General features: G+C 42.8%; 1 protein-coding gene across 5 annotated transcripts; it reads right to left on the bottom strand.

Annotated features, from left to right (window-relative positions):
- Positions 1-12410: 12410 nt before the first annotated feature.
- Positions 12411-51139, bottom strand: LOC147615641 (uncharacterized). Of its 5 annotated transcripts, none has more exons than XM_086778176.1 (7): positions 50087-51139; positions 47620-49808; positions 47364-47526; positions 47029-47192; positions 46618-46876; positions 12943-13093; positions 12411-12829 (listed from the first exon to the last, which is right to left on the bottom strand). In XM_086778176.1, exons 2-6 carry the CDS (start codon positions 49758-49760, stop codon positions 12983-12985), a joined length of 2838 nt encoding a protein of 945 aa, XP_086634302.1. In that variant the 5' UTR covers positions 49761-49808; positions 50087-51139; the 3' UTR covers positions 12411-12829; positions 12943-12982. The 5 variants fall into 5 exon arrangements, with proteins under 5 accessions (XP_086634302.1, XP_086634303.1, XP_086634304.1 ...); XM_086778177.1 differs by having other exon boundaries at positions 12411-12735; XM_086778178.1 differs by lacking the exon at positions 46618-46876 and having other exon boundaries at positions 50087-51082.
- Positions 51140-72089: the final 20950 nt, after the last annotated feature.

Below are 72089 nucleotides of genomic sequence, written 5' to 3'. Positions count from 1 at the left end.
GGTGTCCTGGCACTTCACTCACGGACCGCTTCATCGGTCCTCGCCCATCGTACCGGAAGTGCACCATTTTAACCATACCGAGGCTCGTCAAGACCTCGGCAGGCTTTGTCGCGTGAGCTGTCCCTCAAACACTCCCCGCCAGCTGTTGCAACCGAACTTCCCTTAGATAAACATATATGCCAAATGCTCCCTCCAGCACTCTGGCGTAAGACAGTCTTTTTAGAAAACAGGGTTTCTATGCAAGTTTATAGTTTTGATTTTGTTTGAATACCATGAATAAATCTTAAATCCGTATCCCAATACTTCTAGATCCAGGTCTGAATTCCAAACAGAATTCCTCGAATTCTGTCAACTTGATCCTCAAATCAAAATCAAAAGTCTTAACTTAGTTTCAGATTCAGTGGGTGTTTTGAGTGCATTTTTCCTTAACTGAGCACATCGTCATTGACGAAGGAATTAGGTCTTGGTCAATAGTTAGAATCAGAGTTTGGGTCTGGAAAGGTTCTTCCTAAACTATCTTTCTCGAAAGGTACTATTTCAATTTCTCTTTTTTTAAATTTCGTTCGATGAATATTTGCTTATAGATTTCTAAAACATGAATTTCTTATGAGGAATAAAATAATCATTTATCTTAATCTCTGACTTCGATAGTTTAATTGAATTTTCTCATTACCATCCTAGCAAATATGAAACGGTAGCATTTCTTCTCACAGATTATCTACTTATTCATTTTTTCAATTTTTGTAAAAATTAAATAGAGGATTAAGGAGAACCCTTATTTAATTATAAAGATTCTATATGCATCTAATTATGCATAAAATACGATTCTGATAAAAGTCACACTTTTATCATCATAAAAAATCATTTATGATGAAAATCACTCTTTTAATTAAAAAAATTCTTTTATGCAACCATTTATGCATAAAAATCATTTATGATGAAAGTAACACTTTTATAATAAAAAAATAATCTTTTATGCATGAAAATCAAATATGATAAAAGTAACACTTTTATAATAAAAAAATAATCTTTTATGCATACTTCTATGCATAAAAATCAAATATGATAAAAGTAACACTTTTATAATAAAAAAATCAAATATGATAAAAGTAACACTTTTATAATAAAAAAATAATCTTTTATGCATAAAAATCAAGTATGATAAAAGTAACACTTTTATATAAAAAAAATAATCTTTTTGCATACTTTTATGCATAAAAATCAAGTATGATAAAAGTAACACTTTTATAATAAAAAAATAATCTTTTTGCATACTTCTATGCATGAAAATCAAATATGATAAAAGTAACTCTTTTATAATTAAAAATAATAATCTTTTATGCATACTTCTATGCATGAAAATCAAATATGATAAAAGTAACACTTATATAATTAAAAATAATCATTTATGCATACTTCTATGCATGAAAATCAAATATGATAAAAGTAACTCTTTTATAATAAAAATAATAATCTTTTATGCATACTTCTTTGCATAAAAATTAAATATAATAAAAGTAATACTTTTATAATAAAAATAATAATCTTTTATGCATACTTTTATGCATAAAATTTAATAATAATGAAAGTAATACTTTTATAATAAAACTAAATTTCTTTTATATAAATAATCAAAATGCATAAAAATGACACTTTAGAATATAGAAATCATAAGGATTACTCTTTTAGAATAATGAAAGATAATACTTATTTTTAAATTTTTAAAAAATTTCGCCATAACCTCCTTTGTATGGCTGACCATTTTTTAATTTTAAGTCTCTAAAATTAATTAGAAATGCATCAAGACTATTTAAATCATTCTAAAGTAACATTTTTCTACTTATTTAAAAGAAACATTATGAATAAACTTGATTTTATTCATTAATCATTCACCTAGGATAAAGAATGGTTGGATTTACTAGAGAAGAGAGGGGAATGCCTTTTGCAATGAGGCATAACATCATTTGCAATGAAGAGGACAAAAATCATAAAAAACCATAAAATGAATGGTAAAGAGAAGAATCTCCAACTTACTAATGAATTTGAGAGCTTTCCTTTGGCTTGATGGTTTGAGGGTTCCACTCTTGTTTGAAACAAGAGTGGCCACCAATCTTTTGGAAAAGGGAAGGTCAAAAAACTAATGAATTATGAGTAAATTCACAGTTTTCTGGCACTTGGGAGAGGCAAGGTAACAGTGCAAAACACTATTGAGTTTCAACAAAGGGGAGGGCTTTTATTTATAGGAAAAAGTTAGCTTCTAACCAAGCCAACTGATTCTAGAATTTTCCTGATCAGTTTAGTCAATTTTTGACCATTTTTTGGTCAGTTTTGCTCACTTTTTGGATCTAGTTGAAATAGGAGAGAGGAGATATAAAAATATCCCATTATTTGGGGGTTAGATTGGGAAAGGTTAGTATAATGTGGGTATAAGGTAAAATTACAAATCTAACGGTTGGATTTTTGTAGATTTACTTTGGAAAATTTGTTATGACTGTCAGAGGCCCATTAAATCAATTGTAATTTAATTCTAGAAAATTAAATATTGAATCTTTCAATCTAAAAACTCTAGGGATCAATACCTTGTTGCCATGAATTTATTTAAAAAAATTAGCTTAATTTGAGTATGGGAAGGTCCATTTTCAATCCTCCCAAGTGAAAATTCCCATACTGTGTCCACTCTCCCCTTTTCAAGTCTAAAACCAATCCTAGTTAGGTTTGGAAATTTAGGCTTGGTAAAGTTCAAAGCTTAGATATCATTCCATGTGTGAGGCTTGGGTAGGCGCAAATCTTATATATGCATGCCACTTTATGTTCACATGAGCTTCGAGAGGATCCACATAAGCAGCTTGCCACCTCCACCCTCCATGTCAACATGGTCAACCTAGTTGACTCCCCACCTCATCATCCTAGTCATCATTAATGCTACATCTTCTTGCCACCTTTGCATGCCACCTCGCACTTGGTGACATGGCATGCCACATCATGGAATTGCCACATCAACCATAATAGTGCCACATGTCAAGAGAATGCCATGTGTCATGCACGCATGTGACACATGGCACCTCCTTCCCACCTCCCCTTTTTTTTCAAAAACATATTTTTGAAAAAGTTAATTTAGTAATTTAGAGAAATAGAATATAAAATTTTAAGTATTAAAATATATATAACTTATTAAATAAAAGAATTTAAAATCACTAATTTTAAAGGATTATATTTTAGAATTAGATCAATAATATTATTATTAAAGTTCATATTATTCAATTTAAAAAAATAATTTTTTAAGTTTAATATTTCTTTAAAATATTTTATGTAGAATAAACCTTTGAATAAAATTTTTAAAAAAAATACATTATTAAAAAAAGCAGTTATATAATTATAAAATAAAAGATATATTTATATATCTAGTAATGATAAATATTTAGACTTGTTAATAAATATTATTAATAATATTAATTTTTAAGTGGATAATAGTTTATCTTTAATTATCTTTATGTTTATCTTAATTATCCAATCAATCTTAGATAGGAAATCCAATGAGATTTGAAGTGGATAACCTATTTTTCCTATATAATCACACATCTCTAGTACTATCCCACACTTATCTCTAGTACTATCCCATCATTGAGCCTTTATAATTTTTTCTCTCTTAGCTTCCTTGAGAATGGGTTCTCAAAGTCGTAGGAGTCGGAAACGTAATAGGACTAGACTTTCCCCCGTCCACCAAGTTTAAGAGGAGGAGAGGAAAAGGGTAGCTCGTGAGAGAAAGAGAGAGTGGAGAGCACGTCAACGAGAGCAACACCTTCCGTTGGCGATGATCCAAGCCTTGCTCCTTCTCTTCCACTTCCTCTCCCTCCGCCCTCTTCCCCCCCACTACCCCTTAGTTTAGATAATCCACATGAACCCACCCTTCCTGAGTCCCCTTCTCTTCTACAAGAACCCACCCCCCTCCTTTGGGCGCCCATCGTGTGGATAGGAAAGAACTATCAAAGTCAAGGACACATCGTCGTGCCCATGCAATCTTCCATTCCTATTTCAAAGACCTCACGCCTTCATCACAGGCATGTGTGCTTGATGCTTTGATTGATCTGCCCAACATGGCCACCAACTGCAGGGCGCTCTCCAACATTGGAGGTCGAAGAGAGAGGAGAGCTGGCATGGCGGTGCTACAAAGTGTTCATCATTCCTATATAGTTAACAAGAAGAGGAACTCTGCGGACGCTTTGGCTGCTCGACGGGCTATTGTGGCAGCCATAAGTAGCTCCCAAATGAAGGGTAAGGTTAGTGCCACATCTTGCATCCTTTCCATAGCACCACACGCACTTAGAGTTGGGTCTATTAGACGACAAAGTTTAGATGCCAATGAGGTTGGTGCTTTGTGGGCGAGTAGTGGTCGTGTAGCTACGCATGATCGCCTACTAGATGAAACCACTAGAACTTTCATAGAAAGTTTTTGGGAGGAGAATTGTCGTGCCTCACCAGTTTTCAAGAAAGCTTTGCGTAAGAGAGTGACAAGAGGAGTGTTCATTGAGCACGGTGCTTGCTTTCTTGAAATGACCCAAACTGAGTTGTATTCTCAGTTTGTGGCTTCGTATCCAGAGCTTAAAATTGGGCAAACGTCATTTAAGGGGTGTAAGCCTTGGTTTGTGAGGTACTCACGTCAGCGTGGCACATGTTGTTGTCGCTACCATGTTGAGTTAAAACTTTTTTATGATGTGTTCCATTCTGTTAGTGGGCATAGAGAGTTGCCTCGTAGTCCTCGTGATTTCATCCACTCTCTTTTGTGTGCATGCACGGAGGATGCCCAGTTCCATAGGATGCCTTGTGTGGAGAGCAATTGCACATCATGTGGTTCACTTGCACATCTACAGATGGTAGATCTTGATGCAAGTGACCAAGAGATAGTGCCATGGCAACGTTATGAGTATGTGACACACCAGCTCCAGAGTGGTGGACAGTCCAGGAAGTTGCAGCTCGTGGATAAACATACACCACGTCACTTCACAGCCACATTTAGGGAGCAGATCTACCCCTATATACGGCACAGTCATTGTGTCAAGTGGCAAGATCGTCAGTTCCGAGCATGCCTGGCAAAGTTTCCTATTGGTGTGGTCGTCTTTGTGACTGATTTTGCAGAGAACTACACCTTCACACCTTTTCAGGAGATACAATCTGAGTATTACTTCTCAGAGCAGGTAATGGTTATATTTCATAATATTTGTTTCGTGTTTGAGCTATATTACTTATTTGATTTTTTGTGTCCTAAACGTCTATATTGCTTACCTCACCCGCTATTATGGTCCACATTAGCTATCGACATGCAGAGGCTCATGTAGATGGGATAGCGAGTACCCCCGAGACCCGTGTCATTATTCGAGAGTATCATTTCTATATCAGTGATGATCGTTCACATGATGCATATTTTGTGCAACACTGTTTTCGTCTCCATGACGATTTTTTAGGAGATTATGGGATCATACGTGGCCAGCAATGGGTTTGGTCGGATGGTTGTGGCGCACAGTTCAAGTCGTCACTCACGATAATTCTATTGGCTCTGCAAGTAGTAATTATGGTTCTCTTATATTTGCAATTAAACTAAATTCAGTAGAACATCTTAAAGAAAACAATAACTAAGACTATCTTTTATGAATTTATAGGTGGCATGTGCAGTCTAGTATCCCAGTGATTTGGTCATTCTTTGAGACTGGTCATGGGAAGGGAGAGCATGCTGGTGCGGGTGCGGGTGCGTGTGTGAAACGTGTCCTGAGGCGTCATCAGCTGCGAGACGGCAGGATGCTCAGCGGTTCAGAGATGCGGGCCACGTAGTCGAGTGGTGCTCCCAACATTTGTGTGGGAGTGCAACATCATCGTATCCCAAACATGATGCTCAGATTGTCAGGAGAAATTTTTGGCATGTGGATGGTGGCATGATTGACCGTAGAGCCTCCCATGATTGTGACACAGTACCTGGCACCTTGGGCTTACATTCCATCAGGAGCACGTGCATGGCGGCCCCCACGATTTACACACGACGGTTTGCATGCTTCTGTGGAGCATGTATGGATGGCGATTGGTCACATTGTGCCTCGAGAGGATGGGCAGATGCATGGATACTGACATTCCTCTCCCCCGAGCATCCTTCACATCCAATGTTGTCTGATGAGCACATAGGTCCTGCGTTCATGGTCAGTTATGATGACCTGACAGATTTGCTACAGGAGGGTGATGTATTTGCTGTTATTGCCAGTGAGGGAAATAGCGAGGGAGTAGACTACTATCTGATGAGTTGCACTGGGCCAAAGTGCATCCTTGACCAGGATATAGTGGATGATCATGGGTTTTCTTTTGACGTCCATAGCATGATTGTGGCAGGCCGGTTCTACCAGTAGATTCGACTTCATCGGGGGAGTCTTGAGTTCCAGTAGTGGAAGTGGGAGTTAGAGGCATTTCAGTTCTCTCATCTAGTGGTTGCTACCAGGCTCACTCTTGATCGAGTATAGAGCCGAAAACACAATTCTCACCCTCGTTTTCGGCTTCGAGTGGATGACCATGAGAGCATTCTAGAGCAGTTGAGAGCTAGAGAGGCTTAGATTTTTTGGGAGTGACTAATCTCAGAATAGCTGGGGTAGCTCATTTTCAAAATACCTTGATCTTTTGAGTTAGTGGCTAAACCCAGACTGGCTGTGTTAGCTCACATTCTGATGTACTTAGTTGATGTTTATATCATTATGAGTTTTCTCATTATTGAGGATCATTGGATTTTAGTTGATATTCATGGTTTTCTGATTTTTTAACACTTTGGCTATCATATTATTTGTTGAAAATCACCATCACCAATCCAAACATGCTCCGATTGTGACCAAACTTTACAATAATGTGGGGGTGGGCCCTTCCCACATGATTACAAAGTTTGGTTCCCATCGGAGCATGTTTGGGTATGATGGTATGGGGAAGACCCAGATTTCCCATGGCCTCAAGCACCAAGAGACTTGAAAAATCCACACTAGCCGCTAATTACCAATCCAAACATGCTCTGATTGTGACCAAACTTTGCAAGCATGTGGGGGTGGGCCCTCCCACATGCTTGCAAAGTTTGGTCCCCATCGGAGCATGTTTGGGTATGATGGTATGGGGAAGGCCCGGATTTTCCATGGCCTCTTAAGCACCAAGAGACTTGAAAAATCCACACTCGCCGCTAATTAGCAATCCAAACATGCTCCGATTGTGACCAAACTTTGCAAGCGTGTGGGGGTGGGTCCCTCCCACATGCTTGCAAAGTTTGGTCCCCATCGGAGTATGTTTGGGTACGATGGTATGGGGAAGGCCCGGATTTTCCATGGCCTCTTAAGCACCAAGAGACTTAAAAATCCACACTGGCCGCTAATTACCAATCCAAACATGCTTCAATTGTTTGTGACCAAACTTTGCAAACATGTGAGGGTAGGCCCCTCCCACATGCTTGAAAAGTTTGGTTCCCATCGGAGCATGTTTGGGTACGATGGTATGAGGAAGGCCCGGATTTTCCATGGCCTCTTAAGCACCAAGAGACTTGAAAAATCCACACTGGCCGCCGCCGCTAATTACCAATCCAAACATGCTCCGATTGTGACCAAACTTTGCAAGCATGTGGAGGTGGGTCCCCCCCACATTCTTGCAAAGTTTGGTTCCTATCGGAGCATATTTGGGTACGATGGTATGGGGAAGGCCCGAATTTTCCATAGCCTCTTAAGCACCAAGAGACTTGAAAAATCCACACTGGCCTGTGCTAAGATGTACCTGGCTATCGTTGGGTGTATTCGATTTTGCAGGCTGGGTTGGCACTCACCACGTTCGTGCAACGTGTCTTTGGGATGCTTCTTGGCATAGCAGGTGGCACACTACCAAGGACTAGTTTTTTTGACTTAGCGGGTGGCACGCTTACTGAGGACTGGTCGTTGTGCAGCACTTCTGGATGTGGGCCTAGCTTTGGTACCACTGTTACAGGAGGGTTGTGGTCCTCTTGCACAAATTCAATAAAATAATGGATAGAGCTCAGTTTACCTCTCTCAAAACACCATAGCTTATTGAGAAATAGACTTGCAACATGAACATGAAAGAAGAGAAGATGCACGACACACACATTGGGTACAATCTCCCCCCACTTGCTTGATAGCTCATGCTTTCAAGCAAGTAAATCTACATATATTATTTTGTGAGCCAAAAATGACTTTTACACTCCGATTTGGACCTTGCCCCTAAACCTTAGAAAGTGTCATGCATGAAGTAATGTGAACCATTCTTGGGCCTTGACTTTAGCAAATTGTCATGCATGAATTAATATGGGTAAACAAACCATTTGAATAAATATGTCTCTATAACAAATGTGCATAATATATATGTGTGCTGTCATTTTATGTACAAGATAATGATGGCCACCAAGCCACTACATAAAATGTCGCATAAATATAATGTTGCCATGAACATAATGATGCCAAAATTTGCATCCAATATGCACATGCAAGATTATATCCAGTGATTACTACCTAACATGGTGCGACCAATACCTAGCGGTAAGTCACTAACCATGTGGCAAATAATCAAAAATAAATATCAATGAAAAATATACCACAATAATTTTCATAATCCATAACAATGCTATATCCCCGAATGATGTTTATTTGTACCATGATGTGACAAAAACGGATGTTCGGAGCGAAAACCAGTGATTCCGATTGGGCCGAATGTTATGACACTCCACTAGTGGCTTTTGCTTTCATCTTGGTGATTCATGTATATCATGGTTCACTTATAGTGTTCAATCGTAGCCACTGGTACAATGTGGTAAATATATTCACGAAGGCTCTCACACGAGAGAAGTTTCAAGCTTTTTGTAGAGATTTGGGCTTATTGCCATTTGGAGATTAATCATCCACATGGTCTCTATAGATGTTCACATCATCACTATAGGGGTGTTTGTAGCCATTTATATAGTAGGCATGTGTGGAAGTAGGAGGTTTTTTCCCTTGAGCGTATGTGCACACTCTTATGAGTGTGTGTAAGTGACCTTATCATGCCACTTGTACTTCACTCATTCTCACCCAATCTACTTTGAATGTTGTGCTTCCATCTCTATCTCTCCTCGCTTGCTCCATCTTCGTATGTGTTGCTACCTTAATCTCCACTCCATTAAGATACTCTTGACTCTTACTACTTTGACATATAATGGAACCAATTATGGTCTATCTTCACATCTTCTAGCAAAGCGTGCAATAAGATATTAGTGTCATCTACAAAACTTTAGATTAACAAATCAACAAGAAAATAAATCCTAGCCTCTTTAACAAATCCTAACATCTTCATCCGATCAACAAATCCTAGCCTCTTCAAGAAGCAAATAAACAATGTTGGGCATCTTATCAACAAATCCCAGCCTCTAAATAGTCCATGATATAATGCCTTCTCCATGTCCAATTGAATGGAAACCATGTGATGATGGAAGAATGTGGGAATGCTAAGGCTCGAGAGCTTTTTCAAATGTCAACACCAAGTTGACATTGTAGATTCTTATATTCTCTATTTAGTTTTTTTTTAAATATCATCCTTGTGAAAAAATGATAGCATACTTGGGTAATCAGTCTAAATTTTGAAACCTAGCATATAGTAAAAGAAAAAAGTGAACAACTTTGCTCAAATTTCTATGTCCTTAGAGATTAATCTTGAACAAGTATTCACAATGCACTAAGAGTAAAGAAATGTATTTATTGGTATACATTAGTTTAGTTTATCGATGATAACCTCTTATAACTCTTAAAAATAGATAGTTTTGTATGCTTCAGTATCAAACATGAAGCCTAAGAATGAAAAAATGATTCATGGTACTCATATAAGATGAAACCTTATTACCTTCTAGGCAATATCCCCATTGTAACTCCCATTCCTCCTAATGGGTTCGAATCCACCTATATGGAATCCAATTTTGCTACCCACTCATATCAACATATATATATATATATATATATATATATATATATATATATATATATATATATATATATATATATATATATATATAGAGAGAGAGAGAGAGAGAGAGAGAGATTCTTTACTATTTTTGTTTCTTAGAAAAATGAATCTACTCTTTATTAAACACAACCAAACGAGAGGGGAAAAAAAGGCCAAAGAGATAGGAAGGTTTTTAGATTTTTGAAATTGGAGGTATAATTTTTCAAGCTTTTTGTTGTATGTCCTGGCTGCAGAAGCAACACGACCAAGCATACAAGCTTGGGTCAAGCTAGGAAAGTATTTTTTATTGTATGGCCTGTAACATGCAAAAAAGATTTAAGAAAAGTTCTATAGAGATTATTTTGATACGAAACCATAGAGAGATGGGTTGAGAGATAGAGATACTCAGACAAAGGGGGAGGGGGAGGGATGGTATGAAACAATAGAGAGAAACTGAAACAAGAGAGGGAGCACGCTCCTAATCGAGCTATCACGATAGCAGCGTTCCTTTTTTTGGTCCCAGTTCTAGCTGAAAGGTTTGAGGCCTACATTTTTTTGGTGTAGAAAGTCTAGAGAATATTTGGTCCTGGGTTCAAAACCCCCCTTGGTGCTTCCGCGACCAACATCGCCAGAGGGCGGTTGATTAAGCTCATACGGGCAGTGAAAAATCAAGACGATCTTGCCAATCGAAGAAGAAAAAAAGTATGAAACTAATGTTGTTAATATATTGTCTCCACCTAAAAGATACGAACAGAAAACAAGTGTTTCATCGTCTCTCAAGAGGGAGTTATATCACAATAACCTACATTTATTACTATAAAGGAAGAGCTAAGAGAGGAAGAAGCATTTCATATAAATGTCTCATCATTTATGCTATAAATTTGTGGGTTAGAAGATTGACAAACCTATCATAGTGTCATTAAAACTTATTAAAGAAAAGATTGTTTATTCCATATTATTGCAATCTCAAGCATAAGAAAACATCTTATAGAAGCCCTCCACTTTATGTTTATACACACAACTATACCAAGCCTACACCAAAGGAGTTCTTGGATATAGACATAATAGTAGATGCCTTCATTGGTCTTGGGGAGTGGTTTTTTTTCACGTCCAACATCAAATCTCCCAAAAAAAAATGACGGGCTGCCCTCTTTTTATTCTTGTGATGTTTTTATATGTGCCTTGCATAAATAATATTAAGTCATTTACCGTACCAGGTGCAAGTTGACAAAGGAGAAGGCCACTATGTCAAGAAGTAACACAACTTATAATAATGTTTCTTAATTATTTATTTATTTTAATATGTACTTTCGCGCACATTGTAATGTAATGTAATGTGGGGGATGGATTGGGATACAAAGGAAACTACCAAACGGAGCAAGAAATAACTATATTTTTTTAAGTACAATAATTATTGGCATTTTTCTACAAATTCTTGTTTATTCTTAACAAAGTGGATGGATTCAAAAATGCCATTGCAAATTGACTTTCCCAAGTAACACGTGTTAAAGTGGAAACTGACTCTTCTTAAAACCATAATACTATAGGACAACATTATTCATGACCATTTTAAGATAGACAGGAACTACAATGAAAAAATGAACCTTTCATTCTGATTGACAATCCATACGTTTCCGTTGTTAGAAAGAGTTTGGCCCATTTGTTCGTTCATTTTGTAGTTATGTAAGATAAAAGGTCCATAGTTAAGACGGAAATATAGAGGTTGCATGCTTGGCTCACACACATCATAGGTTTCTTGACCTCTGTTATGAGCTCAAGACTATATTGTAGATAATATATACCAATGGAAAACTCCATGAGAGCTGACTCACAAAGCTTCAAATCACAGACTTAGTCATGCATAGCATAGACTATGTGCTATAACTTTCCCACTCTTCCCACTGATGTCCTTAATGCTCAGGGATAGGTGCATGTCCATACATAAAAAGGTGTTCAGCCTGGTGGAAAAATCTCCACGGAGAAACCATCGTGTTGGGTTTCCGTAACACCCTTGATGAAGGCTAGCACACATGCATGCATACGCATGCACAGAGACACACAGTTCATACTTAACACTCCACAATCCCACACAAGGTATATATTGCAACATTTCCACATAAGCACACACATGCGCACACAAATTTGAAACTTTAAAGTCAGCCATGCAGCACAGTTTATGATACATCTTCCGTGCACTTTCACATCATGAAGACACATGCACAAAATATGATTTCCACACTTGAAAAAAGAAACATCTACAAGACAATCATCATTTGGGAATCTTCAATCCATGCACTTTGTGGTGCAGCAAAAAGATGCTACTTAGATCTATTAAAGGCTTTAAATACCGTTTTATATCATTACATTTTGACTGGACACAAGGCCATCCGCCTATCACAAAAAACACCACTTTGACGTAGAAAGAGAATACATAACCGTCAATATTGCCCACTATATTAATCTTCCATCAAAGTCCTCTGTCAATCCAACACGGTGAATGTGCCATTGAATGGTTACAAAACTTGACTGAGTATTTGTAGAGCTCTTTTTGTTACAAATTAGATTGGCTTTTGAAGCACACTCTCTACTAGTTCGGTATGACTTTGAAAATGCTCCGTCAATCCAATACGGTGGATGTGCCATTGAATGGTTACAAAACGAACTGAGTATTTGTGGAGCTCTTTTTGTTACAAATTAGATTGGCTTTTGAAGCACACTTTCAACTAGTTCGGTATGACTTTGAGGTTTATCAGGGCCCTGCAAAGTATGGGTCAATCTAACCCAGCCCCATATTTTCAAACACAATAATACACTTGACGAATGCATTATATGTGAAAACCAGCCTTCTTTCCTGTCACAACCATGGCTCCTTGACAATGGAGAACAAAAATTGTCTTTGCATGATAGTCTAAACTAGATAGCAGACCAATCAAACAAAGGCATGGTAAAATGTTGAAACCTGACCTGTGTACACTGGTAAACAAAAGTGAAGCTGCCTCTCCTCTCAACACTTCTTGAGATTTCTTCGAGAAAGAATGCGTTTTCCATATGGGTTACTGCGAAGTGAAGGCATGTGAGGGCGAATGGCCTCCGCAAGAGTTGTATGAAGAGCACCCTGCTGAGCCGTACACAGGTCAGTGACATCCTTCATTGTCAAGTCAACACACTACAATAACTTAGCCCTAGAGGAGAAATGAACAATACAAACACATAAAATAGTAGAAACAATGCTTCTCCTCGCATTGTGTGTGAAGGGTGATTTGTAAAGATCACTACAAATGTTGCTTACTTCAAAATCTGTATCCTGACCACACGTTCAGGATTCTAAGCTCATTTTAATGCAATTCTTGTTGGTTTTCCAGCAATTAAAATCAAACTCCAATTCTCTCGACCATCCGTGTTGGACACCACTGTCCCCATGCTTTATACATATGAGTCTCTCAACTGAAGTATGTCCTCTGTTTCCCTATACATCCGGCACAACATTTACATGAGGCTTTTCTGTACCACTGTCTGCATTCTTTGGGTTTCGTGGGCACCAAAAATACATGTGATCTTTACTACCTCATCCAAAACATTTTCCATCACGTACATACTCAATTCGTTGCTGTCTTCACAGTCCATGATCATTACATTCGCCCCACGGCTTCTTGAATGAACGTTCCTTTGTATCTTAGGCATCTTTCTCATCACCTTTTATGGGTTGTCCGCCCTTTTTCTAGTCATAAGCATCCCTCTTCTTGCCCTTGAAAGAATCTAAAATTGGGTTAGATTTGTCTTATTTTATGTGCAACTTTTCAGCTACGATAGCCGAATGCATTAACTGCTGAAGAGTTTGATTTGGATACACTTCAAGACACTCTTGAATGATCAGATGCAATCCATACTCAAACTTTCTTTTCTTCTCTTTATCAGAGACTGTCATGAAAGGAGTAACTTTCAGCAATACCTTCCAATATTTGGCGATGTAAGTCTGCACCGACTCCCCTTCTTCCCGTTTCAGCCAATCCCATTCTTTACGTACATTCTTAGCAAAGTTTGGCGGTAAGAATTGAGCATAAAACTGAGTTTTAAATTCAGCCCATGTGCCCACACGCCTCAATTTAGACTTCTCCAAGAAGTCTTCATTGCAAAAAACAATTTCAAATTGCTAACTAAAAACAAGAGCTTTGGTAATTTCCATCTTTTAGAAATTTTCAAATTTGATGTCCTTATCCCCTGACTTGAACTCTTTAGCTTTCTTCTTTGAGTGAGATCTACCACACTCATCAGCGTTATCATTAGGAGATTCATGTCGTGCCCTTTTTGAGTGAGATCTATCACTCTCATCAGCTTTATCGTTAGGGGATTCATCTTGAGCCCTCTTTCCACTATCGTGAGCGATACTCATAGATCGAGTAGAATGAGCATGACGAGAACGCTCTCAGCATGAAACACTATGATGAGGATGAGATATATCCTCTTCTCATTTTCCATAATCTCCATGTGCTTCCAGACGAGAAGCCCTTCTTCCACTGAAGTCCTCGAATACATCCTTTTGTCCGCTCGGATAATACATGGCCAATTCACGAGGATCTTTATATCCCATCTTTGCTGCCAAGGCCTCAAAGACTGCATCGTCTGGAGAAATTTTCCTTTTGTACTCAAAACTTTTTGCACATCAGGATCGTTTCTCAAAGATTGCCACTATGTTGTCTCATCATAAAAACATCTAACTTGGCGCCTCAAGGCCTCCAACTAAGACCTTGCATCAACAGGATCTGTATGTACAATACCAACAGTCTCTCTTGCATATGCCCTCTCCTACTCAAGAGGAGTATCAGCAATTCCAACAGATCCCTCAGCATGTGCCCTTTCTTGCTCAAGAGGCTCAACATGAGTACTCATGTTATCTATTCTTTATGCCCAAAAATTGTCCATTCTCAAGTAGAGAAAGAGAGCTTTACTCTGATACGAATGTCACAGGCGGGTGCATGAATACAGAAAACAATGGCCAAATCACAGCACAAATTCAACATCCATCACATCATGAGCATGTATCAAAACATCTGTCATAAATACATATACCTAGATGAATCCAGGAACGTGCCCAAATTCACCTTTGAGGAACGTGCATGTTATATACTCATGGTAGTCAACCCACAAGACTATATAACTATCAACTCCATTATGCATAGTATGGACTCGATACTACGATATCCCCACTAACTCATCAGTGCCCAATAGTGGGTGTAGAACTCTGTATCAAGATATGCTCTCACACACGCACTCCACACACACACACATAAGAGCATATATATACATCTGTCATAAATATATACAACTTGAAACCACATAAGTTAATCTTGCACATGACACCACCCCCCCCCACCCCCTGAAATATCTTTATTACCAACGCAGGCTTTGGCGGGACCTTAACAACAAAGGCTTTGGCAAAGTCCTTTGCCATTCTTACAGCTTCCGCAATTAAGACAGGTTTGGCATTCTTCACTAAGGTGTCTAATGGCTCGTTCATTCCTCGAATGAATCTGGCCATCAGCTACTCTTCATCCAATTGTGGGGAATATTTGAGGAGAAGTGCAAAGGCCTGATGGTACTCAGAGTATTAACTCGTACACGATGTGGTTGCCCGAGAGTTCCACTCCTTTGCCAGCACCAGATTTATCCAAATCAATGAAAACAAAGAAATAAAAGCTCTCGGTCTCCAACCAAAGCAAAGCAATCACCAATTGCTCTTCAAAGAAAGCAAGCCCTCGGTCACCAACCAGGGCAAAGCATACACCATCAGGAACCTCAGAAGAACTCGACCAACAGTTGTACACAAGCCTGCAAGCCCCCGGTCAGAAAGAAAAACTGTGCAGATGCCCACGACCAGCTCTTCCTCCCTGTTTTTTATCCTCTGTCCAGACTCTGTTCAAGCTGGAAATCAGCCCGCCAGCACTGGAGAACATGCAGAAGGGGTCGGCCAGCACTTCCCACGCACCTGTTAGATTTTTGTCGCGGTAGAAGGCTGTAAACAGCCTGTAGAAGCAGTCGACCAGCTCCCATGCACCCCGAAAAGCAGGCGCCTCACATAAAACTGGAGTCTTACTCCAGATTAGAGCTCCTCCGCCAGTTTTAGCTCCCACGTGTGCTTTTTAGGTCCAAAAGGGGCCTCCTACTTGAAGGAGGCCCAAATATAATGTCCAGTGCCTAGCTTTTGGCCGCCACATGTATTAAATAATCAATGTGTACTCATTTATAAGTTATCCGGCCACTTCTAAGTGAGTGCGATCCTGCATCAATAATTATTAGCATGTGAACTCATAAAGCTGTAAATTGAGTTTTTGGGAATACTTACCACCTGCAAAACACATGTAGACCACCTGTCAGTCCCAAACAGGTGTGCACATACACGTCCACAGGGTGCCTAGGCGTCCCCGGCCCCATGGACAACACCGACAAAAATCTCAGGCATTGTCCAGGCAAACAAGACAAGTCATCCAAAGATAAAATCAAAGTCATGCACACACGAGTGCAGCTAGATTGGAAGAAACACCCATCTGCTCAGTTGTATCCGATAAAATGTCCAGGGCTCATGATCCTTCCAGAACCTTCCCAGAACATAAATACAAAAGATCTCCAAGATAGCTAGTCCCAGAGAATTTCATCATGTCAGGCTCCATGGGCCATACATGTACACCATGTCCAGGGCTCATGATCCTTTCGAAACCTTCCCAGAACATAAATACAAAAGATCTCCAAGATAGCTAGTCCCAGAGAATTTCATCATGTCAGGCTCCATGGGCCATACATGTACACCATATCAAGCCCCACAAGCCACACATGTACTATCATGTCAAGCTACACCAACCATACATGTACTGTCACGTCAAGCTCCATATGCCACACAGACACACCATGTCAGGCTACACCAACCATACATGTATGTCATGTCAGGCTCCACATGCCACACATGAACAGTAGAAAATAAAATAGAAGCTGTAAGGAATTTTGTGACATTTCACCCGACTTCTAGGCAGTTGACCGCAACTGAAAAGCTTCCAAGTAGGCCTTCAGAAGTCGGGATAATCCGCAAAATAATCCTTGTCCATCCATTTTGCATCCATAGCCGAATAGTTTTTAAACTTCACAACCTGCACACTAGCTTGCCACCTGTATGCTTACGCTCTTTATGAAAAACTATCTGCTCAAGTTGCAACATCTCCTGAAGTTCATCCACTTTTGGTGGATCTTCCAAAACTGGTTCCATAGGAGGTGGTCCCACATAAGGCCTCAGCAAACTAACATGAAAGGCATTATGTATTTTCCAATGATCGAGCAATGCCAATCTATATGCCACTTCATTTACTTTCTGCAAAATTTGGAATGGCCCATAATACCTATTTGAAAGCTTAGGAAACCAGCCTTCCTTACCTGGCCGCTTCCGAAGACGTGCTTTCTCAAACTTAAGTAATACCCAATCACCTGTTAGAAGTCATCTCCTGTCTATTTTTATACACCACGGCCTTTGTTCTGGGTGTGCCCGCCCTTATGAGGTGTTTTCTCATTTTTTCCCACTCTCCGTATTTTTCCCCCATTTTTCCCTATTTTTCTGTGGCATGGGAGGCAGTCTTGTAGTGGCAAGAGGACCTTGAACCTGGCCGACTGCATCTGTGGAGCCTCTGGAGGTGGCCGATTGATTTGCATGGGTCGTGGACTTCCCTGATGCTAGCCGACCCCCTCTGCTGCTGGCCGACTGAGTATTTTCAGTCATGGGGATGTCGGCTGCCCTACAGCAGGCCGACTGCTAATGGGGGGCCATATAAAATGGCCCCAAGTCCCCTTGTCATTTTTGTATCATTCCCGGGATCTTCTTGTGTATATAGAGCAGAGTTACACGCCTCTACCACTCTATCTCTTGTGCTGTTATTTTTCTGCATTGCGTTTTACTCTTGTGTTCCCAGATCTGTTCATCATCTCCGCTGCGTATTCTGACATGGTATCAGAGCCGGAGTGCACCTGGAGGTGATGGACACAAAAGCCGGACTCTCCGCAACGGATACTCGGGAGTCAATTCTAGATAGTGGTGCTTCCAGGCACATGACTCCTTCCCATTCCGGTTTATAGGATCTTTGCAGGTTTTCTGGTCACATTTTTACTGGGGATACATCCACTATCCCAGTTCACAGTGAGGGCAGGTTGGAGATAGTTCCCGATGGCAGAGGGGGGAAGCATTCCTCCCAGGTGTTGTATGTTCCGTCACTTGGTTTTCATCTGTTGTCAGTGCATCAGGTTTGCAAGACTGGCGTACGGGTGGAGTTTGATGAGCACTTTGTTGCTCTCCAGGACAAAGCAACAGGCCAGGTAGTTTGGGAAGGTGGAGTGGAGAATGGAGTTTACAAGCTTTCAGCACTCTCTCTCCCAGGTCCTCAGGTTTGTGATGAGTGGCAGTCTGGTAATGGCCACTTAAGTGTGGATACGCTGCAGGTGCAGGCTTTCCGAGACCAGATGGTGGATAGCTTGCCAGTAGATGGCAGCAGTTGGCAGGAACTCTCCAGTACTGATGTTGGTAGTTCTTGTGTTCGTCAGTCAGAGGAAACTAAACATGTAACTTATGCTCTGATGTCTCATAGTATTTGGGACAAAGAACCTCCTGTAGATGAGGATGTTCTTTCCACGGGGACCTTTCAAAAAGCCACGCAGGTGGCAGTTAATTACTTGCGGAAGGAGGTGCATACTCCAAGCTTTGTGGTTCCGGATTCAGAGGGGGTGGTTGACAAGTTTCCGAAGGCCTTGCGTGGTCTTCAACGGGTTTCCAGGACTTGTTTTTGCACCGTAACAGGTGTTGATCCTTGTGAGCAGTGTGATGCCTCTTTGACTCAGAAGCAGAATGGTTCATTGATCTGGTTGATGGACACCAGATTGGACGGGAGCTTCTTGGTGAGGCAGTTGAGCTCATGGTTGCAGATGACTCTTTGGGAGGCAGGATTGCGTTTCCTGTGGTTTCTGCGGCATGCGAAGGATCATGGACTCTTTTACACACGAGGGGGATTGATTGATGGAGTCCGACTCCACGGTTGGAGTGACTCAGTTTGGGGAGGAGATCCGGACACGAGAAGATCTACTTCAGGCCCAAGAGCAGTTTTACGGAGCAGTAAGAGGCAGTCATCTTTTGCCTTGTCGAGAACAGAGGCAGAGTAACGGGCTGCTTGTGATGCTGCTTGTGAGGTGGTGAGGATGCAGAGGTTGCATTGCAGGTTTGGGCTTCCACTGGAGAAACCCATGGTCATCCAGAGGCACTTTGTTCGTGAACAGATCCTTGCTGATGACATCTTGCTAGAGTTTTGTTCGATGGAGGACAGTACGGTGGACCTCTTCACGAAGTCGCTATCTCACAATTTGCTTAGGCGGCACCCCAGCTCCTTGTGGTTGGTTTCACATCCAGGAGCTGAGAGGGGGTGTTAGAAGTCATCTCTTGTCTATTTTTATACACCAAGGCCTTTGTTGTGGGTGTGCCCGCCCTTATGAGGTGTTTTCTCATTTTTCCCCACTCTCCGTATTTTTCCCCCATTTTTCCCTATTTTTCTGTGGCATGGGAGGCAGTCTTGTAGTGGCAGGAGGACCTTGAACCTGGCCGACTGCATTTGTGGAGTCTCTGGAGGTGGCCGACTGATTTGCATGGGTCATGGACTTCCCTGATGCTGGCCGACCCCCTCTGTTGCTGGCCGCCTGAGTATTTTCAGTCGTGGGGATTTTGTGTCTTGTCGGCTGCCCTACAGCAAGCCGACTGCTGATGGGGGGCCATATAAAATGGCCCCAAGCTCCCTTGTCATTTTTGTATCATTCCCGGGATCTTCTTGTGTATATAGAGCAGAGTTACACGCCTCTACCACTCTATCTCTTGTGCTGTTATTTTTCTGCATTGCGTTTTGCTCTTGTGTTCCCAGATCTGGTCATCATCTCCGCTGACCTTCCTTGAAAACCACCTCTCGCATGTGTTTGTCCGCTACCTTTTTCTGCTTAGCTTGAGATCTTTCTATGGCTATCCAAACATGTGCAAACGCAGTATCCAAATCACAAACATACTCATTTGCTGCAAAGATTTCATCTTTTGTTCGTAAGATAGGTGGAAGCACCACCTTGCCATAGACTATCTCAAATGGAGCCTTATTACTTGAAGAATGTAAGTATGCAAACTCAACCAATGTCAATACTTTTCCCAATCTGGCTTCTGCTCAAATACATAACACTTGAGCAAGTCAAGCACAACTGAATTTGCAATTTCACTCTGACCATCCATCTGAGGATGATAGACTGATGAAAAACTCAACTTTGTGCCCATATTATCAAACAATGCCTACCAAAATAAATTGGTAGGTCTGAGGATCTCTATCCCCCACAATAGACTTGTGGCATGCCATGATGTTTGAAAATCTGTGCTAAGAACAACTTTGCCATGTGCTCTAGCTTGATTGTTTTCCTCACATTGTTTTCCTCACAGGAATAAAGTGTGCTTGTTTGCTAAAACGATCTATAATAGTCCATATAGCATCATTTCCATGTGCCGATTTCGGTAAATTCATAATGAAATCCATAGCAAAGCTTTCCCATGGTTCCTGTGGAATGGGTAAGAGCTGAAGCAAACCAAGTGCCTTGTGTCTATCAAACTTGACTTTCTAACACACTATGCACTCTCGCACATAAGCTTCAATATCCCTACGTAGAGCTGGCCAAAGGAAATATCTTTCCAAAGCCTGTGTAGTAGCCAGAATACCATGATGACCAGCATATGATAGAGCATGACACTCTTTCATAACCTTTTGGCGTAATTCACGCACTACACAAATACGATTCTGCATCATCAGAAACCCGTCTCTAATCGAATAAGATGGGACAGCAGTACCATGATTCAAATCAGCCCAAATAAGCTAAAAATCTATGTCCAAAGCATATACATATCTCGCATCCTTGATAAGTCCTAATGGTGCCTTATCAACCCCTTCTCAAGTAAATCATTTACTTTAGTCATGATTTCCTCCTGTTGGGCAACACTCACCCTATAAGGAGGTCGGTTAGGAGGAGATCTCCCAGGGATTATGTTAATACAATGATCCTCTGGCCTCTCTGGGGGTAACTGTCCTAGTAGTGAATCAGCAAAACAATCAACATATTCACTTAAGAAATCAATCTTATCTTGATCTACGGGAGTTACAGCATCAAGCTCAACATTATCACGTACAAAGACCAAGTAAGAACAAGTTGATTTCTTTATTGCCTTCGAAATAGATATATGGCTTACAACAGGTATGGTACTCCAAGTAGTACCCGCATCAATACAAACTTCCCTACCCCTATGAGTAAACATAACTTTCTTTTCTTTGTGCAAAATCTTGGGATCCAAACGATAATGCCAAAGCATTCCAAGTATCACATTACATCCTGTACGTGGTGCCACGAGAAAATCTTCATGATCTAAACATCCCTGTATTTGTATGCGAAGCTTCCCCATGATGGGAGTGACCTTAACTTCCTTGCCCTCAAAGGCAACATCTGCATGAAAGTCCATGCCTAATTCCTCGAGCTTTAACCCAAGAGCAGCAGCCATCTGTATGGACATGAAGTTATCTGTTGAGGCATTATCAAAAAGGAATAAAGCTGTTTGGTCCTTTAACTTGCCCCAAGCTTTGCATAAAATTATGCTCTTTGGTTCATGTGCAATGTTACCCTGAACATCGGGTATAACATTCACACTCGGTTTGGCATCCTGCACATTATTTTTTGAGATTCTGGGGACATTGAGCTTTCATGTGATCTTTGCTCCCACATGTGAAGCACTTCCCTTCTCTCATGCAATCAAAGATATGATGTCTGGACAGCTTAGGATCATCCTTTTTACTCCCCGGCTTCTTTTCGGAGCCCCCTTTTGCATCCTTGGACTCATGAGGCATAAACTTAGGTGGCTGTCCACCCTTTTTCTGCTCATTTCCAGCTCTGAATTTTCCCTTGTATGAGCCGAATTCTTGTCTTTTTTATGCTCCCTTACCATGCAACTCCTCAGAAATAGTTGCCGAGTATATGACCTCCTGTAAGGTGTTGTGGGGATACACTGCAAGGCTCTTTTGAATGATTCGTTGCAGCCCTGACTCAAACTTTCTTTTCTTCTCATCCTCACTAATCATCATGAAAGGTGTGACTTTGAGAAGAATCCGCAAAAAGTTTGAAACATAAGACGAAACGGATTCACCTTCATCATGTGTTAGCCAATCCCATTCCTTTTGTACATCCTTCTCAAAGTGAGGAGGAAGGAATTGATCATAAATTTGCTCTTTGAAAGCACTCCATATACGGGCAGTTGTCCTATCCAAAAGCTTTGCCATCCACCAATCACTTGTAGTCTCTTTAAGATGCATACCCACATGCCTGAGCATAGATTTCTCGGTAAATTCCTCAATGCAAAAGGCTATTTCAAATTGCCTTATGAAAGCAAGTGCCTTGGTAGTATCCAACTTTCCATTATAGCTCTCGAATTTGACTTCCTTGTCCCCTGACTTGAACTCTTTTGCCTTCTTGCTATGACGGGCATCTCGACCCTCTAATACATCATCCTCCTCGTCATGCCTACGATGGCGACGATGCCCAAATCTAGGGCTGATTTCCCGTGTAACACGTTTCACTCTGGATGGAACTTTAGGAGCAGGAACATACCTAGAAGATGGAGACACCACCGACAATGCATGAAGATCTTCTGCATCTCTCAAATGGGCTGAAAACCCCTCATCATCCCCACGAACTGCATGTCGATGTACATTATCTCCTCGGGTTGCATGCCCCCTTATATCTGTTGCATGGGCTACAAGCCCTCTCAAAACACTTGCTCGGGCTGCATGCCCACTTACATCACTTGCTCGGGCTGCATGCCCTCTTACATCACTGGTGCGGTTTGCATGCCCTCTCACATCACTAGTGCAGGTTGCATCATGCCCTCTCACAACATCATCGGAGTTCCCTTCACGGGATAGCCTGCAACAAGGCTGCCATGTGACAACCCACTTACCCTCATCATCAAAAACAACATCGCCACGGCTTTTTAAATAAGCAACAGCCAACTCTTGAGGTTTGTCGATTCCCATCTGTTGGGCAATTGCATCAAAAGTGACCACATCAGCCTTGACATGAGACTTTGATTCTATGACTCTCTGTACATCAGGATCTCTTTGCAAAGCACGGAGCTCTTCAAGCTCATTCATCAAGGCATCAATATCCTGTTGATCCTCAGCCCTGGTAGACAACGGTGGATCGTTATCCACCAAAGCCCCAACATGATCCTTGTCTCTATCTTCTTCCCGCATGCGACGAATACGGGTGATAATGTATCTTCCAGCTTTTTAGAAAGAAAAGAATTTCCCGTGCCCTGGAGTCGCTCTCTACCAGTTCCCCAAGTATGATACCGAATAGACTTCAAGGGTGCAACAGTGCCCCTACACAGACACGAGGGCCACACGCTCACTGCCGCTTAAACCAAAGGTAACCTCTTTCGAGGCGACAATAAGACGAGGGCTACCTCAGAATCCCACCCGTCTCTCACGGATAATGACTCCTTACAGCCATATCCAACATCATATTAGGCACAACTATGTTGAAAGCTAGGCTCTGATACCAATGTAAACGGAAGGGCAACTGAACACGAAAAATCTAATCAATCATGAAATCTAAAAATACACATAAGCATGCCAAATAAAACAAGATAACAAATCTGCACAGTACACCACACTAGGGACCAGAAGATGGGCTGACCCCCCCCCCCTCCCCCCCCCTCTTTTATGGTTAGATTACCAAAAAGGAGTCTACTTCCAATACAACTTTGCGGGTGCCCAGGTTTCACTGGCTGCACCTGTTTCTTCCAATACAATATGAAAACAAGAAAACATAACATAAACTAAATTTGCTCACAATTCTCAGCACAAGTGAGCATTCCCAGCATCAAGCACATGCAGGACAACTATGGACAGCCCATAGCACTCCCACATCAGCCCGGAACAACTCAACATTATCGTCTTCTTCCTGTTTGGCTCATAGAGAAAGTCGACCAGCCCTCAAAAGCTGTTTTCAGCAATCAACCAGCCCTCGGTAACCTCAGAAGAACTCGACCAGCAGTTGTACACAAGCCTGCAAGCCCCCAGTCAGAAAGAAAAACTGTCCAGATGCCCACGACCAACTCTTCCTCCCTGCTTTTTATCCTCTGTCCAGCCTCTGTTCAAGCTGGAAATCAACCAGCCAGCAGTGGAGAACATACACAAGGGGTCGGCCAATAGGTTAGCCATGCTAGGAGACTTGATGTCTGTTAGGTTTTCAACCACACTTAAGTGCACACTCCATATAGCACTAGAGTAGGCACATTTATCTCTCATATCAATTGGTCAACGCCCTTCATGACTTTCCTTTTTGTCGACACCCTTCACGGTATTCCTTTTTTGGCAAACACTCATGGAAGAGAGTATCTAGCTTAGGTAGGGGAAGGGGGTATCATGTGGACCTACAACTCTCAAGATCAATGTCACTTCCCACGCACCTGTTAGATTTTTGTCGTAGTAGAAGGCTGTAAACAGCCTGTAGAAGCAGTCGACCAGCTACCATGCACCCCGAAAAGCAAGCGCCTCACATAAAACTGGAGTCTTACTCCAGATTAGAGCTCCTCCGCCAGTTTTAGCTCCCACGTGTGCTTTTTAGGTCCAGAAGGGGACGCATACTTGAAGGAGGCCCAAATAATGTCCAGTGCCTAGCTTTTGGCCGCTAAGTGAGTGTGATCCTAAATCAATAATTATTAGCATGTGAACTCATAAATCTGTAAATTGAGTTTTTGGGAATACTTACCACCTACAAAACACATGTAGACCACCTGTCAGTCCCAAACAGGTGTGCACATACACGTCCACAAGGTGCCCAGGCATCCTCGGCCCCATGGACAACACCGGCAAAAATCTCAGGCATTGTCCACGCAAACAAGACAAGTCATCCAAAGATAAAATCAAAGTCATGCACACACATGAGTCCAGCTAGATTGGAAGAAACACCCATCTGCTCAGTTGTATTCGATAAAATGTCCAGGGCTCATTATCCTTCCGGAACCTTCCCAGAACATAAATACAAAAGATCTCCAAGATAGCTAGTCCCAAAGAATTTCATCATGTCAGGCTCCTGTCATGTGCATCATAGATGCCATGGACATTTTCAGGGCTAAATCCAGAGGAGGCAGCCAGATAAAGAGTATGAACCAAAATTTAGGAACCTCAGGTGTAGCATCTGTGGTTGACTTGGAGCAGGACAAACTGGGATCATGGAGGTGTGATGCAGTCGGATGGCTGTCAGGAAGTACTATCAGCTGACATCAGCAGTGCCAGGAAGTACTGTCGGCTGCAGGACAGGAGGTGTCGGCTTCCCATAGACATGGTCGGCTGAACCAGCAGATAAGAGCAGCAGCAGGCGCAAGGAGGAGGACCAATTTATAAGCATTTAAGGCATTATGACTGGCCGACCAGCAGTCGGTCAGTTCCCCATGCGTTTTTGTGTTTATGCCAAGGCTGTTGGCCGACCAGCAGTCGGCCAGTTTCCCATGGATCCCAAAGGCCTATATAAAGGCGCATTTGCTCATTGTGATAACCATTCACTCCCTTATGGAGTGGGTCATCTAGGTAGGATTTGTTTTGGTGTAATCCACCTTTTCAAGAAGGCAGCCTAGGGCTGCAGACCAGTACCTTTTTGTACCATAGTATATACTGAATTTTCCAGCACCTCTCTCTCTCTCTACTCTCTCTCTATACCTACGTTTTTGCATCAGAAGGTTTCCAAGAGTGTTTAGGGCTGAAAGAAGACTCCCAGAGCTTCCGCGTGTTGCATTGGTATCAGAGCATCAGGCTCAGCAAAGCTAAACACTGATTCAGTCCCATATGATGGTGTACAGGTCCAAGGTAGAGGAAAGTACACGGATTCAAAGCCCAAGGCAAGAACACAGATCGGGAAGAACTCCCAAGAGGTTTGTTGGTGGTGTTCCACAGTGCCAGAGGGGATGGCAGTGCCGTGAGCCAGATAGGTTCTCAGGCAACGGTCCCAAGGGAGGTTGATCCTCCAAGGGTGATGTGAGAGTGCCAGACTCAGTTCCAGGAAAGAAGACCAAGACGGTGTTCAGAGTTAGGGCAGGAATGGATGGTGGACTAGAGGAACCAGATGCATAGATCTTCATCAGAGACAGCGTGGTTTGGAGAACAGGCTGGGTTTTCAAAGAAAAAAGGTTGCCAGGGATGGATGATGACAGAGGGACTTCGGGACAGGATTGGGATGATAAGAGTCATCCAAGAGCAGGTTGGAATCCCGTCATCAAGTTTAGCAGAGGGGGATGTCATGTGCATCATAGATGCCATGGACATTTTCAGGGCTAAATCCAGAGGAGGCAGCCAGATAAAGAGTATGAACCAGAATTTAGGACCCTCAGGTGTAGCATCTGTGGTTGACTTGGAGCAGGACAAACTGGGATCATGGAGGTGTGATGCAGTCGAATGGCTGTCAAGAAGTACTATCAGCTGACATCAGCAGTGCCAGGAAGTACTGTCGGCTGCAGGACAGGAGGCGTCGGCTGCCCATAGACATGGTCGGCTGAACCAGCAGATAAGAGCAGCAGCAGGCGCAAGGAGGAGGACCAATTTATAAGCATTTAAGGCATTATGACTGGCCGACCAGCAGTCGGCCAGTTCCCCCATGCGTTTTTGTGTTTATGCCAAGGCTGCTGGCCGACCAGCAGTCGGCCAGTTTCCCATGGATCCCAAGGCCTATATAATGGCGCATTTGCTCATTGTGATAACCATTCACTCCCTTATGGAGTGGGTCATCTAGGTAGGATTTGTTTTGGTGTAATCCACCTTTTCAAGAAGGCAGCCTAGGGCTGCAGACCAGTACCTTTTTGTACCATAGTATATACTGAATTTTCCAGCACCTCTCTCTCTCTCTCTACTCTCTCTCTATATAGACCTGCGTTTTTGCATCCGAAGGTTTCCAAGAGTGTTTAGGGCTGAAAGAAGACTCCCAGAGCTTCCGCGTGTTACAGCTCCATGGGCCATACATGTACACCATGTCAAGCTCCACAACCCACACATGTACTATCATGTCAGGCTACACCAGCCATACATGTACTCTCATGTCAGGCTCCATATGCCACACAGACACACCATGTCAGGCTACACCAGCCATACATGTATGTCATGTCAGGCTCTGTAACTTGGTTAAACACAATGCTAATCAATACACTTAAATACACTAAGATTTGATGGACACTTGCTCAAGTACAAGAAATAAATTGCTGAATTGACGAGAGACACACAATGAGCCGGAACGGCCGACCCCTCCCTCAAATAAAGTATATTGATCTTGGGAGAATCAAGTACATAGTGTCATGGGCATTTCTGACCAGATTTCCATACCAATGCATATGAATACAGTATTGCAAACAAGTGGTTGTCGTTGTAGACTTGCAATCCACACTACCCTCTCAAGTGCCCATGTTCCCTACCATCTGCTCTCTATTGTTCCACCAACACATGGTAGCAACAATCTGCAAGAGAGCACGTAGGACAAGAGAACACTACATAGGGTATGTGATCTTGTAATCCGGTTCCTCCCTCCTGCTTCCATATTTAAGCATTAAAGCTTACCAATTGCAAGTAGAGTCAATGACAGCGGAAGTCTTCGCGATGGAAGTCCTTGGAGTGAAGAGATCTTCAATTTATCGCAATTCTTCGTGACAAAAGTCTTCAAGAGGATAAAGGGAACCTTGGGAAAGCTTCCCCTATGGTTCAGCTTGAGAAAGGAGGGCTGAAATTAGGGTTTTCAGCAAAAAGACCAGAAATTACAGCAATAAAGAGAGCTGTTTTGCTGAATTTCAGTCATTGGGAGTGTGTACGAGAGTGATTAGCATCCGGAATCACTCTTGGAAGCTTGAAAATCACCTTAGCAAGCTTGGAAATGGAGTTGGGAAGGAGAATGTGCAAAAAATGCAGCCCAACAGTCCTCATGAAGGAGGCGCCAATCTCTAGAGAGAGGAGGAGAGAGGTGGTGAGTTGTCCAGTGTAGGTGGCAGGCAGGTGCTTTGTGGAGCAAGCTAGAGTGGACACATGGTTGGTTACTCCCTTTGTACAAAGGGGATAAGGTCTGGGCGGTGGACATTGGGTTATGTCCACCTCGGGACAGTGTGTGTGAACACCGGGCTGGTCATAATTTATAAGTGAGTTTTGGTCGCCCAAAAGTTAATGAAGTGTGTACACACTCACTTATAAATTAGTGCTAACTCCTAAGGCTAGGTTTATGACCAATACTTACCACCTGTCACATGCCACATAACCATGTCAGCAGACAGTTTCACACGCACGGTTCGCGGGCAGGCGTCCCCTTACCCGGAACTACACATTGGTCAAGCAAAGCATGAAAACAGCATGCAATTTCAATTGCAAGCAAGCACATAAAGATGCTATGCAATGCGTATGGACAATCCCCGTTCATGAGACTATACCAAAATAGACGTGCTCCAAGCAAGTACACGAGGTACCAAACCCAATGGAACACCAATCCACCAAGCATTTCCAAGCATGTACACGGAGGCACAAGTCCCAACGGAAAGCCAAGTCCACAGTATCACATGAGTGGCATCAATCCTCGGCATATACAACTGCCATGGACACCAGTCCAATGTACATACATGATAAGAAAGCACGGGTGGACCAATTGGGTGGCCAAATGGTGACAGGCTCCACATGCCACACATGAACGGTAGAAAATAAAATAGAAGCTGTAAGGAATTTTGTGACAAAGTAGGGCTGCCACCAGGCACAAACTGTATCGATTCCGACTCAAGAAACACTTGATATCTTTCGGAACTATGCTGTAAATCAACACAATGAGCCTGTAGGGAAGCAAGACAAGCTGTCGACCAGCCCTAGAGAGCCTGTATGCAACTCAATTGGCTCTGTATAGCTTGTATGCAACTCAGCCAGCACGCCCAACAGCATATGTTTTAGTAGTCGACCAGCCCTTCAACACATGTTTCTGCAGTCGACCAACTGCCTAGCATCAGTAGGAGCAGTCGGCCAGCTATGTGATGCCCACGACTGGTAAAAGGCAGTCGGCCAGCAGCCCTGAAGCCCACGACTGATGAAGATCCAATCGGCCAGCACTGGGGTGCTCCCGGCATCATCTGGCAGCCCTCCCAAGCCTCAAAAAAATGGGAAAAAATAGGGGAAAAATACAGAGAGTGGGGAAAAATGGGAAAACACCTCATAAGGGCGGGCACACCCACAACAAAGGCCCTGGTGTATAAAACTAGACAGGAGATGACTTCTAACACCCCCTCTCAGTTCCTGGCTGTGTGACCAACCACTGGGAGCTGGGGTGCCGCCTGAGCAAATCCTGAGAGCGACTTCGTGAAGAGGTCCACCGTACTGTCCTCCGTCGAGCAGGCCCAAACCTGCAATGTAACCTCCTCCTGCTCCGTAAAACTGCTCCTGGGGCATAAGTAGATCTCCTCGTGTCCGGATCTCCTCCCCAAACCGAGTCACTCCAACCGTGGAGTCGGACTCCATCCAACAATCCCCCTCCTGTGTACAAGAGTCCATGATCCTTCGCATGCCGCAAAAACCACAGGAAACACAATCCTGCCTCACAAAGAGACATCTGCAACCAAGAGCTCAACTGCCTCATCAGGAAGCTCCCGTCCAATCCGGTGTCAATCAACCAGATCAATGAACCATACAGCTTCTGAGTCACAGAGACATCACACTGCTCACAAGGATCAACACCTGTTACGGTGCACAAGCAAGTCCTGGAAACCTTCTGAAGACCACGCAAGGCCTTCTGAAACCTGTCAACCACCCCCTCTGAATCCGGAACCACAAAGCCTGGAGAAACCACCTCCTTCTGCAAGTAACCACCTGTCACCTGCCTGGCTTTCCGAAAGGTCCCCGTGGAAAGAACATCCTCAACTACTGGAAGTTCTATGTCCCGAACACTACGAGGCATCAGAGCATAAGTGACCTATTCAGCTTCCTCTGACTCACGAACACAAGAACTACCAACCTCAGTACTGGAAAGTTCTTGCCAACTGCTGCCATCTACTGGTAAGCTATCCACCATCTGGTCCCGGAAAGCCCGCACCTGCAGCGTATCCACACCTGAGTAGCTATTACCAGACTGCCACTCATCACAATCTTGAGGACCTGGGAGAGAGAGTGCTGAAAGCCTGTAGACTCCATTCTCCACTCCACCTTCCCAAACCACTTGGCCTGTTGCTTTGTCTCGGAGAGCAACAAAATGCTCATCAAACTCCACCCGTACGCCAGTCTTGCAAACCTGATGCACTGACAACAGATGAAAACCAAGTGCCGGAACATACAACACCTGGGAGGAATGCTTCCCCCCTCTGCCATCGGGAACTATCTCCATCCTGCCCTCACTGTGAACTGGGATAGTGGACGTATCCCCAGTAAGAATCTGACCAGAACACCTGCAGAGATCTTGTAAACCGGAACGGGAAGGAGTCATGTGCCTAGAAGCACCACTATCGAGAATCCACTCCCGAGTATCCGTTGCGGAGAGTCCTCCAATCTCCTCCCTGCCTGAAGAAAATGAAACATCGGTGTCCATCACCTCCAGGTGCACAAAAGCCGGAGTCTTCGTGATTGCTGAGGAGTCTTCACCCTTCTCGGTCTTCCGCTTGGGACACTGCCTCCAGTAGTTAGTGGCCTTTCTCGCCACAATCATTACAGGTCCTCTCTGCCTTCAGCTTCTCGCGGTCAGCGTCGGACTTCTTCTCAGAAGACTTCTCCGATGAAGCCTTCCCTTTGCCCGAATTACGGCCTTTCGACCGTTGGCCAGTAAAGGCCTCCGAACCTCCACCCTGAGGAGGGTTCGTGAATCGTTCCTCCTGGTCCAGGACCATGGGCACAAGCTCCTCCCACGTGATGGTGCTGAGCCTGCCAGTGTGCAGTTGAGAAAAATAAACGAACGGACCAACCCTGGCGTTGACGCGATCCCACATCTGCGTCTGGGCCTCCCGGTCCTTTCGGGTTGACGGTAACTCCCCTTCCTCTACTTCCGGCCGTGGAACACCAACAACGACGAAATCGGCGAGATCGTAGGACTCCAGAACGGATTCCATCATCACCTTCCATATGCCGTAGTTGCTCCCGTCCAACTGACGGTCCACCGGAAACGTGGGAGTGTCGAGATCTTCACATGTCTCTCGGCCATCTCAAACAGATCTGCCATAGCGGGGATGTACTCTGAAAAGGGTGGGTGGGTGGGAACAAAGAAGAACTGATACCTGCAAGTGGCTGTCCAGCAAATCAGCCCGCCTTCCTCTTGCTTCTCCTCTTCCCGAACAGTCCAAAACAGTCCACCAATCAACCACAAAACAGTCCCCCTCTTGCTCACACAAATCCCAAGACCTATCTAGAGCCTAGGCTCTGATACCATGTCAGAATATGCAGCGGAGATGATGACCAAATCTGGGAACACAAGAGCAAAAACGCAGGCAGAAAAACAGCACAAGAGAGAGACAGATGTAGGCGTGTAACTCTGCTCTATATACACAAGAAGATCCCGAGATATGATACAAATAAGGCATGGGGGCTGAGGACCTATATATACCTCCCTGGAAGGGCAGTCGGCCAGCACTAAAAGTGTCCACGACTGAAGAAAGAGGTCCACGACTGCATAAATGCAGTCGGCCAGCTATCTGATGCCCACGACTGGTAAAAGGCAGTCGGCCAGCAGCCCTGAAGCCCACGACTGATGAAGATCCAGTCGGCCAGCACTGGGGTGCTCCCGGCATCATCTGGCAGCCCTCCCAAGCCTCATAAAAATGGGGAAAAATAGGGGAAAAATACCGAGAGTGGGGAAAAATGGGAAAACACCTCATAAGGGCGGGCACACCCACAACAAAGGCCCTGGTGTATAAAACTTGACAGGAGATGACTTCTAACACCATAAACATACCTCCTCAACCACTTTTAGCAACTCATGGGCTTTTGGTCCATTGCTCGGGTGCCCATGATCGGTCCCGATTTATTAATAAAGTCTAGCCCGATGTGAACTCTTTTATAATTTATAAGTTTGTCTATCCAAACTTTAATGAGTTTGAACCTACAACCATAAACTTTAGTAAACAGAGAAATAATATTTAAATAGGGTCAAGTGTGCACACTTTACCACCTGCAAAACACATAAAATCACTGCCTTAGTCCCAAACAGGTGTGCACACACGCGTCCACCACAGGGAGTCCACGCATCCCCGACGCCCGTGGACATTCACAACCAGAATACCAAGCAATGTCCACGCAAACAAAACATGTCACACATGCAAGTGCATTTCACAGGCAAATGCTTGTGCCCAATGATCGGAGAGCGCCTCACTGGTGTTCCGAGACCACGCACAAACAGGCGCTCTCGTACTAACGCTTGGCTCTCCCGATCTCAGCACCTTTGGACCGAGGTTCTCCAATAGAGCTTGGACAACCCGGCACCGAACGGGTGTGGCCGTAGAGGAAGTCGGGAATCCCTTATCAGATTTAAACACAAAATACTTTACTTAAATCTGAAATTCACTTACTTGTGGATGGCTGATAGAAAACCAATACTCGTGGTGTTTGTGTAGAAGATGAAGCCACCCAGGAGATGTGAAGTCTTCTTGTAGCCGCCAATGGAAAAGAAGTGCAACCACCTGTTGTGCAGGACATAACCACCTTCTTGTGGAGGAGGAATAGTAGGAGTAGTTGCCTGCCTGCAGAGAAGGAGAAGCATCACTTGTTGAAGATGTACACGCAGCCTGCGGGTGTTGGACACACAGCCGGTTGCTTTGGTAGGTTGCGTAGAAAGAAGAAGTGCAGTCGCCTGAGGGTAGGGGGCTGCTGGCTGGCGAACAGGTGCACAGCCGCCTGCTGTGGTAGTGGGCAGCCCTGCTGAATGACCAGCGCAGCCACCAACCGTCTGAAACAGAGGCGCCTGGCTGCAGTTTGATCAGGACAGAAACGTGGCCTTCCGCCTGCAGCCTGTGATGATGCAACCGCCTGGGAAAGAGAGTACGTGCAGCAGTAAAGTATGAGATGGTAGCCGCCTACAGCAAATTCAGTCGCCAGCAGAAGGTGTGATGACGGCGTTGCTTGAGACTATGCACAGGAGGAGGTCGCCGGCAGGTTCTTCTTTTCAATAGTTGGTGAAAAAAAATGATCGCCGGGTGATCTCACGTAAAAGGGTGGAAGCGATTGATGTCCACGCTTGAAGGAGGGAGCCTTTTTTTATAAAATTAAAGTGAAGTTTTCTCTACGCTTGCATGTGGGTGAGGAGTGTGGGTAGGTGACCATGCCCACCCCCACACTCACTTAAGTGGGGCTCCCCACCTTGGCCCCTAAATGGGTGCCCAAAGTGGTGCCCACATTTAAGTGAATGTGAACACTTAACCTTATAAAACTAAGGGTTAGAAATAAAATAATAAAAACATCATGTACCATATACTTACCACCTGTTCACATGCACTAAAACTCGTCAGAATACAGAACAGACTTCACGACTCACTGGCAGGCGTCCCCGCTCAGTAAGTAACACGTCAAGCAGGCAAACACACAAATACATGTCATGCGAAAACAGTTTCAAACATGCAAAACATGAGTGCATGTGCAAATAGTAACATGGACATATCTCCCGTTCATGGAACAAGTACAAAATATCTGTCGGCACAAAACTGGCACGACATAAAAACATAAAAACCTGGTCTTCCTATGGAGTAATGGTCCCATAGGTAAGACACAGTTCCAGGCACGAGTTTCCCTATGGTGTGACAGTCCCATAGGCAAAACACGGCACGAATACTGGCTCTTCCATGGCGTGACAATCCCATGGGTCGAACACAGTCCAGGTCATACACGGGTGGCACTGGTCTGGCTCCCGTCCATACGACACCATCCTGCTAACACACGGGTGGCACCAGTCTGGCTCCCGTCCATGTCAGCAAAATACTAGCCTCTTCACACGAGACACCGGCCTGGCCTCAAGTGAACGAGACGCAAAAACTGGAGATGGACCAAATGGTCGGCCAATTGGTGACAATGGCTCTGGGCGGTAGAGGCACTGGCGGAGATGGCTCTCGGCGACGGAAGCGCCGGCAGAAGGGGCGGCAACGCCAACGATGGAGGTTCTCCAACGGCGGCACTTCCAGGTGGCTCTGCAATGGTGGCGATGGCGGCGGTGCAAGCAGGGCAAAGGCTAAGGGTGGAGAAGGAGATAATGATGATGATGATGATCTAGCTCTTCAAGGATAAATCTCCCAAGCTAGCTCTCCCCAAAAATTTTATGAATCTCCAAGAGGGTATAAGCTTCTTATATAGCTGAAAAGGGGTCCCTACTTTTTGCCATGCCTTAAGGGCTTTTAGCTTTTCTCTTTTAAATATTTTAATAATAGTCAAAAATGGCCAAAGTTCTTGATTTGTGCTTTTGTAGCTTCAGGGCTTTGCTTTTTGGCCCTGGAGCTGCTTTTTGGGAACGCCGCTTTTAGCTTTTTGATCCAATTCGATGTCCTCTTTCCAATGGTGCCCTTAGCTCTTGGTCAACAGAGTTTGACTTTTTGCTTTTTCTTGGTTTTTGACCAAGACTAGTGCTTTTTCTTGTGCCAGCTTAATGAACCCTGTTCCCATGTGTCCATCAACCTATCCATGTGTCCGAGCATGAAATCCATCATGTGAAGAAGAGCTTGGAGGGCCAAATAGTTACATTCCCTCCCTCTTATATCACAGTTGTCCTCAACTGTGGGATACAAATATTCCATATGATTGTGATACTAGCCCCATTTGGTGCTCTTGTTAATCTGGTCTTTCCTCATATATGTGGTGCCTTATGCTCATCTGGCAACATCTTTATGCCTTTTCTTTGATCAATGTCCTTGTTCTTGATGGTACATGTTCTTCATAAACTATCACATGTATTAGATAGAATAAATGCATACTTACCTTTTGCAAAAACTAGACACAAGCTAGTCAACAAACAAGTATGCATCATTTGCGTCTACTGGGTATTCCAGGTATTGACCAGATAGTCTGGAACCAATTGGACTATCACATGCCATAAATCCAAGCATTGTCCACACATCAAAAACAGCACACAAAGTCAAAGAAATTCAAACATACATCAATATGCAATGCACAAGTAATGATCCTCATGTTCATGGATTGTCCTGTCTGGTTTCATCAAAACCGTGCTCAGCCATCTGGTTCCAGAGGAAAACCGCTCAAACTGTCTCTCAAGGCCATCTGGTCACTAGAACTGCCCGAGAATTCTTCCATAGTCATCTGGGCCATCTGGTCGCATTGACCACCCGACTATGAGATCCAATACAATCATGTGGGCCATCTGGTCGCAATGACCGCCGGACTACGAAGTCCAATACAATCACGTGGGCCATCTAGTCACAATGACTACCCGACTGCAAAATCCAATACAGCCATCTGGTCGCAATGACCACTCGACTGCGAAATCCAATAGTCATATGGGCCATTTGGTCACAATGACCGCCCGACTGCGAAATCCAATACAATCATCTGGGCCATCTAGTCACAATGACCGTACGACTGCGAAATCCAATACAATCATCTAGGCCATCTAGTCACAATGACCGCTCAACTGCGAAGTCCAAAAATGTCTGGCATCGTCGCCGTCCACTGGGTCTTTTGGCACTGTTGCCTCCCATATACAAATCTTGCTCCTAGGGCTTTCGGCCATCGTTGCCACCCAAACTAGAGCATATCCAACTAACCATTACATAAGCAAGATAATGATCAATTCCATTTCAGTATAAATATATACAATGAAGAGGGCTAGAGGTACAATCCCTCCCTCTTAAATCTGTCTTGATCACAAGACGTTTCAAGACTGTACTTCAAATACATTGGGACCAACTGCTTCCTCATAAACTCGAAGAATATATGGGTAGTCCTTGAAGTACTCTTCTGGCATCCATAGACAAATAGTTCTTAAACTTCAAGAGTAATTTCTTGACCATTGTCTTTCCTCTTTTTCTCACCGAATGGAATACAATCTCTTTCGGCTGCAAGCCCCGCCCCCTTTTCAGGAATTTATTTCAGGAGCAATCCACGAGCTTTTCCAAGCCAGTACCAATACAACAAATGAATACAATATCAAACAAATATGTTGATAACAAGATCGGCCCGTAGTCGATGTCGGGGCACAAGTTCTCTTGTTGCCGAGCTCACCACGAGGATGACCCACAAGTGTTTCACACCGGGCTAGTCCCGAATTCAATATCCCAAACTCCAAGTTCCAAATCTAGTTCCGAATGAAGTCCAAGTACCAAATGGCTCTTTTGAGGCAGCTTTGTCCAAAAACAACCAAGGTGGCCCCTGGCGGTGAGGCTCAGATGCTGCTGGTTGCGTTGGAGTTGATGGCGTTGAAGGCATAGACGTTGGAGGCACTGGTGATTGGCTGGAAGATGCGGCGCTGACAAGTGGCGCAGGCGCACACTAGGAGGCCCAAACAGGCAAACAAGCGACGGTGAAGCCGGCTCTGGGGCGGTTTCGCACCGACAGAGATGCCTCTGGGGCGGCTGCGGCGGTGCACGCTCTAGGGCTCTGGGGCGGCTGAGGCGCCGACGGAGATGGCTCTGGGCAGCTAAGGCGCCGAGACGGAGATGGCTCTAGGCAACTGAGGCACCGACGGAGATGGCTCTAGGCGTCAGAGGCGCTAGCGGAGATGGCGGCGGCGCTGCAAGCAGGGCAGAGGCTGAGAGTGGAGAAGGAGATAACGATGATGATGATGATCTAGCTCTTCAAGGATAAATCTCTCGAGGTGGCTCTCCCCAAAAAATTTATGAATCTCCAAGAGGGTACAAGCTTCTTATATATATGCCTTGCTTTTGCTTTACCTTTTTGCTTTGCTTTTAGCTTTTCTCTTTTAAATATTTTAATAATAGTCAAAAATGCACAAAGTTCTTGATTTGTGCTTTTGTAGCTTAAGGGCTTTGCTTTTTGGCCCGGAGCTACTTTTTGGAAAAGCGGCTTTTAGCTTTAAGATCCAATTCGATGTCCTCTTTCCAATGGTGCCCTCAACTCTCGGTCAGCATAGTTTGACTTTTTGCTTTTTGACCAAGACTCGTGCTTTTTCCTGTGCCAGCTTAAGAAACCCTGTTCCCATGTGTCCATCAACATGTCCATGTGTCCATCAACATGTCCATGTGTCCAAGCATGAGTTCCATCATGTGAAAAAGAGCTTAGAGGGCCAAATAGTTACAGAGAGCGTGAGAGAAACGAGTCCTTGTTTGTCTATTGTATAAGGGGAAAGAGGGAGAGAGACTCGAGAGAGAACAAGAGGAGTTTTAAATTTTAATGTTTGCTACAAGCTGTGTAAAAGTTGCAGACTGTGACATGTGTAAAAGCTTCAAACTCAGAGAGAGAGAGAGAGAGAGAGAGAGAGAGAGAGAGAGAGAGAGAGAGGGAAAAGTGAGTGCCTTGCCTTGAAAAGGAGACTAACTTTGAAGATTGGAGAGACTCGAGAGTCGAGAGAGGAGCCCACTTGTGAATCTAGCTATTCAAGCACGAACGTCGCACGGGCCAAAAAAGTATGTGGGCAGGCAAGCGCAACAAGGTACGCAGGCGACGGTAGGTACGTTTTTTCTTTTTTTTTGTTCCTTAGCCAAACGTCAAAATCGTTCCCAAAAGGGGGAACGGCAGCCAATCGTTCCACGTAATCGTTCCCCGACGTTCCCTAACATTCCCCTGGCCATTCCCACTTAACAGCGTTCCACGTGCACGTTCCAACCGTTTCGGGCAACTCGGCCATGGGGGAACGCATTCCACCATTCCCAAGGGGTGGGAACGGCGTTCACCTGCTACTATGGCTCGCATACTCATTGAACAAAGTCACCAACTCTTTCATGAGTTCACACACACTCACTAGGGTCATCAACCCTTGCATGAGTGTACAGACCCAGTAGACAGAGTCACCAACTCTTCTTACTGACTTAGAGTCACCAACTCTTGCATGAGTGAATCCATCATGCTCCTAAATTCTTCCAAGATAACATCCTGGAAATCCTTCCTCATCATGTCATAGATCTCTGGAGGATTGTGAAAATCTCCTTGGTGGAAGAGGATTTTTGAGTTTGGTTGGTGGATGAAGAGGTTTGATTGGGGGATTTCTTAGCAGAACCACCTTCTCTCTTCTTCTTGCAACAATCACGCTGAATGTGACCTTTGAGACCACAATAATGACAAGTAAGCTCCTTGTGAAAGGGATTGTTGGCAAGTTTAGAGTCACCTTTGTTGCTCGTGGAAACCTTGGACTATCATTTGCTTTTGTCCTTAGCCTGAAGAAGGGTCTCGGAAGTACCCTAGCTGGTCTTCTTTCTCATGGCCCTATCGTGAAGCATGCCAACAATGGTATGTAGATCAGGAGTAGAAGGAAGAAGTGATATAGTATAACAAAAAGCAGAGAAAGTATCATGCAATTTGGCGAGGAGCCGATTGACAAATCCTTGTCGATGCTTTGCTCCCCAAAGAGACCAACTGCAGTAGGGGCCATGACTCAATCTGGGTCATTGTGGACCAATTAACGAAGATGACAAGGTTTATCCCTACAAAGTCAACGATAAAGACCCATGAGTTGGTTTGGCTCTTTGCAAAGCACCTATATAAACTCTATGGATTGCTCGAGGAGATTTCGAGTGACCGAGATCCCAATTTCACGGCACAATTTTGATAATCGGTGGTCTCAAAGCTAGAAACATGCTTTGAGCATGTCATCTTCGGATCATCCCGAGTCGTAGGGTCAAACGGAGAGGACTAACCAAATTATGGAGGATATGCTGAGGGCGTATGTCTCCAAGAGACAGTCTGAGTGGGAATGTTATCTGACAAAGATTGAGTTTGCTTATAACACTGGTAAGCATTTGGCTGGTTTTAGTCCATTTATTTGTATGTAAGGTTCCCCGAAGTCACCCATTGACGTAGGACTCGCGGGGATCATGTTGCAATCAGTAGTGGATTTCTCGCAAGATATGTTGTAAGAGAAAGCGTAAAGAGTGCTCAAGATCACGCTCAATATTACCCTAACCAACAATGAACCCCGAGAATTTTACAGGAGGACATGTGGGTGTACCTTAAAGTCTCGAAGGACTCTAAGAAGATGAGAACTAGTAATACCTTCATGATGTTGCGGTCCTTAATTAGATGGAAAATGTCATGTGCATGACATGTACATGCTAATCCTACAACTAATCCCTAAAGGGAAACAGATAAAGATCAGATTTAGGAGCTTCTACAGCTAAGCATAGGCAAGGAAGACATTGGAAAAGCTCAGGAGGCCGTTGGCCAACAATTAAAGAGGATATTCTATGTCGGCTGCAACAAGTGGAGAGAGTTTGTCCAAGGACCTGGCCGACAATAGGTCGGCCAGTCCAATTGTGCTTCAAAGGCCTTTACATAGCAAGGCAAGGCTCATAGTTAGGCATTCAGTTCCTTTGTGAGCATAGTCATAGACTAGGTGTTTCAACATTTTATGGGGCAGCCTATGGCTAGCCAGATCGTACACCTTTTTGTACTATATTGAATATAGTGAGACTCAGCTCTCTCTCTCTCAATTTCGAACTAGATGCAATAGAACCCATTGTAATTTAAACTCTTAAGAGTCTTAAGAGTTCATTTTGAGTTATTTTTTTTCAGTTTTATGCCTCTTTGGCATCGATACCCAGAGTGGAATGTAAATGGATGTACCTGATCTGTCCCATAGGTCGGATTCGGCCTCCCGTGGACGTTAATATAACTTTCTTTCTTTCTTTCTCTCTCTCTCTCTCTCTCCTCTCCATCTCTTGCTTGCGTTTTGCATTAGCATGTTCCAAGAAGATATTTAGGGCTGAAAGAAGACTCCCAAAGCTTCTACAAGTGACATTGGTATCAGAGCATCAGGCTCAGCAAGGCAAAACACTGGTTCAGTCCCAGATGAAGGTGCACAGTCCAAGGAGAGTAACACAAGACATGGAACAAGTTCCTAGGAGGTTGGTTGGTGGTGTTCCACAAGACCCAAGGGGAATGGCAATCCTGTGAGTGAGATGCCACTTGGAGCATACTTTCAGGCAACGGTTCCAAGGGAGGATGATCCTCCAAGGGTGGAGTGAGAGTGCTAGACTCAATACTCAAGAAAAGAAGACCAAAAAAGTGTTCAGGGACAGCATGAAGGACAATGGGACAAGGTGGAACAGATACACAGATCTTCATCGGATTTGGAGACCAAGCGGGGTTTTCAATGAAAACGTTGCCAAGAAAGTAAGGATAGCAGGTTTGGGAGTCCTTGAGGAGACAAGGGGATGAGGACAATCATCTAGGGTCAAAAGTTGGAATCCCATCATCAAGTTTAGCAAGGGGGGATTATTGGAGAATGCACAGGCGGTAGCAGAAAATGAACAAGAGAGAGAGTAGAGAGAGCTTGTGGACAAGATCACCTTTTACATAAGCATGAAGGCTTTACAATGGCAATTAGCCAGCAAGAGATGTTGAACTTGTGCAAAGGAATGGATGATAAAGTGAGAAATGGGAGGGCTCCTTATATACTGCATATGTGAACTGGCCGACTGCCCACGACTCATAAATCAAGGACAAAATACATAAAATGCCCAATAAATAGGCACACCCAAATACACTGAGATGCACTAATTCTAACACCCCCTCTGCAGCTCATAGTGTGCAAGAGTCTGAAGAAGATAAGCTCATGGAGATGCAACCATGGATCCTCCAGCACCGCGAATACCAGAATCACCTCAGAGAGAGCACCCGCCAACATGTTTCCTCAAAACAAAATGCCACCACGAACAGCAAGAAACTTCGCTTGGCTACGAATTCCCACACAAGTGTGCAGTGAACTCCAAGAATAGATGATGAGCTGCTGAACACACCGCCCCAGAATCCCCAACAGTGGACGGAAAACACATCACGTCCAAAAGCCTCGAACAATGAACTCGGAACAAATCCAGTTCATAATCTCTGCTACACAAAAGATAGGGACATGTCCTGCCAAATGTCTAATTCTTGGAACTCTGAGTCACGGTTCCCATGCACCAATAAGTGAAGCTGCAATCAGTCCCCTCCCGCCCACAAGCCTCATCTGGCTAGAAGCACATGGGGGAAACTGCATGTATACTAGAGAAGTACACCATTTGGGTCCTCCTGAGCCGGAAGCACCCTGGGAGCCCTAGAAGTGGTACTAGAATCTGTATCACTCGTGTCTTTGCCCTTTCTCTGAGATGAAGACTTGCCCTTGGTCTTGTCCTTCTTCTTGGACAAACAATCCTTGGACAAATGTCCCCTCTTTCCGCCGCAAGAGAAGAAGCGACTCCAACCTTTCTTCTAAATTGTAGAAAGTGCTTGGTCAGAACTGTTGAGAGACACCTTCAACTTACCCTGTGAAACCAGGACAAGACTTGCCCTTGGTCTTGTCCTTATTCTTGGACAAATATCCCCTCTTTCCGCAAGAGAAGCAGTGACTCCGACCTTTCTTCTGAACTGTAGAAAGTGCCTCGTCAGAACTGTTGAGATACACCTTCAACTTAGCCTATGAAACAAGGACGGACTCTTCCTCCCAGAGTAAGGAGCTAACATCATCAAAATACAACTGAATGGATGTCACTTGGCACCGCAAAGATCGAGAAATCACGTCATAGTCTGGGGGAAGCTTGGTGAGGATAAGTGCAGCCAACTAAGTAGAGGACAAAGCAGCACCCATTGCCCATGGATAACCTTGGCCTTCATGAGGAAAGACTGCATGGAACTGCCTACAAGAAATAACAAACCGTAGAGCTGCCCTTGCAAGGTAACTGCCCTCATCGACGAATCTCGAGCAAAGAGATCCTCCAATTTAGACCATACCTGATGAGCACTGGTGAGAGTTTGCGCGGCCGGTGAGACCTCCTCTGTGATGGTCCGCACAAGCACTGAATGTGCCTTCGAATCCCGATTCTCCTAGTCTTGTGATTCCACAACGAATTCATCCACTTGATCCTGAGTCCACCTCTTAGAGTTCTGAGGACACTCACGCTTCCTTTCAATGCCCTGAACAATATCCCACAAACCCTTGTGGATGAACCAAACCCGCATTTAAAGCTTCCAATGGGCATAGTTGGGTCCTTTCAACTTGTCATCCTTGTTCGTACAGGGGGAGCCATATCCACAGCAACAAAGAACACAAATTTCAGGTCTCCAAGACTCCTCTCAAGTGCATTCCAACGAAGCGAGAACCAATCAACCCCCTCTCAAACCTGAGAGACAAAGGCTGGACAGCAGCAAAACAATCCAAGAAACCACCGGGAACCTCCTACCGGAAGGGTAGGGACTCGTGCAGGAAGAAGGAGATGTAGTGCCACTTGTTTGGCAACACCTCATGCAAGAAGCTCACCACAACTGATGCTGAAGTAGAAGACACATCCACAACTCCAAGAACCTGCCTGTGTAGGACAAAACGCAGCCTGTAAGGCTGGCCGACAGCAAGGAGAGGACTCGTTGGACCAGAAACGCAGCCACACACTTTGCAGCTTGCCTCTGAAGATCAAAACGTCACCTCGAGAGCTGGCCGACAGCAGCAAGAGGGCTGGACCAGAAAACACAGCAGAGTAATGAACCGCAGCCACTGAAGGAGACTGGTCTGCAGCAGCCGGAGAAGCAACAGACAGCAAGATAGAAGACGGCGAGCAGTTTGCAGCAGAAGGATGAAGCAGCCTGAAACTAAGCGAATGATACCATGTTGGAGAATGCACAGGCAGAGGCAGAAAAGAAACAAGAGAGAGAGTAGAGAGAGCTTGTGGACAAGATCACCTTTTATATAAGCATGAAGGCTTTACAATGGCAATTAGCCAGCAAGAGCTGTTGAACTTGTGCAAAGGAATGGATGATAAAGTGAGAAATGGGAGGCCTCCTTATATAGTGCATATGTGAACTGGCCGACTACCTCTAGGGAAAGGCCGACTACCCACGACTCATAAATCAAGGAGAAAATACATAAAATGCCCAATAAATAGGCACATCCCAAATACACTAAGCTACACTAATTCTAACAGGGATATCATGTGCATGACATATACATGCTAATCCTACAGCCAATCCCTAAAGGGCAACAGATAAAGATCAAATTTAGAACCAGATTTAGAAGCTTCTACAGCTAAGCAACATTGGAAAAGATCAAGAGGCTATCAGCCAGCAACTAAAGAGGATATTTTCTTTGTCGGCTGCAACAATTGGAGAGAGTTTGTCCAGGGACCTTGCCGACAACAGGTCGGCCAGCCCAATTGTGCTTCAAAGGCCCATAAATAGCAAGGTAAGTCTCATAGTTAGGCATTCAATTCCTTTGTGAGCTAAGTCATAGACTAGGTCTAAGACTAGGTATTTCAACCTTTTATGGGGCAACCTATGGCTAGCCAGATTGTGCACCTTTTTGTACTATATTGAATATACCGAAACTCAGCTCTCTCTCTCTCTCTCTCTCTCTCTTGCTTGCGTTTTGCATCAACATGTTCCAGGAAAGTGTTTAGGGCTGAAAGAAACTCCTAGAGCTTCCGCATGTGACATAATCTCGATGCTCATAGACATGTATATTCTCATTAGCAAATATATGTGCAAATTTAGGGGAAGATTTATAACCGATTTTGCAGCCCTACAGGCTCCCGGACGTGCCCAAGACACCTTTGGGCATAGTTTGGACACAAAATATGACTTTTTGGACAATGTTTTGTGGGAAAAATAGGCGAAACCGACTTGATACCTTGTCCCTATAAATAGGATCATTAGGCATTCGTTAGGATGATCATTCAAAGATCAAGAGGATTTATTTGTCAGAGTTTGCAAGGCAACAAGGACACCGTGGTGGGTTAGCAAGAGCTTCTCTTGTGCGTTTTCAAGTAGAGGACTGCAAGGATCTTTGGTATGCATCAAGAAGCTGTGAATCAGCAAGATCATTGTACATATTCATGTTTTGCAATATACAGTAGATTAGGTCTATCCTCCTCCTCGTCCGTGTGTTTTGCTAAACATAGGATTAGTGTTAATCATGAACATGTTTCCGCGATGCATGTCACAACAAAGAAAATAAATAAGGTAGCTTTTTGGTTGGCACTACCTCTCGGAATCAAGATCCACCCTATGTTTCATGCCCATCGTCTAAAGAAAGCCTAGATGAAGATGACGAGAGTATGAGGGAAGATTTCTACCCTCCAAGACATGACTAGGTAAATTCCTATGAAACCCGAGTTGGTTCTAGATCAACGTACTAAATATCGTTTACTCGGAATACTTGATGAAGTATAAAGGACGGTTTGAGGTCGAGGCTACATGAAAGTCAATGCGTAGTCGAAGAGTCGCTTCATTGTTGAGGACATCAATGGTTCTTAAGGCAGGGAGTATGCTACATCCCCGGTCCCAAGCGAGATTAACATGTCTAACATCAAGTTCGGTTGACCTAGATCTGGGGGTTAGGCATGTTATGGAGAGGTGAGTGGTATTTATGAGGCATGGATTATTTATGGCTCCTGGTTTATAGGAGGCCTATATAAATGACTTTTGAAGTCAGTCTAAGAGAGAGCTCCTCAGACCTAGACTCCTGGTTTATAGGAGGCCTATATAAATGACTTTTGAAGTCAGTCTAAGAGAGAGCTCCTCAGACCTAGACTCCAGACACGTGAGACTACTCTGTGCGTAAATAAGAGGGGTGTGTGGGATGCCAAGCTTTGCAAATGCAATCATGCCTCAGATGCTGCTAACCTCCATGCTTGGGGGTGAGCTTGAATGGCTCTATAGTTGGGCGGTGAGCTAGATGCCATATGTTTCCGTGTATTTTGCTTAATCACACGTGTATGTAAGACGGGGGTCTTACCACCACCCTGTCTAGAAGACTATTGCACTTGCTAGAAATCCCAGATTTTCACTTTCGTAGCATGAAAGTGTGTCGGAAGACCTCATACCACTCAAATATGTCCACGAACAGCCCTAGGAGAAGACAACCAATGCAAAGAAGCACTAGGGAGCAATTGACCAACCTCCTTGTAAGCACCAAGCTCTTGTTATCATCAACAAATCAGCACCCAAACCACCTTTATATAGTAAATCGGCCCTGCTTTTGCTATTACTTTCCTTGTTTTAGAACAAGTGATGGTTTTTAATAATTTGCTTTTCTTCCAATAATAGACACCTAGCAAAAGGGGTGTCCACATGTGTATTAGTTGTTCTGGATCGAAAAGCACATTAATAACTTTTTCACTTGACCTATTCCCTTTATTAGGGGTGTGCCTCCAAACACAAGTTTAGTGATAAACGAGTAAATTTGATGTTTGCAACAAACATATTTACCACCTGCAAAACACATGAGGAACACTGCATCAGTCCTAAACGGGTTTGTGCTCACACTCCACACAGGACCCCAAGCGTCCCTGGCCCCATGGATAACACATGCTATAGATCCAAGTGTTGTCCAGGCAAACCAAACAATGTCGCACAAATAAAATAAATGTCAACACACACATGAATGCATGATGGACTGATGTCTTGGAGAATCACCCACTTGCTTTCTTGTACTTTATAAACATTCCATACACCAAGTGTACCTCACCAAAATCTCTTCGGGCCTTGCACGCAATCTCTACACAGGCCTTGCCTGATATCCAAAACAACCTGTGGCGTCCTTGCCCGAGGATCAGAACATCCTATGGGCCTTGCTCGATGCTCTCTAACAATCCTGCCATGCCCTTGGACTCCACGTGGGTGTGACCCACATGATCCATACGCATGCTCATGACTCCCACGCCATGCGTGTCCGTCCAAAATAAATCATGTCCTATGTGTCCCGAGAAATTAGGGGGATTTATGACAGGACACCTTGCCAACAGCCTCACCTTAGAACCTCCTATTACTAGAACTAACATTATAGCATATGCCAGGGGACTTTAAAAACACACTTAGGGCACTTTGTGAGTCAATGTTGAGCTGTAAAGAGAGCCACAAATTGTCTGCTAGTGTCCAAATCATGCCCCGTGCCATAATCTAATTTCCCGTCTTTCACTGTGGCTCAATCATCCAAGGGTTGTGTGGCGTTCACTCGCAATGCTGGTGTTACATGTGGATGACTCAGTTCAGCTAAGCAACTAAAAAGTTTCCAAGGTTGAAGTAAGCAGGCCATCTATAAGGAAACCTACAAGGCCTTCTCGTAACCAACCATAGAAGACAGAAACCTTATGGTGCTAATTGAGCAATATCAGGCTGAAAAAAGATCCATTAGCCAGTGCCTAGAGGCAATGAGAATGACAACACAGGGACCAAAGGAAATGGGAGATCAGAAATTGACATTGTTGGACACGATGGTCACAATGGCCACTGTTGGACACTTGCATTTGGACGAAACAGGAAAAATCGGATATGGACAGGTTCAGGCAGACAATAGGCAACCCCACCCAGCCAGGAGACTGAGGGGATGTGTCAAGCATGCATGCAATTACACTTCAGTATTTCTCGAGGAGGGAGGGAGAGAGGGGGGGAGAGCCAGTTGGGTCCTTCGAAGCAAGCTAAAAGTACAGATGGTACATCGATCAACTACCTTTGAAACTGTAAGCGCTGACTGTATGACATAATTTGCATAGGGATCCTGTAGTAATTGCAAGAAATGAGAGTTGCCCATCAGCTCTTGCACAATGCGCACTCGCCACTCCTCTCCAGCAAGCTTCAGACACTTCTCCACAACGTTGCTACTAAATTTCTGCATGGAGAGATGAGTATAGTTTTCGGCAAGACGATCCATCACTTCTTCCAATGCCCAGGATAAGCCCAGCTCAAGAACATACTGAACAACATAATTACTGCCACACAAAAAACCCAAAAAAAAAGGGTCACCATTGCTGAGAGAAATCTTGTGTGTTTCTGTGCCACACAGATACACTCACACGGACACACACACATCCACAACAACTTTCTTGGAACAGACTTCTTAGAAACCAGACAAGATATTAACCCGAACGGATCTTGAGCAAGTAAAAGGGAGTTTGCAGCAATTTCCGAAACAAGCTGTTGCCTCGGTATTCCTGTTGAATAATGGATACATCGTTGCAGCACACAGCAACCATGGCGGTGTGTAGCAATTTCCACACAGTTACATGCAGCAGCCTCAAAAATAAACTGCAAAATGTGGGTGTTATGTTAGTCAATATTGGTCGCATATTGTGCATGCATGCGTGGAGGTGATGGTGGTTAAGAGGGGGGACTAGGAAGGAAGGAAGGAGAGGGGAAGGGGGGTGTTGGGGGGGGGGGGGGGGGGGGGGGGGGGGCAAGTAAGGGCATAAGAAATACCTGGTTGTCTTCGTTGCTGAGATGCTGCAAACAGCGCTGTATAACATGATTTCCATTTAAATCCTTGATCAAGGTCACAACTCCTGATCTTAAAGAGGCCGTGACCATGGATACCTGCTGACTGGACTTCAAGGTTTCGATCAGCTTCTGCACAGCTCGGGTACTGTCCTACAAACACACGAAGTCAGCATGTCGTGTACAAAACTGAGAACACAGTCAATATTCGTAAAACTGGACGAAGCAAATGTTGGCCTACCCATGTATGTTGAGTGAAATATTGATGAGTTCTCTCTTACTGGTCAGGGACCTTAAAATGTCCAACCTCTGATCCTCAGTGCAAACCTCCAAGAGCTTCTGAATGAGATAGTTGCCGAACGGGTCTGTCATCAGCTCGACCACATGGTCGATTATTTCCGAAAAAATCTTCTGCACATCCTCCATGGCACCATCATCAAATTTCCTCTGCAAAAAGCGGCACCCATGCTGGTCTTTGGCCACAGAGAATATACGACCTTCAATCTCTGCTAAGGAGCTATACTTAAGCTGTGGTTGCAATGCTTCTGTAAGCCTATGTAAATCAACTTTTAGTGGGTCCACAGTGAGACCTTCTAAATTCTGCTGCTCCAATTGGGCATTCTGTAATAGAGCCAACTGGTGACTGCCCACTTGTGACTGCCCATTCGCATGCATGTTGTTAATGGCAGATTCACAACCTACAGAGGGTGAGAGAGAAGCAGACACAGCTCCAGAGCTTTTTCTTGACAGGATTCTCACTGGAAAAGATGGCTGCTTCTCATCATGGTGGTCCAAGGTGGTTATCCCCTGCGAAACCTTTTCAAATGGCACTGATCTAAGCTGGAAAGCCTTGTTCCTCACAGTACCACTTGGCTGAGAATGTAGGACCCGACAACTGTCTCCACTGCTACAATGTGCAAAAAATGTGCAAAGATTTTCTGACTGAGGGGTGAGCTCTTCAGAGCTGCATCTCATTGCACTCCCCTGATTCCAAGCACGCAACCTCCAGTCTGCAGGACCCATTGTTGGTCCGGCCTGAGGACTGTGGGCCCGGTCTATACCTGCATAGAGTGATGGGAAGGTAGTATTGTGTCTAGCACCTGCATGATTTGGCTGGCACCCCAATGACTGCGAATGATGACCCAGAATCTGCTGCATCCTTTGCAGCCTTTCTTCCTCTCTTCTCTTCCACGCTAGCTGCATTTCGCGTACCTGCTGAGCTTGAAGATACGATGCCACTACAGAATTCCTATGCAGACCTTGCTCTCCGTTAAGAGAGATGTTAACCATAGCCTCTACTTGCCCAGAGTACAAATTCAAATCTGGAAAAGCGCCAGGGAACATCTGCATAGTTGTCATCCCAGTGTCATGAGAACGAAAACCCATGCCATTATCCAAATCCAGGCCAACCCCCATTGAAAGAGCATTGAAATGTGTATAACTGTTGGTTCCAACGGCATGAGACTGTGAACTGATCCTGTGTGTCAAACCCTTGAAGTTGGCATAGGCAGACGGCGACACCCCACATTTGGGACCACTCAAAGTGGGGTCATCTGCACCTGCATAAGAAGCTACCTTCCCATGGTTGATGTGAGCATCAACGTTGGAAAAGCTACTACCATTAGGAACATCCTGTCTCAATCCTTCCACAACAGAAGCGCTATTTGGATTCGGAAACAAATGGGTGGACATGGAGTATGGAGGATTGTTGCATGCTGCGGAAGGAAAGGTCCTAAAACCAGCAGGCACTGTTGAAGACATATCAGCTGTGGCACCTTGTACACTTACGAGACTGCTTACGCCACCCCCTAGCTGCGTATACAAAGTACTGGGTTCCCCAGTCACACCATCACTCATCAACCGATCATGTCCCATCTCTTCAAATGAGTTTACTTTATGATTAGACGAAGGATTGATCTGCAATTCCATATCTGCAAATGCAGCTGCTAGGGAAGCGTCTGACAACTGAAATGTCAATACCTTTGAAGGGCTTTCTGCAAATCCAAGGGAGGCTAAAGGTTCCTCTTCGTGCTTAACTGGTTCATTCCCTTGGGGATGATCCATGCCCATTGACGCCTGTAAAACATCAGTGTTTGTATTGCCTACCAATGGTGCAGGGTAAATTAGAGAGTTACACTGATCTTCACATCGCTCAAGCTCTCCAACTGCTTGAAAGAGCTGGAATAGCTCATCAAACTCTCCAGTGCTAAGCAACAGCGAAGTCTCCTTGCCTAGAGATTCGGAAGGGGCTTCATCTGCTACTATTATGGCTGTTGTGGCTGGTTCCCCAGCTGAATCTAAGCCCTCTAGCTGAGCCGGGCTCGCTGTCGCTTGGGGAATCTCTCCAAGAAGCTTTTCAAACTCTTCATCTTCGTGCTCCATCTTTGCACATGCCGATAGCCACTGATAAAGTATGTTGCGCACACTCCACTGCCAAAGCAGTGGCAAGGTATTATGACATCTTTAACATTGATAACTCTCTAAAAAATCATCACCCAATGCATAGAGACTCAGGAATCGTAGGGTGTTATCAAAAGCATCCCAACTAGGAGATGAAGGACAGGAGAAAACAATACAGAGAAAAGGTAGAGAGACGATCTACACAATAAAATCAAAACAAGGGACATCTTTCATATTACATATTTCAACAAGACCCAAAGTAATAATAATAAAAGTGCACACAAGGTCAAAGGAGCTTGGGTACTTACATGTTGAAGAGGGAAGGATCGCTCAAGGAGGAACGCAGCAACAGAGGGGGCGCCCTAAGCAGGGGAAGGAGGCACAGGAAGACCCAAGTGTGGAAGCAAAAGGAGGGGGAATCTAGAGAGAGGACCCCAAAGCAGGCAAGAGCGCCTGAACTGGGCAGAGATGGAAAGTAGGGCCAAGAGCCCAATCGGCAGAGATGAGGAGGGCCCAGTCGCGCACACAGCACAGAGAGGGGACCCAAAAAGCATGAAACGGGCGATGGTGATGTGACGGGGGCGCTGAGCGCGGGAGTTGTGTGTGTGTGTGTAGTACCCTAATGGGAGTGCGGTGAAAGCTTCAAAGAAGCGAGAAGCAAGGAAGGGCTGATGCGAGCGACGGCCAAGTGGGCAGCTTGTAGTAGGCTAGAGTGCCCACCAAGATTAAAAAAAATGCATGCTGTTGGCCAAGCTTCCACAACATCATATAATCGCCACTATCATCGTTACCATTACATAAACGCCCCCAACCGTCACTGCCATCTCGTCACGTCCTATCTCAGAACAATGCCCCTCCTCTCTCTACACGCAGAGAAGAAAGAGATGCCACCGACCTTTCAGCCCGCTGACTGCATCGCCACTTGCGTGCCCCCCTTTGCAGAAATTAAGCTTTGATTTGACCCATAAAAAGCAACCCACATTCTCCTTTTAGGCTGTGTATTGTTGACCAAGCGTGCTAATGTTGCTTTTAGCGCAGAAAACAGATGCCCAGACCTCAACAGTTTCACACACGAGCAGCAAAGGAAAAAAAAAAACAAGCCAATGCAACCCACAATCAAAACCTAAAACTGTTCTGGAAGGCACCATCGAAAGAACGAAATCCGCCATACACACACCGGGGGAGAGAAGAGAGAGAGAGAGAGAGAGAGAGAGCAGCTCACGGAGATGGAGCTCGCTGCGTTCTAGAGAGAGGCAGAGGAGAGAGTAGAGAGACAGAGAGGGGTTTCCAACCTCCACGCTGTCACTCCAGGATTTTGCCACGTGTCTCCTTCTATTCCTTTAGGGTTTTCTCCACACGCCTCAAGATTTTTTCTCGCACACGCCAAACTTTTGTAATACTAAGGTGTGTGTGGAAAAGGTGAAGAAGGGAAAGAGCCCAAAGTTACTCTAATTAATTTCTAACATTATTCTTCATTCTAAAACTTTTCTAAAATTTATTAATTAATTGTAAGTTTATGGGAACTATATGCACCTCTAATTCTCCACCTTCCAAAAGCTCCCTCCATTTTTGCCTCACAACTTGCGAATCACTAATAACTACACAACCGAGTTATTTGCTTTTAGGGTTTATTATCTAGAACATCCTTGTGTGCAATATACAGAGTGCACACCCTTCCTTGCTAAGTGTGTATACACACAAAGCTTGCTTGAGAGTCACTTTTTAGCACAAGACTTCTATGGCCCTTGAGTTTAGTGCATAATGTTTTATACACATTTCCCTTCAATGCTCTAAAATCCCCGAAAGTTCCATTGTTGTAAATATACCACTTTCAGTAAGGAGTTCAAATCAAAACTCAAGAGAAATATCTATTGTAGCTTAGTGCACACCTATAGCTGAGTGCACACCTATAGCTGAGTCTTGAGAAGCATTTTCATACAAAACAACATTAACAAATTGGGAGTCTATATGCCTTGAATCTTGAAGGCATTGTCTCTTCTCAAGAGAAGGCAAAAAGTTATCTTCAAGTACATTCCTAAAACCTACTCTTTGCATATGCTTTTTACTTATTGCATGGAAATAAAAATGCATCATGCATGTGCCATGGTAATATATTAAGTCAAAGATATACTACTAATGTTGCAACAAAATGACCTACTTTCAAAAGCCAACTTGTAATGTGCTTGATCCATGAGATGATGAATGTCCATAAAGAGAGAGAAAGGAGGAGGAGCTTAGTGTGGGCAGATCTTCAAGGATGATTCAAATCTACATATTATCTTTGTGAGTGGGCATGTTTCTCATTTCCTTCTTGACATATCTTCTCGTTGTTCCTAATGTTTATAGGGCTCCTGCATGCTTATTTTCCTATAATATCTTCTAATTTTCTTGTCTGTGCATGCAATTTCTTCTTATTTTCTTGTTTTGTTATACATGCGTGCATGTGCATGCATGCACACACAACATACACACACACACACACACGCGCGTGTATGCACGCACACACAAAGTTGCAATTGTAATGTAATGTACATAGCGAAAGAGATGGAGAACACATCCTGCATGCTTATTTTCCTATAATATCTTCTAATTTTCTTGTCTGTGCATGCAATTTCTTCTTATTTTCTTGTTTTGTTATACATGCGTGCATGTGCATGCATGCACACACAACATACACACACACACGCGCGCGCGTGTATGCACGCACACACAAAGTTGCAATTGTAATGTAATGTACATAGAGAAAGAGATGGAGAACACATGAGCAATGAGAGAAGTCCTAATTTTTTCTTCACATCTCAGTGAATTATTAAATAAATAGTCCATAGTTTTCTTCTTATCTTAGTGAACTATTGAATAAATAATGTATACATATTTTCTTTCCCAATTTGTAAATATTTGAGCAAATGTTCTTATATTATGGCATATTGTAATCAATGTTCATATGCATTAGTCTCTAATTTAAGTGACATCATCTAGGTAAACATTGTTAAATTTTCAAGGGTAAAGGTGTTGTGAGTAGAGAATAAGGATGCTTTAAATAAAGGCAAGAGGAACATGGACGAAGAGGACATCATCAAAGAAAAGTAGCAAAACTATCATGGAATGAAAGGTGGAAAAGTAAATTTCATTGGTTAGAATTTGACTTATAATAATATTCACTTTATGCAAAGAAGACAAAAAACTAAAAAAATGGGTTTGGAATTTTGGGGACAATGAACATTCCACATAGTGCACATGTCACTCATGCAAAATCAAAGGGTTATTAATTGATAACCTAGATAAACCATGCAACATAGTGCACGTGTCACTCATGCAAAATCAAAGGGTTATTAATTGATGACCTAGACAAAATAAGGGGAAAATCAATTTTGAAGAAGACTTATAAATACAATGTAAAGGCAATTTTGAAGAAGACTTATAAATACAATGTAAAGGCAATCAAGATGAAATGGGTAATTGTTTCAAAAGGTAATTTTTTTGTTAAAATATGATCTTTCTTTTTATAAGTATGTGCCCACTCTTTAGTTATTGATGGCTTATAAAGCATAAAACATTATAAACAAGTGTATATTCATGATTAAGCATTTCCAACATTGTGCACTGCATAGGATGTCATGGGACCTTATGTACTTCTTGAAGAAATAATTAAAAACTCACAAATACATCAAAGATTAAAGCATAGACTTGAATCAAATTGATATGATAGAGCATAGCATAGCATAAAACAAGAGAAATAGATCAACATCATGAAGACACTGTTGGGTGCAATCTCCCCCCTCATGCATGTAGCTCCACTTCCACGACATGAGTATTTTGAGAATTGCATTCAATATATAGCCCAAGGAGCTATTAACAGTTGTGCATACAAAATTGGGCTTGCTTTTCCACTTTTACAAAAATAGCTCAAACACTAAAGCTTGTTCACGCGCACTAAGTGTAATTAATCAAAACTCTTCTAACTTATGTGCTAGGAATATAGCAACGCCACGCACAAGCATGCATAAATAATAAGTATAAACATTTGGCACCTGGCTAACAAAATAATACGAATAATAATGTTCCGAGATAATATAGACAATATGCTTCATATGCGACATGTTTTTGTCCTTAATGCGCTCATAAGTCTTGCTGATGTGTTGATTCTTGAATTTGTTGCTCAGATGTTGTCGAGGTAGTAGGGAAGACTGCTGATTGTTTGGTTGAACATAGAAGCTCTTATGTTGGTGCTGAATGCACGAGAGTTGTTGAGTGATTTGCTTGTCATAACTTGGGCCTCCATTCTTGTTGAACTTTAGGTGAAGTTGTTGGGGTTGAAGTCAGTGGTGAGGTTGTCTTCACATTGTTCGATTTTGGTAACCATATGATGATTACCATCATAGTATCCTTGTTGTTGAAGCACATGCACAGGAACCCATCGTTTGATGAACACTATAAATTGGTGGCCGATGTGCTTGGTACTGAGGCTTTCTTCTTTGTGCAAGCTTAGGGGTCTTTGTGATGCATTTGGGGACCCAAGCATTGGTATTTCATTGGTATTACCCTTGTGCCTGCAGTAGTGTTTTTGGTACCCACACTTGTTGCATTGGTGGAGTTCTTTAAGGAACTTGCATAGGCTTTTGTGGACGGTGTTGTGGAGTACTCTTCTTCTTCCTTGGCCTCCAAGTGCTATGTTGAGGAAGAGGTTTTGACTGTCGAGGCACCCAGATTTAATTGGCACCTTCATAGTAGCCTTGAGCTGCTTCTCCACCCACATTTTGATACTATTAAGGTATCGTGATTGTGGAAGTCTTAGTAGAGTTTTCTTTTGGGCTGATGGGGAAGATTTGGGGCCCTCCTTGACTTTGGGCTAGTGCTAAGGCTGTAGGTTTGAGACTCATGGGCATTGTTGATGATGATGAGATTAGAGTCTCTTGTTGAGTGGTTGTCTCGCGATAACGAGGCCTTTGAGCATGTGGTTGTCTCCTTTGGTGAGGTTTGTCGATGAAGATGCATAGGTTCCAGGGTCTTTCCTTTGAGTTCCTTGTTAGAGATAAATGATTTAGCTGTGGGAACTTCTTCAAGAATAGATGCTGATTGCGAGGTTTTGGCATTGAACTTCATAGGTGAGGATGGGGTTGAAGGAGTAGATGCTTTATCGGAGTCGGTCGTTGACGCAAATGGTAGGTCATTGTATAGAAGGGCTTTTGTGAAAGAGACTTGTATCCTTTTGCATTCAACATCATAGGTATCCATTAAAGCTAGATCCTCTTCCTTGCAATATGGTATTGTCAACTTTTTTTTGTTGACCATCATCATGACTATCGCTAGCAAAGCACAGTGGTGCTTTGGCAGCAGCAACAGTCCATTTATGCCCCAAGATTAAATTTTCTTCCAACACATACTCAACCACAAAAAACTTGCAAGTGAGGAGGTTAGTTTCAATATACATTGTATGTTCAAAGTACCCCAAACATGGCATGTTCAAGTCTTATGTAAAGGTAATCCTTGCAGGATGTTCCGTGAGTGTTGGTTGACCTAACAAATCCTATAGCTCGAGGGTCATGAGATTGTGTTCTCGTGTTGGATAAAGTTTGTGCTTGAGCTGTGGTGATTTTATTTGCAATTTCCAATCCAACCAGAATCCTAGGAATCTTTTCAGTAAGATATGTTGGAAGTTCCAGCTCCTGCAAGGTTTCTTCCTCATATAAAATAGCAATTGTACATGGCCTGCAGGAGTGTTCAAGGTGATTATTTGCATGGATTCATCTAGTGAATACAACGATTCACCTATCCAAGTTCCACCAAGGACGACATCATGCTCAAGAGAATTTAGGGTAACATGAAATGTAAATTCCATATCGCCAGCGATTGTTTGAGTAGTGTATCTAAAGTAACCTGGAACTTCAATGTTTTGTCAATTGGCTCCTCTTGCAAAACTATTGCTTGTAGGGATGAGTTTAGGTTATCCCAATGACACCCAAGTGTCTATTGTCACGATGTTATGACTAGCTCAAGGGCTAATCAATGCGCGTTTTGAGCTTAACATCATTGCCTTTAGGAAAATCCAACCATCCATGATAGAATCTTCCAAAAAGGAACCATGCCATTGGGTGTTTGGGTTATTGTTTCAGCTTCAGATCCCGTTTCTGTTTCATACTCTCATTCACTTTCATCCTCATTTTGGCCTTCAGTTTTTTCAAGAGTACTCAATGCGTACACTGACACACTTAGCCCTCTGACAATTCTTAATGAGGTCTGTTTGGAAACTTGCAAATTCTCACAGTCCTATTTTATGGAGTTCGTTATGTCCTTATATAACTCAGGTTGAGCCATTAAAGGTGCAAGTGTTGATGTGATGCTGGCTTTATCATGAGTGGAGAGCATTCCTCCGAATGAGGTTTTGAGAGACTGTTCTAATCTTGTAAGGGAATTATCGAATTTCTCACGTGCTTTCTCAAGCGTATAGTTCATACAATATGTTTCAAATGACTCTTCTGTAAGAGAGTATGTCTTCCTCTTGAAAGGGGGAGCGATACTCATCTAGGCTTTGTATTTTAGTTGTTGTTTTAGGATTGGCATTATGAGGCTCAATCACAACCGGTGACCCTGTAAGACATTCAACCAAGCTAAGCATGCTCTCCTGAGCTTGCTTTTTGCGTTTCGTATATGTCATGTGATTATTGTTATCCATTTGGGGTGGTTGGGTGGGTTCTAGTTTCTTGATTGGTTTATGTGGTGCGCTAAGCGAAGAGTAAGAACTTGTTTCATCCTCACTTAGTGATGTACTAGAACTTGTTTCTTTTTCTGACTTTCTTTGGTTTATCAGTTTTTCATTATGTTTACCCATGCGCAAGAATTTTCTTTTGGGTTTTTGTATCATGTGTCGCACATATGGGTGTTGAGGTTTGTGTGGTGGTCTTTGAGGTGGATGCTTCCTCACGTGCTTTCTCAAGCGTATAGTTCATACAATATGTTTCAAATGACTCTTCTGTAAGAGAGTATGTCTTCCTCTTGAAAGGGGGAGCGATACTCATGTAGGCTTTGTATGTCTTCCTCTTGAAAGGGGGAGCGATACTCATGTAGGCTTTGTATTTTGGTTGTTGTTTTAGGATTGGCATTATGAGGCTCAATCAAAACCGGTGACCCTGTGTAAGACATTCAACCAAGCTAGGCATGCTGTCCTGAGCTTGCTTTTTGCGTTTTGCATATGATGTGATTATCGTTATCCATTTGGGGTGGTTAGGTGGGTTCTAGTTTCTTGATTAGTTTATGTGGTGCACTGAGCAAAGAGTAAGAACTTGTTTCATCCTCAGTGATGTACTAGAACTTGTTTCATTCTCTGACTTTCTTTGGTTTATCAGTTTTTCATTATGTTTACCCATGCGCAAGATCGAATTTTTTTTTTTGGGTTTTTGTATCATGTGTCACACATATGGGTGTTGAGGTTTGTGTGGTGGTGTTTGAGGTGGATGCTTCCGCATCTTGTATAGCATTTGACTCTTTTGTGTTTATGTCTCTTTTTGGGTTTATGTCCTCTATAGGCTCCTTTTCCCTGTCTTTTAATTTGACCTTGGTTTCGACAGTTTGTTGTCTTCTGTTTTTCTTGGTTTTAGAAGGTTTTGCTACTTTTTTTGGGTTCTGTTTTAAAGCATGTTCTTCTACCCATGTTGAGGTATTGTCTTTTACGTTTTTTTAAAAATTGTTTGTCGTGCCTTGGCTTGTAAACGTGTAAGCACATTCAATGGCACTGTGGACAATTGCCCGTTTTGTACACTTAAGATGTTAAGAGTTGTATTTTGTGAGACAAGTTACATTGAAGCAAGTCGTCTTGGGTAATCTTGGAACATGTGATCAATGCCGCATCGTTCACATAGTGGTCGCAAGGTGTCAGTGACTATGGGCATGGAAGTATTCCAAACTGTGCAGTCTGCCACCTTGTGAGGTCCACGATAATGGAAACACTGAAGCATTCGATTAACTGCTTCCTGAGCAGTTTCTACCCCTTTGGACTATTTCTGTTTGGTGCACCGGGAGATGGAGGTTTTGACTACATTGTGGATGAAGCAGGACATTTTTTAGTATCATGTCAAAGGTTTTACAATATATGCATTATAGAAGAATAGGTGCCTTATATGCACAATGAGGATTGGGATGGTCGTAGTGATTACATTCAACACAAAGGCATTTCATTCCTCACTTTTAAAGATATCAAGAATGTCTGGTTTTGAAGGTTTTCATCCTCTCTTATAGATGTTGGTTGCAAGGTTTTAAACAAGGTTGCATAAAATTCTGGGAATGTCAGTTCCAAGATCGATCTTTCTTTTGCCATTGCTTTACTTGGTTTAGATAAGGAACACCTCGTAGCATAATCATCTTCTAGCATGTTATCATCTAAACGTACTGCTTCTTTGCAACATTGATCGAATGTTTCCGGATTGATTACAATGATCAAGTTGTGTAAGCTGTTATTCTTTAAGCTCATCATGAAACTTCTCCTCAATTGAATATCGTTTAATTTTTCCCATGACTCACAACGTGAGTCCAAGAGTTTTATCCTAAGGATAAAATCTCTAATGGATTCATTTGGTTGACGCTCAATTGAATAGAGTTCTGTTAATGCACTCCACCGATCACCTTGTCTGGAAAAGCCATGTATAAAGGTTGATTTCAAGGTTTTGAAGTTGGTCTTGATTGCCGGCGACCGATGAACCATTGACTAGCTTTTCCCTCTAAGCATAAGTTGAACGCATGTACCTTAGTGGGACAGTTTGGATTTCCAAAGGCTTCACATCTCTGTTCAAACATTTGAATGAATTAAACAGGATCTGTTGTCCCGTCGTATTTGCCCATTATTTTGAAAATTTGTATGGTCGTATTTTTGTATGAGTCACTGAGGCCGTATGTGAGTGCTCTTGTTGGAAGAGACTCAGTGAGTCCTTGGGCCACCCCCTTCCTAGACTAGTCAATATGTCCAAGGTGTGGGCGTCCAAGAAAGGGTTGGTACTTATAGGATTTGCAGGATTGTTAGGCAAGGGACCAAAGCCCGACAGGATCAAAGTGATAGGGGGTGTAAAACCCGATGACATGCTTGTTATAGGCATGGCCAATGGCAATGGGAGGTGAATTTGTGGCATAGATCATAATGGCTCGAAGATGTCAGCTTCAGTCCTTGTGTGATCCCTGGTAAACCCTCTATCGTGGCCATGTCAGAGTGCTTAAATGGTTCTTAATGAGCAATCTTAGTTTTTTTAAAATACTTTTTATACTTTCCCACAGCTCGTACAACCTCAAGAGGCTTGGCGTACTCTTCGTTTTGGATCAAACGGGTGTCCGTTTGCCCTAATTAACGCTATACGCACGTGAACGACCTTAGGGATAATTTTGTCGAAAAAAGCGTATGCTAGGAACTTCCCAGATGGAAGAGGAGGTCATAAAACCTATTTTCCATCACTGTCCCTGTTTCGCAGCACGTTTTTGAGTGTTTCAAAACGAATTTTGAAAAACTCTATATGAGAGAGTTGTAGTATTTTTGGAGTACTACAACTTTATTTCCCTGAATCGTCCGTGATTTTGTCGTTTAGACTCTCATAAAGTAGCCGAATATGGCTCGTCGTCGTTTTTTGCACTGTTTTTTATGATTTTTGTGGTTTTTGGGCTATTTTTTACCTCGATTTTTGGGGTCAAATTTTGAGGCTGCTAGTTAGAGACCAAAATGGTCGATTTTGACTTCGGACGACCGAGTCTAAAGTCGAAGATCTCGATGTCAGCTTTCCGATGAGCCCTAGAGCGCCTTCATCGGATAATGCTTTAGGAGATACGGGCCTCCAAACAGGGGCGGTTTCCAGAGTCTTTTTTTTGTCGACGGACCCCTTTTCACGTCATCCAAGCCCTAAGAACATGAAAAACCATAAAACAACAACAAAATCAACAAATTAATCTAAAAATTAAGCAAAAAAACATTATTTTCAAAAAACAAAAAGAGAGATATTCTACACCAAATCTCACATAAATCACCATCAAATCCACATCTTCCACATCTTTTTCATGGAAAACCATTGATCAAGATAATGGGCAATGGGTTATGCATAGATTAGAGGCAAAACAATGGAAAAAGCCAAGGGATGGCTCCGTGGGGCAGCGGCACCAAAATGTTATGGCTCACCTTAACCCTCCTTGAAACACATCCAAAAAGAGATTACCTGGTGAACCACAACTATCGTGAGAATCTTTCCAATGGCGGAGCTCGTAACCCTTGAGGTCTCCAAGCTCTACAACTCCTTGAGAAGCAATTCCACCATGTCTCCCATGAGCGTTGTCACACTGCCATGTTGCACTACGGGTTCTCATCCCTCCTCTCACTGTTTCAATCATGTTATGAACTTCCTTCTTTTATCCTTAGTGTGAACCTTCTCGATTACCTATATTTGTAACAAATTTTGTCAAAACCTATCCACATAAGCCAATACATTCTCTCTATCAAAAGCTGTTTGAATATAAACCATCGTTGTCTAGCCTTAACTTTAAAGGTATTGTGAAGATAAGAAATCTTTCTTGATGAGTTTTTGAAATCTCTTCCAAGATTTATGTTTGCACTGCTGGTTCTAATGACGTTTCACCATAATGCTGCATTGTCCACCAAGTGATTGGTAGCACATTTGATTTTATCATTCTCATAGAATTTCTCCCTTGAAAAATAATCATCTAGTTAACCGAGCCAAGTAAGTATGGTGCGAGTGTCCTTGTTGCAATCGAAATTCTGAGAAGTAAAAGCTTTATGGCTACTCTTCTTTTCTTTTGTAGACTCTTGAGCTCAAAGAGTAGCTTGTACAGTTCTCTGAATTTGATCACCATTAGATTTTGAAGATGTAGCATTGACATGTCTATACCTCTCTTTGTTATAGGAATATATTTGAAGCCCTCTTAAAAATATTATTTTACCCTCTTAAATAATTCAGAGATGCTTAAATTACCTTTTATTAAGAGACTAAGGTTATGAAAAAGGGGAGGAGAAGGGTGTGTGTGTGTGAATGGACTTATGGTCCACTAGCTCACCTATTTAAAGGTGGAGCTAGAAGGCATTTCATAGAGCATGAAGCTTAGTTGTATTTTGAGCAACTTAATAAGCAAGATCTTTTCTTGTACTTTGTGAGTCTCTCTCCTCCACATATTTGATCTAGCATGAGCACCACGAAATTCTAACATGGTATCTAGAGCATGGCAAAGATTAGGTCATTTTTGTGGTATAGAATAGGTCAAATTTATTCCCTTTTTTTGTGGAGTTGAACCTCCTGCCAGTGGAGGAGCTCTAGCATCTTGTGGAGGCAAGAACTCGGCGAGCTCTCAACTAGGAAAGTGAAGAAGACCTCCAGACGCTCAAGTTCATAGAGCCAATTGATGGTTTGCAACTCTCTCAGCTGCGTCATTGTCGCCTGAGCAGGCTGGCGCACGAATTTTGCGCAACTACTATCGTACAACCATTCGCCGTCTGTAGGCGATTATAAGCTATGTAGGCTTAGGGCTTTTGAAGCCCACAATCTCAAGTATCTACAGCTTAGAGATCAGCCCCAATGGCTGCTCACGCATGCACTACAGTCAAAAAACCAAGCTGCTCACTTGGTAGCCATTGATTCCATTAAAGCTTCAAAATCAAGTGTCCTTTTTTGCACTAATCCTCTCCTCTTAGCTTCAAATCTCTTAAGTGCTTCTTGAAGTGTTTTGCTCCAGATTCTCTGATATTGTGGGCATACACCATGAGGTGTCATAAGCCTCATTGTTATCAAGCTTCATCAACATCTTCAAGTGCACAAAGCTTCTCAAAGTGTGCTTTTTTAAAGCACTAATAGTGTTGATTAACACTAATGAGGCTACTAATTCAGCAAAAGGAGAGCCATTTCAAAGTGTTTCTAAACACTAAGAGTATTCTTAAACACTAATGGTGAATCTAATCACCAATGCAAGTGTCATTAGACGCTAGAAATGTGCTCTTAAGCCCTAATAGTGTTGTTAAACACTAATGGTGATCTTAATCACCAAACAAAGTGTTCTTTGATACTAATAAAGCTAATCTCCATCAAAATTAGTGGTTGGGTGCAAACCCTAAGTGCTAAACCATAAACTTCACCATCTTAATCTCCTTTTTTATGCAACATCCTTGGCTTGATTAAGGGTTGTTGCACTCTCATAAGCCTTTCTCTTTCTACTTAAGCCAAAACATCACAAAGTTCTGATTTTTTCTTCTTCATAAATCAGCCCATTACTCTCTTATAATCTCCTTCAATACCCAATGTCAAAGGACAACACCAAATTAAGAAGTTCTCTGGAGAGGGCTTCCACACTTGGCAAGTCCTTGTCAAGTACAAGATGATGTCCAAAGGTTTTTGGCCATTCATCTTCGGCACTAAGGTAATTGATCGAACTAAGGTTGAAGATATTGAAGATGATGAGAGGGCACAAGCCATCATCATGCTTCATCTTGAGATGAGGTCTCATTCACCATGTGGACCAGCTCCTGACTGCAAAGGAGAAATGGGATGAGCTTGACAAGCTCTATGGAGCTCGTGGTAAGAATTCCAAGATCTCACTTAAAATTGAATTTTTCAGCTTGGAACTCAACGAGGGAGACGGCATTGGAGCCTTCATCTCTTACTTAAAATTAAAATTTTCAGCTTGGAACTCAAAGAGGGAGACGGCATTGGAGCCTTCATCTCTCACTTGAAGGGCCTTATGGCTCAACTTGCATCAGTGAATGCGAGAATGGATGAAGATGACGCAGTGGCTGTTTTGCTAAAAGCAGTCAAGAAGGTGTACCCCACCTTAGTCACCACCCTGAAGAACATACCTAATCCCACCCTTGAAGGAGTCATTTAATCTCGTCTTGATGAAGAAAAGAGGCCAAAGGTCCATCACTATCAAGATGAAAAGCAAATGTGAAATCAATTTTAGATCTAAGATTAGAACATAAAGCCATCCAAAAATAAAGCCATCCAAGATTAGAACATAAAGCCATCCAAAAATAATTACAAAATCTGGAATCATGATCAGATATAATAACTTTAGGCAAACCATTATGCAACATGCCAACCATCATCACCACCCCAGCAAAATAGAAAATATTTTTTTATTAACCTAAATCTCTTATAAGGTTAATCTTAATTTTTAAGGGCTATTCACATGAAACTTTAAAGTGTAAGGTTGAAACCTTTGAAGGTTGTTTAGAGAGTGTTCACATGAAATTAAAAAATATGTAATTAATATAAAATGTAGTGGGTATTCAAGAAAAGTAAAATTCATATCATAGATGTATTAAATCTTCTCAATGGTTTTTACAATGATCTTAGTTGAAGTGCAAATTTAGAGTTTTTATTTTCTCTTTCTGATGCAAGTTTTTATCTTCCCTGGCATGGGACACTAGAATAAATGAGGTGATGATGACAAGATAAATCTCCCTCAATTACATGGTGTGCGATTGAGCACAATCTAGGGATGGCAACCAAAGAGAACAGAACCTTGCACATGAATTGACATGTGGATCCTTATACATCTGCCCATATTGGCATTAGACGATGGGTCCTTACGTATTTGACCATGTTGGCACCAATTTTGGCAAGAGTCCATGGTTATTCTCAAATATTGCTGGTAAGATCATTTTGTTTGCACCTTTGCTCTAGTGAAGAGAGTTATAACGATGGATGAAAGATTGGATGTGCATCAGTGTTACCTATATTTTTTGTAGATTGCCATAAGTCTAGAGAGAAGATCATTGATGCCCATTTGGAAGACAATTAAGAAGGTGGTGATTGAAATCAAAGAAGGGATCTCACTTGAAGATGATGAGCCTGCTAAAAGAATATAACATGTGCTATTGTCGATAGGTGAACAACCCTATAATTCACCACATGAATGGATATAGTAGCTTCACTCACAAATGTTCTCATCTCATGAGATGGTGGTCTTTCATTGTAAAACAACCTTTTATAATGGGGAGTACCCATCATGTGAGAAGGACAAAATGCTAGTTCATTAGGGTAGAAGAGGGACTACTTGTCGCCCTTGGTCTAAGATAAAGAAAAGAGAGTAATATGCTTAGTTTATTAAGAAGATGAGTCTTATAAGTAGTGAACTATGTCTTTATTAGATACTTTCAAATCATTTGTATATTGAAGTCTATATTTGTGGCATCTAGAAGTTAGCAATTCCTACAATTTTTCCATCATATCTTGTCTCGGTCTGATTCTTACTCTAACCATGATGTGGGGCTCTTGATCATCACCCAAATTTATTTCTATCAACTCATCCTTGTGCACTGTGACACATTGCCTTTACCCCTTTTCATCATATTGTTTGAGTGTAAGAATGTTCTTGTTTTACTTCAATGGCTCCTCCTACCATCTTGTGGTTATTTATTTACTACTTTTTTGCTTTTCTTTGGTAGGCATCTCTTTTAGTTGTACAGTTTGGATTTTTGAATCATCACACCTTAAGACAATCTGCTCCACATCTACCTCAAATAGTGAGAGACAGTCTGAGTTTCCCCTCAAAATTTTCTCTTCCCCACATCATCCCCTTCAGGGAGTTTAATCTTTCTGTGTATAGAGGTTGGCTAACTAGGCTTAACTTATCCTTGGCTGCCACCCAACCCTTTGACTTTCTTTTTACCCTTCTTGACTAGGTTTAACTTATCCTTGGCTACCACCCAACACTTTAACTTTCTTTTTACCCTTCTTGACAATGGTGCCAACTAGCCCCAGACTCTCGTTTGGTCCATCATCCTAACTTAGAATGGGGTTGGTTGGTTGTTGTAATTCTCATCTTCTTTGCTAGGCTATCCAATAATGTGTCCTCTGTGTAGGATCACTTGGGACACTTGGAACTAGGGCTTTAGTATCAAACCTTGGAAGTTCCATGAGCTTCTTTGTAGGCACAATTTTCTAGAGTAGTTTTTTCCTTTATTTGGGCACTAGGTTTAGGTATTGGTCTAGAGTGATATTGAGCTTCATCTTGCTAAGGTCTTCTCATAGCTCATATCCCACTCCAATTTCCCTACTCTCTTGTTCCCTTATAAGGACTTGTTGCTTCTCTTGCATGGCTCTCCTTGCACTTGGTTTAGCACTTTTGTGGTTGTCTTGTCCTTTTGAAATCTCTTCAGGAAAGCACTTGTGAGCTCAAATGCCTATAAGTGGTCTAGACCATACTATGCACATCAAGCGGTTGTTTTAGCATAAGTGGTCCAAACCATACTATGCATCAAGTGGTTGCTTTACCACCTAATGTTGTTACAAAGAACTTAATAGTTTGATCTATAAGAGCTCTAGTGGCCAAAAATGTGGTTTTAAATAAACAGAATTCTTGAATTTCTTCAATTCCTTGGTCTTGATCCCCTCTTGATCTTAGGGTTCGGCTTCCCTAATAGCTTATTTTTTCTCTTGCTCTTACTATTGCAAATCTTCTCTCTAGAGTTAATCTGTATGATGCGACTCCCAGCATTTTTGTTTGATCTTAGCTGCATGCGGCGTTGGTAACACATTGATTTAGATGGATATCCATAATTTTCCTTTTTGCAGCTTCCATGTGCACACCTTCTAGAACTCACTTGTCATGGTTGATTGCATCTTATGTTATGACAAAGTAATCAAATTCTTTCCATAACATGGTTAGATTATCCCACTCAACTCTGTAGGCTTCTTACTCATGGTGAGACTTGTAGGGAAACTGACTGCTAGAATCAATTGCTGGGAATTTAGGAAGTGCTACAAATTTAGAAGCACTTTTGGATCGCCAAAAGTATCAATGTCCAGTCAAGACCCAGCACTTTAGTGGTTTTGGTGGACCACCTAGCTAGCATCATCTAGCCAAGCTATTTGTCTGAGCCTAATGCCATATCTATCTATGTTGAATGCCATAAGTGGGTAAAATATGCCCAGCACTAGTCTACATGTGGAGGCTAGCGACACAAAAGAATCGGGGTTTATCCCTATGAAACTATCATCTGAAACCAATCTGTTCTCTATCAGTTTGTTCCAGTTCTTCAGAACAGTTCAAAAGGCTTCTATATAAGAGTCAAAAGAGCCTATTACTTTTCATAGTGCAAGGAAGAATTAGCTATGTGAATCACAATACTCATTTGCATGCCCATGACAATGCATGAGTGTGAAAGCTCATAGCATTAAAGTACTTTACACAAGTACACTCTAGATTCCACACATATAGACTTCAATATACAAATGATTTGAAAGTATCCAATAAAGACACAGTTCACTACTTAATAAACTAGCAATATGCCAAGGGTGACAAGTCAACAATGGAGCTAATTGCGTCAAAGAAGGTGTCTAAACAGGCTTTGCATGAGGCAGGTGACTGTATACGTCTTGAGACTGGCTGGGAAGAGCCTGTGGATTATTTATCTGTTCATGCCTACATTGCAAAATGCCAGAATAATGAGGCACATGTAGAGGAAAAGTGTAAGAGAGAAAATGAGGAAGGAGGGCCATCAAAAAGAGTTACCCGTGGTAGTGAAAAGAAGGATCCTGGGCCATCACATATGCCTCCACCGCATAGCAGACCTCCACAGGAAGTATCAATGGAAGAAGTGCCAGCAAAAATGAAGCATGAGAAGGAGAAGGGTAAAGGAAAAAGTCCACTCTACAAGCTTCAATCTGATATTGAAGCCGCAAAACAACAGACCTCAAAAAGGTGCTTGAAGAGAGGATTCTAAACAGTAGGGTGGAATTTACACTAGGGGAAGTCTTGGGGATTGCGAAGAAAGAATTCCATGATGAGATAATTGATATTATACGAAGGAAAGGGCAGTCCACAATTGAATCTATTCCATCACAAGGGGAGGCAAGCACTTCCAAGACTCATGGAGTACAGGTACAGCAAAAGGAAGAGAGAGAGAATGTGGTGGAATGTAATCACTCTGCTGAAGGGGCACGACAAGTGCGCTTTGTGGATGAGGACGATGAAAAAGTTCTTACAAAGAGTCATTACTCCAGGAGCCATTGGGCAAGGGCAACCACTGAAACCCTTGTCAAGATAGGTGACTTGGAAGAGCCGTATGTTGCTCTAATTGATCATGGGTCTGAAATAAATCTTATGGCTAAAAATCTCTACAACAAATGTAAGTGGCCAATGGATGTAGATCATGGGTGGATGATTAAAGCAGCTAATAACTCATCTGGAGAGCTCTATGCAGCCTGTCCAAATGTAAGGGTAACTATAGGGGATGTGAAAGATGATCAAAACTTCTTTGTTCAGGAGATGTCATCGTATCCCCTTATCCTTGGGCAACCCTACATTACAGCTGTGAGGATGGAAACAAAGGTTTTGGATGATGGCTCCGCATATGCAAGAATAAGGAGTAAAGATGGTAAGAAAGCTGTTCAGTTCTTGACAGTTTGCATTAACCATGAAAGGAACCGTGAGTCTCTTCGAGCACAGCCACTCCCAAAGATAAACAGAGAATTCATGAACTACAGGGAGATGAGGGATTTTGGCCAGGTGCCATTGTAAAGCGGGATTCCAATGGTACAAGGGAAAATGAGTTCTCGCAGGACTCAATTAATGTAAATAACTTTTCAGCAAATTTTCAGGAATTTTCTAGCTATGGGTCACTGGTCTTTGTAAAAAGCAAGGATTTGAAGCGTGGCATGCGTCAACATGTACAAAATGAACAAAAAAGTCTTAAGCAGTGTGGTCTTTTGGAGAAGAATGAGTTTATTTCAGGGGTGCTTGATGAGGTGTCATTTGTGGATACTATGGATGTGCTTTTTGCTATGGGAAGAGCATGCTTACAGGGTGGAAATGAGATGATAGAGGTGTCATCTGTGGGGATGTATGATATAATCTGGGAATTTGAGGGGATGGAATGTAAAAATATGAATTGTGAGACGGATGCTCATGTTGATACAAAGTACAAAACGGTTGCAAAGAAGGTGAAACCGGTTGCCTTGCCCTTGCCACCAGGAAGCAAGGAGAAAATAGATGAAGCCTCTATGCAACCGAATCTCAGAGATCCGAAGAAAATTGGGCATAAGTTTACACAGGAAACCCTAAAAGAGCTGAAGATTGGTGAAAAGGATTTTCTGTTGCCAGTTGAAAAGGAATGCTTTGAGGAGATGCTTGTAAAACATGGGAAGGCCTTTGCTCTTCAGCCGCATGAGATAGGCTGTGTTGATCTAAGTATAATAGCACCAATGGTGATCTTCACAGTTCCCCATGTGCCCTGGAACCTGCGGGCCGATTCCAGTACCAAAGGCTCTCTTGCCAAAGCTGATGGAATTACTAAAAGAAAAGATCAGGATGGGAATTTTGGAGCCATCATGCGCTCCATACTCCAACAGATGGTTTACCGTGCCAAAGAAGAATGGAACATTGCGCTTCATTCAAGACATGCAACCTGTAAACAAGGTCACAATCAGGAATGTGGGAGCAGGTCCGATTGTAGACGAGTTTGCAGAAGCATTTGCAGGGAAAGCTATATACTCTATGGGTGATCTGTATTCGGGATATGATTAGTTCCAGCTGGATATACAAAGCAGGGACTTGACCACAATGAAAACTCCTTTGGGATTGGTAAGAATGTGTACCTTACCACAGGGAGCCACCAACTTAGTGGCGCATATGATGAATGGAATGAATAAAGTCTTGCGAGACTTCATACCACAAATAACTATGCCTTTTCTGGATGATGTGCCAATAAAAGGTTGTGATGAGAAAAATAAAGATGGGGATTTGGATTCGAGGGGGTGCCGCAAGTTTGTGGTGAATCATATAAAAGATTGTGATATGATTCTATCCAGGCTTGAAGAGGTGAATCTTACTTTGTCTGGATCGAAATCAGTGTTTGGGGTCGGTGTGAAGTGCTAATAGTGGGGCATCTTTGTAGTACTAGTGGACGTCGACCTTGTCCAGCCAAGATAGATGCAATACAAAGAATGAAAGAGATATGCATTAATGTTACAGGGCTAAGGAGATTTCTTGGTGCATGTGTCTTTTATGTTATATGGATCCCACATTATGCACATGTAGCAGATCCTCTTTATCAACTTTTGAGGAAAAATCAAAAATTTTTGTGGAGTGCAGCACATACTAAAGCTATGCGGAAGCTGAAATATCTGCTCCAATCATCACCTACTCTAAGAAAGGCAGATTATGAGTGTGGCAGGCATGTGATTGTTACAGTTGATACTAGTCCTACTGGGATAGGATGGGCAGTAGGGCAAGATGATGAGGATGATCACAGGTATGTAATCAGATTTGGAGCAAAGGTATTAAGCATTCGTCAACGAAAATATCCGCAGATCAAGAGAGAGTTATGGGGAATAGTCACTGCTCTAAAATGTGAAAAAGAATATCTTATTGGGGCATATGTACTTGTGGAAACTGATTGCTTGCCACTCCTTGGGATGATTGCAAGCTGCACCACTCCAGATATCGCTATGCTTAGGTGGATTGCCTATATCAAGTCACTAAATCCTGAGTTTGAGCATATTGCAGGAAAAGATAACCCAGTTGCAGATATGCTATCAAGAGCCAGGTATGAAGATGAAGAAGGGATGATTAGTGACATTGATGATGTAGGTACAAAGTTCTACACTACTGCATATGCAAAAGGGGACCATACTTGCCTATCAAATGCACTTGAGTCTTATACTGAGGAAATGTATGAAGGAGATTGGTTGCTTATTGGTCAATACTTGAGTACTCTGACAAGACAGGAAAATTGGTCTGACTCAGAATTTAAGAGGATCCGCAGAAAAGCATATGGGTATTTTCTAAAGGATGGGTACCTGTGGAAGCATCCTAAGCAGAGGAATGCTATGCCACAGAGAGTCATATGTGATAAAGAGACTCAAGGGAAGCTCATGAAAGAATTCCATGAGAGTCTCTGGGCTGGACATCGAAGTGTGTGGGCCACCTTTACCAAAATAAAGGAAAGATATTGGTGGAAAGGAATGTACAAGGATATTTCCCAATATGTGGAAACATGCATGGTATGTCAAATGTACTCAAATGTGCGACATCGTGATGGCTTGCAACCAACCTACCCACCTGCCATGCACTACAAATGGGTAGTGGATCTAGTTACAATGCCTTTGGGAATTTGGCAGATGCGGTACATAGCACTTGCAAGAGAAGATTTGACAAATCAGGTAGAAGGGCGTGCTCTTAGAACAAAGAGTACGGAAACAGTATGCAAATTTCTCTTGGAAGATGTGATTTGCCGGTATGGTTGTGTTGGGAAAATAACAGCTGATAGGGGTGAGCTAGATGTTGAAGAAGCAAGGGAATTCTTCTCTAGAATTGGCATCAAACTGTCCCTAACATGTGCTTACAACCCTGATGTTAAAACCCTAAGATCTCTCTAGATAATTGTTATGCATAAACATGCATAAATCAGGCATAAACTCAACCACCCCCGAGCCCAAGGGATGCACACATGAATAATGAATGAAATACATCATACCTCTACCTTGATGTCCCATACCATCAAGAGGTATAACATAATCCAATAGCATATAGCTATAGTGTGAAATGGTAGGTGAATAGATATGAACCTCTACAAAGAGAGCATAACATAGCCTTGGCCTCATGGAGCCCAAACCTCCAAGCCCCCAGAGTGTGCCCCATGCCCCTATTATATAGGAGGGCCCTCAAGTGACTCTTGACTTTCCATTCCTCATGTGTGACCCTTGGATGCCTGACCCTAACCTTAATCCTTAAGGTTAGTCCTAACCCATGCTCCATTAGAGCTTGTTCCCATGCTCCCATGCTCACAAGTCTAATGTGGGTTAGCCTCCTAGTATATGCACACATAATGTGTATATAACATAGCACACATAATGTACATATAACATACTTTTCCTCTCTCAAAACATTGCACTCTTGCAATGAAAAGAAGGAGAACTGCGCTGAACAATCTCAACCGACTCCCAAGTCGAATTCTCAATTTCCCTATCTTTCCACCTTATTTTAACCTCAGGGATTAGTCAACTACAAAGTTTCCTTTCCCTGAATTCAAGTACCTTATCAGGTTCATGTGGAACATAGGATAATTCATCGACTTCAACGAGTTCTTGAGGAGTAACTGTGTCATCCTCACCTCCCAGTTTCCCTTTCAATCTATCGATATGAAAGACTGGATGAACTCTAACAATTGGAGGTAGTTTTAGTTCATACGCAACCGTGCCAATCCGATATATAACTCGAAATGGACCACAATATCTAGGAGATAAATTCGAGCATTTTCCCATTGACAAAGTCTGAAAATCTTTAGGAACATTAAAATAAACCAACGCTCCTGGTTCAAAAGACCGAGATGAGCGTCCCCTATCAGCATAAAACCGTGCCCTATCATGAGCACTCCTGATAGAATCCCGAGCTTCGGTCAGAATTTCCTACATATCTCGCAAGAAATCCCTCGATGCATCAAGCTCGATGTCCTTAAGACTGACATCAATAGGTGCCCTGAGTTGATACCCATACATAAGTATGCACGGACTAAAATAATAGTCGTAAATTTAGAACTGTTATAGGCAAATTCCATCATTGGAAGATATTTCCCAATATGATGATTTTCTAGAGACATGCACGAAGCATATCCTCTACAATCTGATTCATACACTCTGTTTGCCCATCAGACTATTGCGGATGATCAGAACAATTCACATTCAAAGTAACTTCCTCGTTGTAAACCATTCGGAATAAAGTAGGAAAACATGGCATTATAACAGTAGAAACCAGGGATTCATCGACGCCCGACATACCCACATCTGCATATGGAATAATCGACGTCTCGAGTTACCCATATCAACATAGAGTCATCAACGTCTCGATGAGACACATATGTCCATCCGTAAACCTATCAGGTTGATTGGTGTAAATCACCTAAAGTACGGAACTAGAGAAAGAAATGCCAACAAAAGAAGAATCCAAATTTCCTTATCCGAACACAACAAGATAAACTTGTTTGAACTCTAAAGAAAGAGATTTCAACAAGTGAAAATGCCGATGAGATTACCCTCATCAAAACATGTAGGCTATAGATAAAAGAAATTTATCTAGAGAATGCCCAAAATATAACTTCTAGTGAATTTAGAAAATAAGATTGTCTTTGAATGTTGAGGTCAACATGCTAAGTGATGTAAGCAAAGCAACAATCTTGAGCCCAAGTTATCCCATAAGATAATATATGTGAGGGATCCCTAGCGTCCCATACCACCATGATACCACCCATACATACCTTAACAATTTGGAACTCCCTAGTATGCTGTCTAGAAAATATGAATTAAATCCTGTATAAAAGGAATAAGATGGCCTTGTCCAGACTTT

This window comes from Cibotium barometz, chromosome 39 (genome assembly GCF_041138505.1).
Source record: "Cibotium barometz isolate CiBa-2024 chromosome 39, ASM4113850v1, whole genome shotgun sequence".
Taxonomy (NCBI): Eukaryota; Viridiplantae; Streptophyta; class Polypodiopsida; order Cyatheales; family Cibotiaceae; genus Cibotium; species Cibotium barometz.
This window is presented reverse-complemented; position numbering and strand designations above follow the sequence as displayed.

Bases quoted from the DNA above. Each gene is read 5' to 3' on its own strand.
- LOC147615641 (XM_086778176.1), bottom strand. From the start codon at position 49,760: ATGGAGCACGAAGATGAAGAGTTTGAAAAGCTTCTTGGAGAGATTCCC. The intron at 47,527-47,619 runs GTAGGCCAACAT...TTTGTAGGACAG, and splicing joins ATTTCACTCAACATACATGG to TACCCGAGCTGTGCAGAAGC. The intron at 46,877-47,028 runs GTTAATATCTTG...TTTGTGTGGCAG, and splicing joins CTTGCTCAAGATCCGTTCGG to TAATTATGTTGTTCAGTATG.